Source organism: Ranitomeya variabilis, chromosome 2, assembly GCF_051348905.1.
Source record: "Ranitomeya variabilis isolate aRanVar5 chromosome 2, aRanVar5.hap1, whole genome shotgun sequence".
In the NCBI taxonomy this organism is placed as follows: Eukaryota; Metazoa; Chordata; class Amphibia; order Anura; family Dendrobatidae; genus Ranitomeya; species Ranitomeya variabilis.
In genome coordinates this window covers 133,509,996-133,582,084 of record NC_135233.1, presented here as the reverse complement: position 1 = coordinate 133,582,084, position 72,089 = coordinate 133,509,996, and positions in this window count along the sequence as shown.

Genomic DNA, 72,089 nt, shown 5'->3' with positions numbered 1-72,089 from the left:
CGGCTTGTGATAGGTTGCGTCGCCCATGTGACTGCGACGCAACCAATCACAAAGCCGGGACGTAATTTTAAAATCCTTAAGGGCCTGAAATTACGTCACGGCTTGCTGTGATTGGTTGCGTCGCAGTCACATGGGCGACGCAACCAATCACAAAGCCGGGACGCAATTTTAAAATCCTTAAGGACCTGAAATTACGTCACGGCTTGCTGTGATTGGTTGCGTCGCCCATGTGACTGCGACGCAACCAATCACAAGCCGGGACTTCACGTAAAGGAAAGAAAAGCGCGAATTTTACACAAAGAACGCTGCCGCTTCCCTCGGTAAGGTGCAGGCTGCGTCGGAGAGGTGAGTATAGCAATATTTTTTATTTTAATTCTCTCTTTTACACATTTTTACATTAATGTTGTTTCGATACCGATACCCGATACCACAAAAGTATCGGATCTCGGTATCGGAATTCCGATACCCGCAAGTATCGGCCGATACCCGATACTTGCGGTATCGGAATGCTCAACACTACTCATCACTGTGCAATATTCTTTTTAATGCCAATACCACATTAGCACATCTGATAAGAAGTAACGAGTCGGCAAGAGAGTGCACTATCATTGCGCATAGTAAGAAGATAACCTGGTGAGTAGTGTTGAGCGATACCTTCCGATATCGGAAAGTATCGGTATCGGAAAGTATCGGCCGATACCGTCAAAATATCGGATCTAATCCGATACCGATACCCGATCCCAATGCAAGTCAATGGGACGAAAATATCGGAATTAAAATAAACCCTTTATAAACTTGTAGGTTCATTCTACATGAAGGAAAACAACTAAGAATAATGTAGGATGTATTGGGGGACGTGGCGGAGACATTAAAGGCACAGAGGTTTAGCCCAATCTAATAGAATAGCAGGATTTTTTTTTTTTTTATGACGTTCGGCGTTAGAAAGATTTTGACTATGTTAATTTTTTTTTTATTTTGTCAGATATTGATGTTTCACTACTTCCACGCCCTTCACCTTCTTTTTTACTTCTCCCACACTTTCTTCTTCATTATCCTCATCATCAGCTTCTTTGACATCAACTTCTTCACCTTATTCATCTTCTTCTTCATCTTCTACCTATTATTTTTTTTGTTACATTGTTCATATTCTTTTTATTTTACTATTATCTTCATCATATTCTACTTCTTCATCATATTCTTATTTGTGTCAGGCATTCCCGTAGTTGTTATCTATAAAAGTTTGAAGATTACACCTTCCGTTCTGCCTGTCACAAAACAGTTACATTTGTCCGCGTTCAGTTTGGCCTGCAGCATCAGGCTTTATCCAGGGGCACCACGAGGAGGAACGGACTCACCCCCATACACTGCTTAGTCTTCTTCTGCTTATAATTTAGATAATATTTTTTGCTCTGATATTTAGTGTTATGCTTAATGTTCTTCTGCTCTTTGTTCTGCAGCCTCTTGTTCTTCTGCTTCTCGGTCTTCCAGGTCGTCGTCGTCTCCAGGGTCGTCGTCTCCGGGGTCGTCGTCATCGGGGTGGTCTTCAGGGTCGTCGTCTCCGGGGTCGTCGTCATCGGGGTGGTCTTCAGGGTCATCGTCTCCAGGGTCGTCGTCATCACGGTGGTTGTCGTCTCTGGTGTCGTCGTCATCATCTTAGGGGTGGTCTTCCGGGTCATCGTGTTTAGTCTCTTGAACTTGGAAATGTAGCAGAAGGTACAAGAAGGCTGAGAAAATGCCGAGAACCAGCTGATGGAACTGGAACTCGGATGGCTATCCGAAGGTCCAAGAGCCAATGGAACTACCGAGGACCAGCTGACGTTACTGGAACCCGGTTACTAAGCAGGAGGTACCCGTGCCTGAAAGCACTACCAAGGAACACCTGACGTTGGTGGAACTCGGATACCCAGAGGGAGGCACCTAAGCCAAAGGCTCTGCCCGGAACCAGCTGACGGTACTGGAACCAGGATGGGGAGCAGAAGGTACAAGAGCAAAAGACACTGCCGAGAACCAGCTGATGGTGCTGGAACCCGGATGGGTAGCCGAAGGTCCAAGAGCCAATGGAACTACCGAGGACCAGCTGACGTTACTGGAACCCGGTTACTAAGCAGGAGGTACCCGTGCCTGAAAGCACTACCAAGGACCACCTGACGTTGGTGGAACTCGGATACCCAGAGGGAGGCACCTAAGCCAAAGGCTCTGCCCGGAACCAGCTGACGGTACTGGAACCAGGATGGGGAGCAGAAGGTACAAGAGCAAGTGTCTGCGTGGCTTTTGCAGGACACGATGCCGGCTGCACAGCAGGGGAACAGCTGGCGGTGCTGAACCCCACTGACACATTGGCTGGTGTTTTTCTCTGTGCAGCTAGCAGTACCGGGCCCCAACTGGCGGTGTTAGAGCCCGGGGTCAGCAGGAGGAGGAGATGGAGCAGAGTGTAGGCCGAAGCCTGCACTGGCGGCAGCTTTGGGTCTGTTGTGCCTGCGTGGCAGTTGCAGGACACGTTGCCGGCTGCACAGCAGGGGAACAGCTGGCGGTGCTGAACCCCACTGACACATTGGCTGGTGTTTGGCTTTGTGCAGCTAGCAGTACCGGGACCCAACTGGCGGTGTTGGAGCCCGGGCTCTGCAGGGGGAGCAGAGTGTAGGCCGAAGCCTAATTGAACCAATTTCAAAGGTAACCTTTAACCCCCCCTCAGGGGTTACAAAGTAGAAGAGCCACAGCTTATGCAGCAGTAGTGCTGCACAAGTCAAAGGTTGCTCTTTTAATTTTGCTCCTTGCACACGCTGAATGAAACACGTATAACATTTAGGCCCTTTATACAGTCAAACTGTGTTGGAGGCGCGAGTTCCCTTTGTAATGAGACGCAGCACAGATGTCAAGAATCCCACCTTGGTGCTGGGTGCAGCCTCCTGAGCGTTGTTATTTGCTGTACAGGAGTCTGCGCTGTCGTGTCATCCCCTGGCCTAGCGCTGTTAGCGCTGCCCATCTTCTGACATCATTTAATGTCGGCCGGTGCGGTTCGCGATGACCATGAATCCCAGCCCCGCAGTGTCTTAACATTGTTAAAACACTGCGGGGCTGGGATTCATGGCCTGGCGCAGCACATATGTTCGCCTCTCACACTCGGGTCCTTACACCCGCTTCAGACTGTGCGGCGTCAGCTGATCCCTTATCGCATGCCACGGCCATGAAGCCGCACAGTCTGAAGAAGGCGGAAGGAGATGAGGGACAGGCGAACTGATGCACTGCTCATGCCCATCAATCACACCCTCGCAGTCCCAAGAAATAAGACACCGAGGGGCGTTGTGTGGGTCAGGGCGGCCGCAGAGGCGCAGGCAGCCAAACAATGATGCCAGAAGACGGGCAGCGCTACCAAGGGGGTTGCAGCGTGTCATTACAAAGGAAAGTCACACCACCGGGACGGTTAAATGGTCACACAGAGGACACATTTTAGACGTGTTTTCAGTTCCACATGTGCGAGGAGAATACGTTTATGAGCCACCTTGCACACATGCAGCATTACCGCTGTACAAGGTGGCCTTAAAAACGTACAAACGCCTGGGGGAGGGGGGACAGGTTCCCTTCAATTTCAGTTCTTGTGTCTGCGTGGCTTTTGCAGGACACGATGCCGGCTGCACAGCAGGGGAACAGCTGGCGGTGCTGAACCCCACTGACACATTGGCTGGTGTTTTTCTCTGTACAGCTAGCAGTACCGGGCCCCAACTGGCGGTGATAGAACCCGGGGTCAGCAGGAGGAGGAGATGGAGCAGAGTGTCGGTCGAAGCCTGCACTGGCGGCAGCTTTGGGTCTGTTGTGCCTGCGTGGCAGTTGCAGGACACGTTGCCGGCTGCACAGCAGGGGAACAGCTGGCGGTGCTGAACCCCACTGACACATTGGCTGGTGTTTGGCTCTGTGCAGCTAGCAGTACCGGGCCCCAACTGGCGGTGTTGGAGCCCGGGCTCTGCAGGGGGAGCAGAGTGTAGGCCGAAGCCTAATTGAACCAATTTCAAAGGTAACCTTTAACCCCCCCTCGGGGGTTACAAAGTAGAAGAGCCACAGCTTATGCAGCAGTAGTGCTGCACAAGTCAAAGGTTGCTCTTTTAATTTTGCTCCTTGCACACGCTGAAAGGAACACGTATAACATTTAGGCCCTTACACAGTTAAACTGATTTTGAGGCGTGAGTTCCCTTCGTAAAGAGACGCAGTACAGCTGGCAAAAATGCCACCTTGGTGCTTTGCGCGGCCTCCTGAGCATCGTTATTTGTTGCACAGGAGTCTGCGCTGTCGTGTTATCCCTTGGCCTTGCGCTGTTAGTGCTGCCCGTCCTCTGACATCATTTGATGTCGGCCGGTGCGGTTCGCGATGCCCATGAATACCAGCCCCGCAGTGTCTTGACATAGTTAAAACACTGCGGGGCTGGGATTCATGGCCTGGTGCAGTACATATGTTCGCCTCTCGCTTGGGTTCTTACACCTGCTTCAGACTATGTGGCGTCAGCTGATCCCTTATCGCATGCCACGGCCATGAAGCCGCACAGTCCGAAGAAGGCGGAAGGAGATGAGGGACAGGCGAAGAAATGCACCGTTCATGCCCGTCAATCACACCCTCGCAGTCAAAATAAATAAGACACCGAGGGGCGTTGTGTGGGGCAAGGCGGCCGCAGAGGCGCACCCAGCCAAACAATGATGCCAGAAGACGGGCAGCGTTACCAAGGAGCTTGTTGCGTGTCAATACAAAGGAAAATCACACCTGAGGGACGTTTTAATGGTCACAGAGGACACATTTTAGACGTGTTCAGTTCCACGAGTGCAAGGAGAATACGTTTCTGAGCCACCTTGCACACATGCAGCATTACTGCTGTACAAGGTGGCTGTAAATCATAGAAACACCTGGGGGAGGGGGAACAGGTTCCCTTCAATTTCAGTTCTTGTGTCCGCGTGGCGGTCGCAGGACACGTTGCCGGCTACACAGCAGGGGAACAGCTGGCGGTGCTGAACCCCACTGACACATTGGCTGGTGTTTTTCTCTGTGCAGCTAGCACATCTGGGCCAAAACTGGTGGTGTTAGAGCCCAGGGTCAGCAGGAGGAGCAGGGGGAGCGGAGTGTAGGCCGAAGCCTGCACCGGAGCAAGTTGAAAGGAAACCTTTAACCCCCCCAGGCGCTTGTAGCTGAAAGAGCCATTGTGTACAGCACTAATGCTGGAAAAGGTAAACTTAGCTCTTTTAATTATGGTCCTTGCACATGCTGAACCTAACACTTATGAAATGTGTCCCCTCACAGCGTTAAACCGTCCGGTAGGTGGAACTTTCCTTTGTCGTGTGACGCAGCACAGCCATCATTTTTACCCCCTTGGCGCCGTGCGCCGCCTCCTCAGCGTTGTTTGAATCTGTCCCGGAGCCTGCGCTGTTAGGTTAGCCCTTGGCCATGCACACATTTTGCGCTGCCCGTCTTCTGACATCATTTGGTGTCAGGCTGGCTGCACCTGTGCGGGTGCGCTGGCCGAGATCCCGCCTCGCAGTGTCGTCTAATGTAATCCCACCGCGGGCCTGGGATCCGTGGCCATGCGCAGTGCATATCCTCGCCTCTCACTCCCCTCCCTACGGCTTCTTAAGACTGTGCGGTGTCACGGCCGTGGCATGCTATTAGGGATCAGCTGACACCGCACAGTCTGAAGAAGCCGTAGGGAGGGGAGTGAGAGGCGAGGATATGCACTGCGCATGGCCACGGATCCCAGGCCCGCGGTGGGATTACATTAGACGACACTGCGAGGCGGGATCTCGGCCAGCGCACCCGCACAGGCGCAGCCAGCCTGACACCAAATGATGTCAGAAGACGGGCAGCGCAAAATGTGTGCATGGCCAAGGGCTAACCTAACAGCGCAGGCTCCGGGACAGATTCAAACAACGCTGAGGAGGCGGCGCACGGCGCCAAGGGGGTAAAACTGATGGCTGTGCTGCATCACACGACAAAGGAAAGTTCCACCTACCGGACGGTTTAACGCTGTGAGGGGACACATTTCATAAGTGTTAGGTTCAGCATGTGCAAGGAGCACCACAAAAAGAGGCACTTTTCCCCTTTGCATCATTACTGCTGCACAAGGTGGCTCCTTCAGTAACAAACGCCTGGGGGGGGGGGGACAGGTTCCCTTAAATTTAACTTGTTGTGCCTGCGTGGCGGTCGCAGTACACGTTGCCGTATACACAGCAGGGGAACAGCTGGCGGTGCTGAACCCCACTAACACATTGGCGAGGTGTTTGGCTCTGTGCGTACAGCACTTCTGGACGGCAACTAGCGGTGTTGGAGCCCAGGGACAGGAGGAGGAGGAGGTGGAGGAGGAGGTAGGAGGGATTGCCACACACACAGCAGGGGAACAGCTGACGTTACTGAACCCCAATAACAGAGGAGGGACTGTTGACTGTGCGTACAGCACTACTGGACGGCAACTAGCGGTGTTGGAGCCCAGGGACAGGAGGGGGAGGTGGTGGAGGAGGTAGGAGGGATTGCCACACACACAGCAGGGGAACAGCTGACGTTACTGAACCCCAATAACAGAGGAGGGACTGTTGACTGTGCGTACAGCACTACTGGACGGCAACTAGCGGTGTTGGAGCCCAGGGACAGGAGGAGGAGGAGGTGGAGGAGGAGGTAGGAGGGATTGCCACACACACAGCAGGGGAACAGCTGACGTTACTGAACCCCAATAACAGAGGAGGGACTGTTGACTGTGCGTACAGCACTACTGGACGGCAACTAGCGGTGTTGGAGCCCAGGGACAGGAGGGGGAGGTGGTGGAGGAGGTAGGAGGGATTGCCACACACACAGCAGGGGAACAGCTGACGTTACTGAACCCCAATAACAGAGGAGGGACTGTTGACTATGCGTACAGCACTACTGGACGGCAACTAGCGGTGTTGGAGCCCAGGGACAGGAGGAGGAAGAGGTGGAGGAGGAGGTAGGAGGGATTGCCACACACACAGCAGGGGAACAGCTGACGTTACTGAACCCCATTAACAGAGGAGGGACTGTTGGGACTGTGCGTACAGCACTACCAGGCAACAACTAGCGGTGTTGGAGCCCAGGGACAGGAGGGGGAGGAGGTGGAGGAGGAGGTAGGAGGGATTGCCACACACACAGCAGGGGAACAACTGACGTTACTGAACCCCAATAACAGAGGAGGGACTGTTGACTGTGCGTACAGCACTACTGGACGGCAACTAGCGGTGTTGGAACCCAGGGAAAGGAGGGGGAGGTGGTGGAGGAGGTAGGAGGGATTGCCACACACACAGCAGGGGAACAGCTGACGTTACTGAACCCCAATAACAGAGGAGGGACTGTTGGGACTGTGCGTACAGCACTACCAGGCAACAACTAGCGGTGTTGGAGCCCAGGGACAGGAGGGGGAGAAGGTGGAGAAGGAGGTAGGAGGGATTTCCACACACACAGCAGGGGAACAGCTGACGTTACTGAACCCCAATAACAGAGGAGGGACTGTTGGGACTGTGCGTACAGCACTACCAGGCAACAACTAGCGGTGTTGGAGCCCAGGGACAGGAGGGGGAGGAGGTGGAGGAGGAGGTAGGAGGGATTGCCACACACACAGCAGGGGAACAGCTGACGTTACTGAACCCCAATAACAGAGGAGGGACTGTTGGGACTGTGCGGACAGCACTACTGGACGGCAACTGGCGGTGTTGGAGCCCAGGGACAGGTGGGGGAGGTGGTGGAGGAGGTAGGAGGGATTGCCACACACACAGCAGGGGAACAGCTGACGTTACTGAACCCCAATAACAGAGGAGGGACTGTTGGGACTGTGCGGACAGCACTTCTGGACGGCAACTGGCGGTGTTGGAGCCCAGGGACAGGTGGAGGAGGAGGAGGTAGGAGGAGGTAGGAGGGATTGCCACACACACAGCAGGGGAACAGCTGACGTTACTGAACCCCAATAACAGAGGAGGGACTGTTGGGACTGTGCGTACAGCACTACCAGGCAACAACTAGCGGTGTTGGAGCCCAGGGACAGGAGGGGGAGGAGGTGGAGGAGGAGGTAGGAGGGATTGCCACACACACAGCAGGGGAACAGCTGACGTTACTGAACCCCAATAACAGAGGAGGGACTGTTGACTGTGCGTACAGCACTACTGGACGGCAACTGGCGGTGTTGGAGCCCAGGGACAGGTGGGGAAGGTGGTGGAGGAGGTAGGAGGGATTGCCACACACACAGCAGGGGAACAGCTGACGTTACTGAACCCCAATAACAGAGGAGGGACTGTTGGGACTGTGCGGACAGCACTTCTGGACGGCAACTGGCGGTGTTGGAGCCCAGGGACAGGTGGAGGAGGAGGAGGTAGGAGGAGGTAGGAGGGATTGCCACACACACAGCAGGGGAACAGCTGATGTTACTGAACCCCAATAACAGAGGAGGGACTGTTGGGACTGTGCGTACAGCACTACCAGGCAACAACTAGCGGTGTTGGAGCCCAGGGACAGGAGGGGGAGGATGTGGAGTAGGAGGTAGGAGGGATTGCCACACACACAGCAGGGGAACAGCTGACGTTACTGAACCCCAATAACAGAGGAGGGACTGTTGGGACTGTGCGGACAGCACTTCTGGACGGCAACTGGCGGTGTTGGAGCCCAGGGACAGGTTGAGGAGGAGGAGGTAGGAGGAGGTAGGAGGGATTGCCACACACACAGCAGGGGAACAGCTGACGTTACTGAACCCCAATAACAGAGGAGCGACTGTTGGGACTGTGCGGACAGCACTTCTGGACGGCAACTGGCGGTGTTGGAGCCCAGGGACAGGTGGTGGAGGAGGAGGAGGTAGGAGGAGGTAGGAGGGATTGCCACACACACAGCAGGGGAACAGCTGACGTTACTGAACCCCAATAACAGAGGAGGGACTGTTGGGACTGTGCGGACAGCACTTCTTGACGGCAACTAGCGGTGTTGGAGCCCAGGGACAGGTGGAAAAGCAGAGGAACACAATGTAGGCCGAAGCCTGAGAAAGTCGAAAGGGAACCTTTAACCCCCCCCCCAAGGCGTTTGTAGCTGAAAGAGCCAGCTTGTGCAGCACAAAAGATGCAAAAGGAAAAGGTGGCTCTTTTCATCATGCTCCTTCCAAACACAGAACTAAACACTTATAAAATGTGTCCCCTGAAACCGTGAAACCGTCCCGGAGGTGGGACTTTCCTTCGTAATATGACGCAGCACAGCCGTCATTCCTACCCCCCCGGCGCCGTGCCCCGGCTCCTCAGCGTTGTTTGATTCCGTCCCGGAGCCTGCGCTGTTATGTTATCCCGTGGCCAGGCACACTTAGCGCTGCCCATCTTCTGACATCATTTGGTGTCAGGCTGGCTTCGCCTGTGCGGCCGCGCTGGCCGAGAGCCCGCCTCGCAGTGTCTTTTGATTTAATCCCACTGGGGGCCTGGGATCCATGGCCATGCGCAGTGCATATCCTCGCCTCTCACTCCCCTCCCTACGGCTTCTTAAGACTGTGCGGTGTCACGGCCGTGGCATGCTATTAGGGACCAGCTGACACCGAACAGTCTGAAGAAGCCATAGGGAGATGAGTGAGAGGTGGAGGTTCAGATATGCACTGCGCATGTCCATGGATCCCAGGCCCCCAGTGGGATTAAATCAGAAGACACTGCGAGGCGGGCTGTCGGCCAGCGCGGCCGCACAGGCGCAGCCATCCTGACACCAAATGATGCCAGAAGACGGGCAGCGCTAAGTGTGCCTGGCCACGGGATAACATAACAGAGCAGGCTCCGGGACGGAATCAAACAACGCTGAGGAGCCGGGGCACGGCGCCAAGGGGGTAGGAATGACGGCTGTGCTGCGTCATATTACGAAGGAAAGTCCCACCTCCGGGACGGTTTTACGGTATCAGTGGACACATTTTATAAGTGTTAAGTTCTGCGTGTGCAAGGAGCTAAACAAAAATAGCTACCTTTTCCTTGTGCAGCATTACTGCTGCACAAGGTGGCTCTTTCAGTAACAAAGGCCTTGGGGGGGGGGGACAGATTCCCTTACATTTCAGTTGTTGTGTCAGCGTGGCGGTCGCAGGACACATTGCCGGCTACACAGCTGGGGATCAGCTGACGTTACTGAAACCCAATAACACTGGGTCGTATGTTTTGACTGTGCAGACGACACTTCTGAGCCTCAACTGGCGGTGTTGGAGCCCAGGAATTTAAGTTCAGGTGGTAGAAAGATGAACACAACAGGAGACCTGGATACTCTAGACAGTCACCTAATTATTTAATCAGGAAGAGGAGTGGCAAATTCCTGCGAGATCCAGGCCTTGTTCATTTTCAGGAAAGTAAGCCGGTCAACGTTATCGGAGGATAGTCGCATGCGACGGTCAGTTAGTACACCACCTGCAGCACTAAAGACACGTTCCGATAATACACTGGCCGCAGGGCAAGACAGCACCTCCAATGCATACTGGCTTAGCTCTGGTGGCCATGTATCCAGCTTTGAGACCCAAAACTTGAAAGGGGAAGAGCCGTCTGGGAGTACAGCAAGAGGGCAAGACATGTAGTCTGTCACCATCTGACGGAACCGTTGCCTCCTGCTGACTGGAGCCGTCTGTGATGGTGTAGACTTTTGTGGCGGGCACAGAAAACTGTGCCACAGTTGGGCCATACTGGTCTTGCCTTGGGCAGAGGCACTGCTTCTGCTCCCTCTTTGTGCAGAGCCTCCACCACTGCCTGGACGCACTGAGCTGCTTTGGAATGCACTAGCAGCACTTCTCTCAGTTGGAATGGAGAAGATGATGGAATTGACCAGTGTGTCTTGGTACTCCCGCATTTTTCGCTCCCGGTTCAACGGTGTGATGAGGCTTTCTACGTTGTCCCGGTAGCGAGGATCGAGGAGGGTGAACACCCAATAATCAGACATGTTGAGAATGTGGGCGATGCGGCGGTCGTTTCTCAGGCACTGCAGCATGTAATCCACCATGTGCTGCAGACTGCCAACTGCCCAAGAAACGCTGTCCCCTGCTGGAGGCGTGATCTCTGCCCGCTCGTCATAACCCCACCCTCGCTGTACACACTGAGTACTGGACAATTGTGTAACTCCCTCTTCTGGACGGATGTCTTCCTCCTCCATTGACTCCTCCTCATCCTCCTCACAAACTGTCCCCTGCCTACGCGTTTGGGAGGAACCACGTGGCGCTGACTGTCCAGAAGATGATGGAAATGGTGAATCCTCATCCTCCACCTCTTCCACAACATCATCCCTTAGCGCTTGCAGTGATTTTTCAAGCAGGCAGATAAGGGGGACAGTCATGCTGACTAGTGCATCATCTGCACTCGCCATCCGCGTGGAATAATCAAAGGGACGCAAAACCTGGCAGACGTCATTCATAGTGGCCCACTCTGTGGTTGTGAAGTCTGTACGGCGCTGACTGCGACTTCTTTGCGCCTGAAGCAGCTGGTACTCCATTACAGCTTGCTGCTGCTCACACAACCGCTCCAACATATGTAACGTGGAATTCCACCTGGTAGGTAGGTCACATATGATGCGATGTTCCGGCAGGCGGTGTCGGCGCTGCAGAGCCGCAATGCACGCTCTTGCCGTGCTGGAACGCCGCAAGTGAGCACACTCTAGGCGGACCTTGTGCAGCAGTGCATCAAGATCCAGATAGTCCCTCAAAAAGCTCTGCACGACCAAATTGAGCACATGTGCCAGACATGGGATGTGAGTGAGGTTGCCGAGGCCCAGAGCTGCCACCAGATTTTGGCCATTATCACACACTACCATGCCTGGCTGGAGATTCGCTGGCACAAACCACACATCGCTCTCCTGCTTGATGGCATTCCAGAGCTCCTGCGCTGTGTGGCTACGATTCCCCAAAAAAATTAATTTCAAGACGGCCTGTTGACGTTTGGCCACGGCTGTGCTCATGTCGGTCGTAACAGGTACACGTTCATCACGGGTCCATGTGGAGGTGGACTGTGACGGCTCCTGCAGCGATGATTCTGAGGAACTGGTGTAAGAGGAGGAGTCAATGCGTACAGAATGGATTCCTGCAATCCTTGGAGTGGGCAGGACACGTCCTGCGCCACTCGCACGGTCTGTACCCGGCTCAATGACATTAACCCAATGGGCAGTGAGGGAAAGGTATCGCCCCTGTCCATGTTGACTGGTCCACGCATCGGTGGTGAGGTGGACCTTGCTACTGACGGCGTTCAGTAGCGCGTGTTTTATGTGTCCCTCCACATGCTTGTGCAGGGAAGGGACGGCTTGCCTGCTGAAGTAAAAGCGGCTGGGCACATTGTACTGTGGGACTGCCAATGACATCAAGTCACGGAAGCTGTCAGTCTCCACCAGCCTGAATGACAGCATTTCCAGTGACAGAAGTTTGGCAATGCCTGCAGTCAGAGCCTGTGCTCGTGGGTGGTTTGACGAGAAAGGCCGCCTTTTCTCCCATGCCTGTACTACCGATGGCTGTAGACTGGGCTGGGAGTGTGTGGATGACTGGGAAAGTGGTGCTGCGGGTGGAATTACAGTGGGTCTCTGGACAACAGGGCCAGAGGTTCTTCCACGGCGATCCTGGGAGGAAGCCGAACCAGCTGCGTGTGAGCTGGAGGAAGAGGCAACACGAGCTGAAGAGGTGGTAGCTGTCGCTGTTGGTTGGCCTAGCTCTTCAGTGTGTTTTTCTAACTCCGCTGGGTGCCTGGTGCGCACATGTTTCCACATGTTGGAGGTATTGAGGTTGCTGACATTTTTCCCTCTTTTGACTTTTTGATGACACACCTTGCATCTGACATAGCAAATGTCATCTGCAACTGTGTCAAAAAAGGACCAGGCACTGCAAGTCTTGGGAGCGCCCTTTTTGGCTTTTGGAAGAGACATGCTCCTAACGGGTGCCAAAGCGGAGGCTGCAGGATCCGCAGTCTTCCCCCTCCCTCTCCCTCTTTGGGCCATACGGGGAATCTCTTCCTCAGAGCTGCTCCCACCACCTTCCTGTCCCTCACGCCAAGATGGGTCAAGGACCTCATCATCTACACTACCCTCTGCCCCCAACTGCTCCTCCTGGGTAGTCTCAGCAGCAGAGCACGCACCAGTAAGTGGCACCTGAATGTCATCATCAGCTGATGCGGCCTGCGATGTGGTGACCGGAGCCACTGGCCCACCCGCCTCTTCAGAGGAAGAGAGAAAAAGCTGTTGGGCATCACTGCACCCTGCCTCTTCTTCCATTTCTCCAATGCTGCTTGGCTGGCCCCCTGTTTCCAAGCCAAGAGATTCAGAGAACAGAAGTAGAGACGGCTCCTGCCCTGGGCTCTCTGTCTGCCTGGGCAATTTGGCAGGTGGTGAAGAATCAGATGGCTGCTCTCCAGTGCTCTGTGTCTGAGAGGATGTGGCACTAATTGAAGTTGATGCATTAGCTGCCATCCATCCGACAACGGTTTCAATTTGTTCTTCACGCAGCAGCGGTGTACGGCGCTCTGACACAAAGCTGCGCATGAATGACTGTTGCCTGGTGAAAGTGGGTGCTGATGAGTCACCGGTGCCCGCAGCAGGCACAGAATCCCCACGTCCCCTCCCTGCTCCGCGCCCACGCCCACGTGCCTTACTCACTGCCTTCTTCATCTTGGTTGACTGATAAAGATAAGCAGAAAAGTACTAACGGCTTTGTGTGCTTATTCCTGAACAACTCCTCCTAACAGGTATAAGAAACACTAATTTTCTAATGTGTGGACTAGACTTTAATATGAGCTAATGTGGCCTACACAAATGTAAAGTGGTGTAACTGGTGTGTTTGGTGAACTTTATTATTTATTTATTTTTTGGGGGCTGAACTGACAACGGATAGAGTTGCAGTCACACGGAGACCGTGCAGACAGCCGTAAACGGCGCTGCAAGGCCCAAAAACCCTCCTCTACGTTATCCTATGTAGTGTTTTTCCACAAGTTAGCTGGAGACGGGTGGAAAGACACTAATAGGAATTTTTTGAAAAAATGTGCAGCAGCCTGCACTACTTAAAACAAAATGAAAATTGATTTGGCGGTATGACGCAGTGAACAACCCTGAGCTGGAGACAACCAGGCTATGGCTGCTCACAGACTACAGGGCGAGCTGCAGTCACACGGAGACCGTGCAGACAGCCGTAAACGGCGCTGCAAGGCCCAAAAACCCTCCTCTACGTTATCCTATGTAGTGTTTTTCCACAAATTAGCTGGAGACGGGTGGAAAGACACTAATAGGAATTTTTTGAAAAAATGTGCAGCAGCCTGCACTACTTAAAACAAAATGAAAATTGATTTGGCGGTATGACGCAGTGAACAACCCTGAGCTGGAGACAACCAGGCTATGGCTGCTCACAGACTACAGGGCGAGCTGCAGTCACACGGAGACCGTGCAGACAGCCGTAAACGGCGCTGCAAGGCCCAAAAACCCTCCTCTACGTTATCCTATGTAGTGTTTTTCCACAAATTAGATGTAGACGGGTGGAAAGACACTAATAGGATTTTTTGGAATAAATTAGCAGCAGACTACACTACTTGGAAAAAAAAAAAAAAAAGGACAGTATGAGGCAATGAACCACCCTCCCTGAACTGAATACAACCAGCTATGGATGGCCTATGTGGCTGCACTCAGACTAGAGAGTGGGCTGCACTCACACACACACACACACAGACCTTGCAGATCGCTGTGAAAACAGCGCTACAAGGCAAAAGCAAGGTGAATAGTAGGTGAACACAGCGGTTGCTAAATTAGCCTTTGGAAAGCACAAAGAAGCAAATCGCTATCTCTAAACTGGCCCTCAGTCAGCAAACAGCGTCCTGTCACTAACTGAATTCACAGCAGAGTGATCGCAAAATGGCGCCAGCGACTTTTAAACTGCATCATGACATCATTTCAGCAGCCAATCACAGCCATGCCAGTAGTTTCATGCCCTCCATGCTGAACAGGATGTGCCCACACTTGGAATCATTCTCATTGGCTGAATTTCTGCATTTTGAATCTGGGAACTTCCGATTCCGGTATCCGATACGCGGCAAGTATCGGAATCCCGGTATCAGAATTCCGATACCGCAAGTATCGGCCGATACCCGATACTTGCGGTATCGGAATGCTCAACACTACTGGTGAGTAGAAATAGCAGAATCCCTGAAAGTGATGCACTGTCCAAGAGCCTCTGCATTTAATATGATGTTACTGAAAGGTAAAATCATTAGAGGAGTTACCATTTGGTACTGGTATAGTACAAAAAATAAAATCTCGCATGATCTCACTGAGGGTCCTCAGAGGTTTGTAGAAACCCACTCTGCATTCTGATATACCTCAAACTGGAAGTTTATCTAGCAAAAGTCTGGCCTTTTTGAGAGGCATTAAATTTACTTATGGTTAGTTATGGGCAATAAGGATACTTTTGACAATAAATAACAATAAGCCATAAACCTTTTCAAATGTGCCATAAAGTGTTTTAAATAATAAATAGGTTTCAATTTAGATACATTAAATATTAATGAGTCAAGGCACATGTAACTCTATCTATGACAGAATAAGAAGTGAGAATCTGGTCTCTTTGTTGAGCTACTGGAATACTGCACCTCCAGAACCGTGCTGTCGGTGGTAACCATGGTATGTGGTCCTGCTCTACATACAGTCTTAGCATAAGAGCCACTGAAAAACCATTTGAGTAATATCAGGTAGGCATTTACAGGGTATTTGTATAGATATCTGTAAAAAAGAAAAAAAAAAATCAACACACAAAGCAATAATTGTACGTGCAGGGTTTGCCTTCATATTTTTTTTTAAAAAAAGAAAAATATATATATTCTTTAAAGTGGTTCACCACTACATTTTTTTAATGAAGACCTATTAGTAGGATCAATATATGATTAGAAGGGGTGCAATACCACACACCTTTGCCAATCAGCTATTACTGACGCTGACTGATAAGCTCTTGGATGCTACCAAAACATAGCACCACCTACTTTTCATTTGAATAGGAAGGGTATCTGCAGAACCCGGCCTGACCACTATAGAAATGATGGAGCTGCTGCTCTGGCACCATCCAAGAACTTCTGGCTGTGGCCAGTGCCAGTATATCGCACCCCCATGGATTAGATATTGATAGCCTATCCTAAGAATAGGCCACCTATAAACTAGTAGTGGCCAACCCCTTTAAGCACAGTTTTGCACCAGTGTTATACTGGCACATAGGAAATGATGACACTGTTAACTGCTTGGCCCAGGTCAGAATCTGTAATAAAATGATCATAAAAAAACATCAATTATATTTGGAGTGCTGGACATGACTGATATGATTTTGCTAATTCATTACTTCGTTTTCTTTATTTTGCATACTCTATGGTAGGACTCATCATGAGAGTAATTGTTTAAGTCTGTTTTGCTTGTGTTACATTGCCTTTATGTGCATCATGTATATTGTGTTGATGTATGATGAATTTAGCACATTTTTAGACATAACACTGATCATCTAACTTTGAGCTTAAACCTTATTTGCATACTTAATCATGAACCAGATTAGATCTGCTTCTTAAAGTCTATAGAGCATGTAAAACATACAAAAGTTGCATCTTTTTTGCGAAAGTGTTTTTGGACAAAAAACTGGTTAGAAAAATCAGATAAATAGCCCCATATTCTTTTTCAGATAACGCAATGTTAATATTTATTCAATTAGCTAAGTTAGCGTTTCTAATAACATTGCTTTTAACTAAAAGCAGTAGATTTACTTTTGGATGTGCATAATAATAAAGCAATATCTAACAATGTAACTGTATATTTATGTAACCAAGGTAATTTAATTAACTGGAAATGGCATTTGATATTGAGCATGAAACATACCCTCGACTCATGCATCAATAAATAATGATTCAGCCAAATGAGTTGTATGTTCATTTTCCAAAAGTTCCGCATCAACTATGATAATGATTATAGCTAATAGATTCGATTTGTTTTCCAGAAAGATGGCTCTGCATATATTTGCATCAAGTGTGATTACAGTTATTGTACTTTATTTGCTGCAAAATAAATTGAATCTATTCATGTGTAAAAAAAATCTTCTCGATTCAAAAGAAATTGTCAAACTTCAATACCTTTTCCATTTTTCACAGTTATTTCAAATACCGTCTAGCTGAAAATGAAGTACTTCTTTTCAAAAACTATATTTTACAACAGCAGATGTGCCCTATTCAACTTCAGCAAATTGTTTAATTTGCAATAGTTTTTGCCCTTAAGGAATTATTGATTAAACTGTAATTTTTTAACAATTATATTTATTGTTATTATGCAAATAACATACAACTCTGGCAAAAATTAAGAGACCACCACATCAAAACCCTGTCATGGGCAGCCCAATCTCCAGACGTGAGTCCCATTGAAAACCTCTGGAGTTTAATTGTGGCACCCCAGGAGTCTGGTTGCCACAGTTGCATTGCCTCCTTCATGGGGGGTGATGTCATGCCTGGAAGCAAGGAGGGGTCCCCTTGCCAGGTAATACCAGTATACAATACTTTTCCTTAATCCAGACCAGAAGGGGGAGCTCTTACACCTGGTTTCATGGGAGCTTTCCAATAAGTTGTGGCCTGGAGGCAGAGTTAGTCTGAGAGAGAGAGGAGAGAAGTCGAGGACAACCTGGGGAGTAGATCTATAACCAAGCTCACCCCAGAGCTGAGCGCTGACAAAGAGGACGCCAGAGTCCTTGGCTGTGTGGGAGCTGTACGCCCCGACAGCCGAATCTGGAGGGCAGGGGACTGCAAGCTCCCTGGCCAAACTGTACACCCGGAGGCACAGCAGCAGATCAAGAGCCTGGGGCTGCCAGTGAACAGGCAGAGCTCGTGATAGGCTCAAGCTGTCTGCCATACAGGTTAGAAGCAACACGCAGGAGAGAAACTTGAGCAGAGCTTAGATCAGCAAGGACCTAAGAGAACAGTGCAGTAGGAAAGCCTCCAACCTCACCTGGCAAGGTGGATCCTGAGTTGCTTCCAGGCTGCCTGGACCCCAATCATCACTGGTTACCCGTGCCCCGGACTTCATCTTCAACTACCAAGTAAAGGTAAAGAAAAGTACAATCCTTGGGATCTCCAGTCATTTCCCGCACCCTCCGTCCTGCACCCCAACATCCACGATCCTTTACAAAACTATGCCAGTAGCCCAGGGGCCCCACTCCACCTGTGGGGAGCAGAACCATCCCAGCTGCGTCACCGTCGGCCCCAGCGGTCTCCTTAAGCAGCGTCGGTCACTCATTGCCGAACACCACAGGTGGCATCACATTAAATCCCCTACAAACTGTCCCTCATCATTTTTATTGCATGTCCAGGGCCATGGACCGGATCAACGCTGCCCTGACAACTCTCTGAAGAACTGCCCAACCCAGTTCCAAGTACCCCACAGCCCTAGCCGGCATCGTATAATCAAGAGGATGATGGATTGTCGCAAGCCATCAAACAAAGAAGAACTGCTTAAATTTTTGTGCCAGGAGCAGTGAGAAAGACTGGTGGAAAGCATGTCAAGACGCATGAATGCTGTGATTAAAAATCATGGTTATTCCACAAAATATTGATTTCTGAACTTTTCCTGAGTAGTGTTGAGCGATACTTTCCGATATCGGAAAGTATCGGTATCGGAAAGTATCGGCCGATACCGTCAAAATATCGGATCCAATCCGATACCGATACCCGATCCCAATGCAAGTCAATGGGACGAAAATATCGGAATTAAAATAAACCCTTTATAAACTTGTAGGTTCATTCTACATGAAGGAAAACAACTAAGAATAATGTAGGATGTATTGGGGGACGTGGCGGAGACATTAAAGGCACAGAGGTTTAGCCCAATGTAATAGAATAGCAGGATTTTGGGTTTTTTTTATGACGTTCGGCGGTAGAAAGATTTTGACTATGTTATTTTTTTTTTTTATTTTGTCAGATATTGATGTTTCACTACTTCCACGCCCTTCACCTTCTTTTTTACTTCTCCCACACTTTCTTCTTCATTATCCTCATCATCAGCTTCTTTGACATCAACTTCTTCACCTTATTCATCTTCTTCTTCATCTTCTACCTATTATTTTTTTGGTTACATTGTTCATATTCTTTTTATTTTACTATTATCTTCATCATATTCTACTTCTTCATCATATTCTTATTTGTGACAGGCATTCCCGTAGTTGTTATCTATAAAAGTTTGAAGATTACACCTTCCGTTCTGCCTGTCACAAAACAGTTACATTTGTCCGCGTTCAGTTTGGCCTGCAGCATCAGGCTTTATCCAGGGGCACCACGAGGAGGAACGGACTCACCCCCATACACTGCTTAGTCTTCTTCTGCTTATAATTTAGATAATATTTTTTGCTCTGATATTTAGTGTTATGCTTAATGTTCTTCTGCTCTTTGTTCTGCAGCCTCTTGTTCTTCTGCTTCTCGGTCTTCCAGGTCGTCGTCGTCTCCAGGGTCGTCGTCTCCGGGGTCGTCTGTTATGACCCCAATGGCGAGGGTCTCAGAGGAACGTGGAAGTCTGCAGAATACAAAAATCCAGCTCATAGGGCAGTGGTAACTGGGTTGACCATATATCTACTCCTAACGCCAACACTAGAAGTAGCCGGGGATAATTCCTACGTTGATTCTAGATGACACGCGCCAGCCGGAGAATCTAGCTACCCCTAGTAGAGGAAAACAAAGACCTTTCTTGCCTCCAGAGAAGGGGACCCCAAAGCTGGATAGAAGCCCCCCACAAATAATGACGGTGAGGTAAGAGGAAATGACAAACACAGAAATGAACCAGGTTTAGCACAGAGAGGCCCGCTTACTGATAGCAGAATAAAGAAAGGTAACTTATATGGTCAACAAAAACCCTATCAAAATCCACACTGGAAATTCAAGAACCCCCGAACCGTCTAACGTTCCGGGGGGAGAACACCAGCCCCCTAGAGCTTCCAGCAAAGGTCAGGATATAGATTTGGAACAAGCTGGACAAAAATACAAAACCAAAACAAATAGCAAAAAGCAAAAGGCAGACTTAGCTGATATAACTGGAACCAGGATCAGTAGACAAGAGCACAGCAGACTAGCTCTGATAACTACGTTGCCAGGCATTGAACTGAAGGTCCAGGGAGCTTATATAGCAACACCCCTAACTAACGACCCAGGTGCGGATAAAAGGAATAACAGAAAAACCAGAGTCAAAAAACTAGTAACCACTAGAGGGAGCAAAAAGCAAATTCACAACAGTACCCCCCCCTTAGTGAGGGGTCACCGAACCCTCACCACGACCACCAGGGAGATCAGGATGAGCGGCATGAAAGGCACGAACTAAATCGGCCGCATGAACATCAGAGGCGACCACCCAGGAATTATCCTCCTGACCATAGCCCTTCCACTTGACCAGGTACTGAAGCCTCCGCCTGGAGAGGCGAGAATCCAAGATCTTCTCCACCACGTACTCCAACTCGCCCTCAACCAACACCGGAGCAGGAGGCTCAGCAGAAGGAACTACAGGCACAATGTACCGCCGCAACAAGGACCTATGAAATACATTGTGAATAGCAAACGACACAGGAAGATCCAGACGAAAAGATACAGGATTAAGGATTTCCAATATCTTGTAAGGCCCAATAAAACGAGGTTTAAATTTGGGAGAGGAGACCTTCATAGGAACAAAGCGGGAAGAAAGCCATACCAAATCCCCAACGCGTAGTCGGGGACCCACACCGCGGCGGCGGTTGGCAAAGCGCTGAGCCTTCTCCTGTGACAACTTCAAGTTGTCCACCACATGATTCCAGATCTGCTGCAACCTATCCACCACAGAATCCACCCCAGGACAGTCAGAAGGCTCCACATGACCCGAAGAAAAGCGAGGATGGAAACCAGAGTTGCAGAAAAAAGGCGAAACCAAGGTGGCGGAACTAGCCTGATTATTAAGGGCAAACTCAGCCAACGGCAAGAATGTCACCCAATCGTCCTGATCAGCAGAGACAAAACACCTCAAATAAGCCTCCAAAGTCTGATTGGTTCGCTCCGTCTGTCCATTAGTCTGAGGATGGAAAGCAGACGAAAACGACAAATCAATGCCCATCCTACTACAAAAGGATCGCCAGAACCTGGAAACGAACTGGGATCCTCTGTCTGACACAATATTCTCAGGGATGCCGTGCAAACGAACCACGTTCTGGAAAAACACAGGAACCAGATCGGAAGAGGAAGGCAGCTTAGGCAAAGGAACCAAATGGACCATCTTGGAGAAGCGATCACATATCACCCAGATAACGGACATGCCCTGAGATAGCGGAAGATCAGAAATGAAATCCATGGAGATATGTGTCCAAGGTCTCTTCGGGACAGGCAAGGGCAAGAGCAAACCGCTGGCACGAGAACAGCAAGGCTTAGCTCGAGCACAAGTCCCACAGGACTGCACAAATGACCGCACATCCCTTGACAAGGAAGGCCACCAAAAGGACCTGGCCACCAGATCTCTGGTGCCAAAAATTCCCGGGTGACCTGCCAACACCGAGGAATGAACCTCGGAAATGACTCTGCTGGTCCACTTATCCGGGACAAACAGTCTGTCAGGTGGACAAGACTCAGGCCTATCAGCCTGAAATCTCTGCAACACACGTCGCAGATCCGGAGAAATAGCTGACAAGATAACTCCATCTTTAAGAATACCAACAGGATCAGCGACTCCAGGAGCATCAGGCACAAAGCTCCTAGAAAGAGCATCGGCCTTCACATTCTTTGAACCTGGTAAATACGAGACAACAAAATCAAAGCGGGAGAAAAACAATGACCAGCGGGCCTGTCTCGGATTAAGGCGTTTAGCAGACTCGAGATACATCAGATTTTTGTGATCAGTCAAGACCACCACACGATGCTTAGCACCCTCGAGCCAATGACGCCACTCCTCAAATGCCCATTTCATGGCCAACAACTCCCGATTGCCCACATCATAATTTCGCTCGGCAGGCGAAAACTTCCTAGAGAAAAAGGCACAAGGTTTCATAACAGAGCCACTAGGGCCTCTCTGCGACAAAACGGCCCCTGCCCCAATCTCCGAAGCATCCACCTCAACCTGAAAGGGAAGTGAGACGTCAGGCTGGCACAAAACAGGCACCGAAGTAAACCGGCGTTTCAACTCCTGGAAAGCCTCCACGGCAGCAGGAGCCCAGTTAGCTACATCGGAGCCCTTCTTGGTCATATCCGTCAAAGGTTTCACAATGCTAGAAAAATTAGCGATAAAACGACGGTAGAAGTTAGCGAAGCCCAAGAACTTCTGAAGACTCTTAACTGACGAGGGCTGAGTCCAATCAAGAATAGCTCGGACCTTGACTGGGTCCATCTCCACAGCAGAAGGGGAAAAAATGAACCCCAAAAAGGGAACCTTCTGTACACCAAAGAGACACTTAGAGCCCTTGACAAACAAAGAATTTTCACGCAAAATTTTAAAGACCAACCTGACCTGCTCCACATGCGAATCCCAATTATCAGAAAAAACCAAAATATCATCCAGATAAACAATCAAAAATTTATCCAGATACTTCCGGAAAATGTCATGCATAAAGGACTGAAAAACTGAAGGCGCATTGGAGAGCCCAAAAGGCATCACCAAGTACTCAAAATGACCTTCGGGCGTATTGAATGCGGTTTTCCATTCATCACCTTGCTTAATGCGCACAAGGTTGTACGCACCACGAAGGTCTATCTTGGTGAACCTCTTGGCACCCTTAATCCGGGCAAACAAGTCAGACAACAGCGGTAAAGGATACTGAAATTTGACAGTGATCTTATTTAAAAGCCGATAATCAATACAAGGTCTCAAAGATCCGTCCTTTTTTGCCACAAAAAAGAATCCCGCACCAAGAGGGGAAGAAGACGGACGAATATGTCCTTTCTCCAGAGACTCCTTGATATATGAACGCATAGCGGTATGTTCAGGTACCGACAGATTAAACAGTCTTCCCTTAGGAAATTTACTGCCTGGGATCAAATCTATAGCACAGTCACAGTCCCTATGAGGAGGCAGTGCACTGGACTCAGACTCACTGAAGACATCCTGATAATCAGACAAATACTCCGGAACTTCCGAAGGCGTAGAAGAAGCAATAGACACAGGCAGGGAATCCCCATGAATACCACGACAGCCCCAACTTGAGACTGACATAGCCTTCCAGTCCAGGACTGGATTATGGGTCTGTAACCATGGCAGCCCTAAAACAACCAAATCATGCATTTTATGTAAAACCAGGAAACGTATCACCTCGCGGTGTTCAGGAGTCATGCACATGGTAACCTGTGTCCAATACTGCGGTTTATTTGCTGCCAATGGTGTAGCATCAATACCCCTAAGAGGAATAGGATTTTCTAATGGTTCAAGAGTAAAACCACAGCGCTTAGCAAATGAGAGATCCATGAGACTCAGGGCAGCACCTGAATCTACAAACGCCATGACAGGATAAGATGACAGTGAGCAAATCAAAGTTACAGACAGAATAAATTTAGGTTGCAAATTACCAACGGTGACAGGACTAACAACCTTAGCTATACGTTTAGAGCATGCTGAGATAACATGTGTAGAATCACCACAGTAGTAGCACAAGCCATTCCGGCGTCTATGAATTTTCCGCTCATTTCTAGTCAGGATTCTATCACATTGCATTAAATCAGGTGTCTGTTCAGACAACACCATGAGGGAATTTGCGGTTTTGCGCTCCCGCAACCGCCGGTCAATTTGAATAGCCAGTGCCATAGTATCATTCAGACCTGTGGGAATGGGAAAACCCACCATAACATTCTTAATGGCTTCAGAAAGGCCATTTCTAAAATTAGCGGCCAGTGCACACTCGTTCCAATGTGTCAGCACGGACCATTTCCGAAATTTTTGGCAATACACTTCAGCCTCGTCCTGCCCCTGAGACATAGCCAGCAAGGCCTTTTCTGCCTGAATCTCAAGATTGGGTTCCTCATAAAGTAAACCGAGCGCCAGAAAAAACGCATCAAGATCAGCCAATGCCGGATCTCCTGGCGCCAGCGAAAAAGCCCAATCCTGAGGGTCGCCCCGTAAGAACGAAATAACAATTTTTACTTGCTGAGCAGAATCTCCAGATGAACAGGGTCTCAGGGACAAAAACAATTTACAATTATTCACGAAATTCCTAAACTTAAACCTGTCTCCGGAAAACAGTTCAGGAATCGGTATTTTAGGTTCTGACCTAGGATTTCTGATAACATAGTCTTGTATGCCCTGCACACGAGTAGCCAGCTGGTCCACACTTGTAATCAAGGTCTGGACATTCATGTCTGCAGCAAGCATAGCCACTCTGAGGTAAAGGGGAAGAAGAAAAAAAAAAAAAAAACAAAAAAAAAACTCAGAATCTTCTTTCTTATAATCCCTCTTCTGCAATGCATTAAACATTTAATACAGGCCTGGCAAACTGTTATGACCCCAATGGCGAGGGTCTCAGAGGAACGTGGAAGTCTGCAGAATACAAAAATCCAGCTCATAGGGCAGTGGTAACTGGGTTGACCATATATCTACTCCTAACGCCAACACTAGAAGTAGCCGGGGATAATTCCTACGTTGATTCTAGATGACACGCGCCAGCCGGAGAATCTAGCTACCCCTAGTAGAGGAAAACAAAGACCTTTCTTGCCTCCAGAGAAGGGGACCCCAAAGCTGGATAGAAGCCCCCCACAAATAATGACGGTGAGGTAAGAGGAAATGACAAACACAGAAATGAACCAGGTTTAGCACAGAGAGGCCCGCTTACTGATAGCAGAATAAAGAAAGGTAACTTATATGGTCAACAAAAACCCTATCAAAATCCACACTGGAAATTCAAGAACCCCCGAACCGTCTAACGTTCCGGGGGGAGAACACCAGCCCCCTAGAGCTTCCAGCAAAGGTCAGGATATAGATTTGGAACAAGCTGGACAAAAATACAAAACCAAAACAAATAGCAAAAAGCAAAAGGCAGACTTAGCTGATATAACTGGAACCAGGATCAGTAGACAAGAGCACAGCAGACTAGCTCTGATAACTACGTTGCCAGGCATTGAACTGAAGGTCCAGGGAGCTTATATAGCAACACCCCTAACTAACGACCCAGGTGCGGATAAAAGGAATAACAGAAAAACCAGAGTCAAAAAACTAGTAACCACTAGAGGGAGCAAAAAGCAAATTCACAACAGTCGTCGTCATCGGGGTGGTCTTCAGGGTCGTCGTCTCCGGGGTCGTCGTCATCGGGGTGGTCTTCGGGGTCATCGTCTCCAGGGTCGTCGTCATCATGGTGGTTGTCGTCTCTGGTGTCGTCGTCATCTTAGGGGTGGTCTTCCGGGTCATCGTGTTTAGTCTCTTGAACTTGGAAATGTAGCAGAAGGTACAAGAAGGCTGAGAAAATGCCGAGAACCAGCTGATGGAACTGGAACTCGGATGGCTACCCGAAGGTCCAAGAGCCAATGGAACTACCGAGGACCAGCTGACGTTACTGGAACCCGGTTACTAAGCAGGAGGTACCCGTGCCTGAAAGCACTACCAAGGACCACCTGACGTTGGTGGAACTCGGATACCCAGAGGGAGGCACCTAAGCCAAAGGCTCTGCCCGGAACCAGCTGACGGTACTGGAACCAGGATGGGGAGCAGAAGGTACAAGAGCAAAAGACACTGCCGAGAACCAGCTGACGGTGCTGGAACCTGGATGGGTAGCCGAAGGTCCAAGAGCCAATGGAACTACCGAGGACCAGCTGACGTTACTGGAACCCGGTTACTAAGCAGGAGGTACCCGTGCCTGAAAGCACTACCAAGGACCACCTGACGTTGGTGGAACTCGGATACCCAGAGGGAGGCACCTAAGCCAAAGGCTCTGCCCGGAACCAGCTGACGGTACTGGAACCAGGATGGGGAGCAGAAGGTACAAGAGCAAGCGTCTGCGTGGCTTTTGCAGGACACGATGCCGGCTGCACAGCAGGGGAACAGCTGGCGGTGCTGAACCCCACTGACACATTGGCTGGTGTTTTTCTCTGTGCAGCTAGCAGTACCGGGCCCCAACTGGCGGTGTTGGAGCCCGGGGTCAGCAGGAGGAGGAGATGGAGCAGAGTGTAGGCCGAAGCCTGCACTGGCGGCAGCTTTTGGGTCTGTTGTGCCTGCGTGGCAGTTGCAGGACACGTTGCCGGCTGCACAGCAGGGGAACAGCTGGCGGTGCTGAACCCCACTGACACATTGGCTGGTGTTTTTCTCTGTGCAGCTAGCAGTACCGGGCCCCAACTGGCGGTGTTGGAGCCCAGGGCTCTGCAGGGGGAGCAGAGTGTAGGCCGAAGCCTAATTGAACCAATTTCAAAGGTAACCTTTAACCCCCCCTCAGGGGTTACAAAGTAGAAGAGCCACAGCTTATGCAGCAGTAGTGCTGCACAAGTCAAAGGTTGCTCTTTTAATTTCGCTCCTTGCACACGCTGAATGAAACACGTATAACATTTAGCCCTTTAAACAGTCAAACTGTGTTGGAGGCGCGAGTTCCCTTTGTAATGAGACGCAGCACAGATGTCAAGAATCCCACCTTGGTGCTGGGTGCAGCCTCCTGAGCGTTGTTATTTGCTGTACAGGAGTCTGCGCTGTCGTGTGATCCCCTGGCCTAGCGCTGTTAGCGCTGCCCATGTTCTGGCATCATTTAATGTCGGCCGGTGCGGTTCGCGATGACCATGAATCCCAGCCCCGCAGTGTCTTAACATTGTTAAAACACTGCGGGGCTGGGATTCAGGGCCTGGCGCAGCACATATGTTCGCCTCTCACACTCGGGTCCTTACACCCGCTTCAGACTGTGCGGCGTCATCTGATCCCTTATCGCATGCCACGGCCATGAAGCCGCACAGTCCGCAGAAGGCGGAAGGAGATGAGGGACAGGCGAACTGATGCACTGATCATGCCCGTCAATCACACCCTCGCAGTCCCAATAAATAAGACAACGAGGGGCGTTGTGTGGGTCAGGGCGGCCGCAGAGGCGCAGGCAGCCAAACAATGATGCCAGAAGACGGGCAGCGCTACCAAGGGGGTTGCAGCGTGTCATTATAAAGGAAAGTCACACCACCGGGACGGTTAAATGGTCACACAGAGGACACATTTTAGACGTGTTTTCAGTTCCACATGTGCGAGGAGAATACGTTTATGAGCCACCTTGCACACATGCAGCATTACCGCTGTACAAGGTGGCCTTTAAAACGTACAAACGCCTGGGGGAGGGGGGACAGGTTCCCTTCAATTTCAGTTCTTGTGTCTGCGTGGCGGTCGCAGGACACGTTGCCGGCTGCACAGCAGGGGAACAGCTGGCGGTGCTGAACCCCACTGACACATTGGCGAGTTGTTTTTCTCTGTGCAGCTAGCACATCTGGGCCCCAACTGGCGGTGTTAAAGGCCAGGGTCAGCAGGAGGAGCAGGGGGAGCGGAGTGTAGGCCGAAGCCTGCACTGGAGCAAGTTGAAAGGAAACCTTTAACCCCCCCCCCCAGGCGTTTGTAGCTGGAAGAGCCATCGTGTACACCACTAATGCTGGAAAAGGTAAACTTAGCTCTTTTAATTATGGTCCTTGCAGATGCTGAACCTAACACTTATGAAATGTGTCCCCTCACAGCGTTCAACCGTCCGGTAGGTGGAACTTTCCTTTGTCATGTGACGCAGCACAGCCGTCATTTTTACCCCCTTGGCGCCGTGCGCCGCCTCCTCAGCGTTGTTTGAATCTGTCCCGGAGCCTGCGCTGTTAGGTTACCCCTTGGCCATGCACACATTTCGCGCTGCCCGTCTTCTGACATCATTTGCTGTCAGGCTGGCTGCGCCTGTGTGGGTGCGCTGTCCGAGATTCAGCCTCGCGGTGTCGTGTAATGTAATCCCACCGCGGGCCTGGGATCCGTGGCCATGCGCAGTGCATATCCTCACCTCTCACTCCCCTCCCTACGGCTTCTTCAGACTGTGCGGTGTCACGGCCGTGGCATGCTATTTGGGATCAGCTGACACCGAACAGTCTTTAGAAGCCGTAGGGAGGGGAGTGAGAGGCGAGGATATGCACTGCGCATGGCCACGGATCCCAGGCCCGCGGTGGGATTACATTACACGACACTGCGAGGCTGAATCTCGGACAGCGCACACACACAGGCGCAGCCAGCCTGACAGCAAATGATGTCAGAAGACAGGCAGCGCGAAATGTGTGCATGGCCAAGGGGTAACCTAACAGCGCAGGCTCCGGGACAGATTCAAACAACGCTGAGGAGGCGGCGCACGGCGCCAAGGGGGTAAAAATGACGGCTGTGCTGCGTCACATGACAAAGGAAAGTTCCACCTACCGGACGGTTGAACGCTGTGAGGGGACACATTTCATAAGTGTTAGGTTCAGCATCTGCAAGGAGCACCACGAAAAGAGGCACTTTTTCCCTTTGCATCATTACTGCTGCACAAGGTGGCTCCTTCAGTAACAAACGCCTGGGGGGGGGGGACAGGTTCCCTTAAATTTAACTTGTTGTGCCTGCGTGGCGGTCGCAGTACACGTTGCCGTATACACAGCAGGGGAACAGCTGGCGGTGCTGAACCCCACTAACACATTTGCGAGGTGTTTGGCTCTGTGCGTACAGCACTTCTGGACGGCAACTGGCGGTGTTGGAGCCCAGGGACAGGTGGAGGAGGAGGAGGTTGGAGGAGGTAGGAGGGATTGCCACACACACAGCAGGGGAACAGCTGACGTTACTGAACCCCAATAACAGAGGAGGGACTGTTGACTGTGCGTACAGCACTTCTGGACGGCAACTGGCGGTGTTGGAGCCCAGGGACAGGTGGAGGAGGAGGAGGTTGGAGGAGGTAGGAGGGATTGCCACACACACAGCAGGGGAACAGCTGACGTTACTGAACCCCAATAACAGAGGAGGGACTGTTGACTGTGCGTACAGCACTTCTGGATAGGGTTTAGCGAAACGGGTCGATAATTTTCAAAAGTCGCCGACTTTTGGCTAAGTCGGCGTCTCATGAAACCCGATCCGACCCCTGTGCTTGTCGGCCATGCGGTACGCGACTTTCGCGCCAAAGTCGCGTTTCAATGACGCGAAAAGCGCCATTTCTCAGCCAATGAAGGTGAACGCAGAGTGTGGGCAGCGTGATGACATAGATCCTGGTCCCCACCATCTTAGAGAAGGGCATTGCAGTGATTGGCTTGCTGTCTGCGGCGTCACAGGGGCTATAAAGGGGCGTTCCCGCCGACCGCCATCTTACTGCTGCTGATCTGAGCTTAGGGAGAGGTTGCTGCCGCTTCGTCAGAAGCAGGGAGAGCGTTAGGCAGGGTCCACTAACCACCAAACCGCTTGTGCTGCAGCGATTTCCACTGTCCAACACCACCTTCGGTGTGCAGGGACTGTGGAAGGTATTTTTTTTTTTTTTTTCCCCTCAGCGCTGTAGCTCATTGGGCTGCCCTAGAAGGCTCCGTGATAGCTGTATTGCTGTGTGTACGCCACTGTGGAAACCAACTGCTTTTTTCAAAGCACATATCCTCTTGTTCCTTCCTTTCTGCACAGCTATCTTTTTTGTTTGTCCACACTTTTTATTTAATTTGTGCATCAGTCCACTCCTATTGCTGCCTGCCATACCTGGCTTAGATTACTGCAGGGAGATAGTAATTGTAGGACAGTCCCTGTTTTTTTTTTGTTTTTTTTGTGGGAGATTAAGATTGGCATTTCTGCTACAGTGCCATCCCTGTGTGTGCCATCTCTCACTGAGTGGGCCATAGAAAGCCTATTTATTTTTTCCGTGATTTGTGTTCTAAATTCTACCTCAACACAAAAACACTACATCAATCAGTGGGAGAAAAATATTGGCCTCAGTCAGGGCTTGTGTGCCACTGCTGTGTGTGCTATCTCTCATTCAGTGGGCTATAGAAAGCCTATTTTTTTTTTTTTTTTTTTTTTTTTAATATTATTTGGTTTCTAAAGTCTCCCTGAAAAAAAAAATACCTAAAAAAACAGTGGGAGAGTAATATTGCCCTTTCAGCTTGTGTGCCAGTCTTGACTCCTGGGTGTGCCACCTCTCTCATTCAGTGGGCCATAGAAAGGCTATTTTTTTTTTTGGTTTTTTTAATATTATTTGGTTTCTAAAGTCTCCCTGAAAAAAAAAAAAACATAAAAAAACAGTGGGAGAGTAATATTGCCCTTTCAGCTTGTGTGCCAGTCTTGACTCCTGGGTGTGCCACCTCTCTCCCTCTCATTCAGTGGGCCATAGAAAGCCTATTTTTTTTTTTTTTTTAATATTATTGGGTTTCTAAAGTCTCCCTTAAAAAACAAAAAATACATAAAAAAACAGTGGGAGAGTAATATTGCCCTTTCAGCTTGTGTGCCAGTCTTGACTCCTGGGTGTGCCACCTCTCTCTCATTCAGTGGGCCATAGAAAGCATTTTTTTTTTTTTTCCTTGATTTGTGTTCTAAAATCTACCTCAACACAAAAACACTACATCAATCAGTGGGAGAAAAATATTGGCCTCAGTCAGGGCTTGTGTGCCACTGCTGTGTGTGCTATCTCTCATTCAGTGGGCTATAGAAAGCCTATTTATTTATTTATTTTTTTTCTTATTATTTGGTTTCTAAAGTCTCCCTGAAAAAAAAAAAATAAATAAAAAAACAGTGGGAGAGTAATATTGCCCTTTCAGCTTGTGTGCCAGTCTTGACTCCTGGGTGTGCCACCTCTCTCCCTCTCATTCAGTGGGCCATAGAAAGCCTATTTTTTTTTTTTTTTTAAATATTATTGGGTTTCTAAAGTCTCCCTTAAAAAACAAAAAATACATAAAAAAACAGTGGGAGAGTAATATTGCCCTTTCAGCTTGTGTGCCAGTCTTGACTCCTGGGTGTGCCACCTCTCTCCCTCTCATTCAGTGGGCCATAGAAAGCCTATTTATTTTTTTTTAAAAATATTATTGGGTTTCTAAAGTCTCCCTTAAAAAACAAAAAATACATAAAAAAACAGTGGGAGAGTAATATTGCCCTTTCAGCTTGTGTGCCAGTCTTGACTCCTGGGTGTGCCACCTCTCTCTCTCATTCAGTGGGCCATAGAAAGGCTATTTTTTTTTTTTTGGTTTTTTTAATATTATTTGGTTTCTAAAGTCTTCCTGAAATAAAAAAAAAACTTAAAAAAACAGTGGGAGAGTAATATTGCCCTTTCAGCTTGTGCGCCAGTCTTGACTCCTGGGTGTGCCACCTCTCTCTCTCTAATTGTGGGCCATAGAAAGCCTTTTTTTTTTTTTTTTTTTTAATATTATTTGGTTTCTAAAGTCTCCCTGAGAAAAAAAAAAAATAAATTAGGTGGGAGATTAATATTGACATTAGTGCTTGAGTGACAGTCCTGCGTGTGTCATCTCTGTGATTTTGTGCCACAGAAAACAGAGTGTGTAACATTGTGCCTGATTTTCCTTGTGGTCTCACCAACCTGTTAAGGGATATTGAAATCATACTGAAGTTATAGCTCACCATGTAAGTTGTTTGACAGCAACAAATAAAGTTACTTTGGTTAAGATTTTAAAACAATGAGGAAGTCTGGTGCAAGAGGTCGTCGTGGGCGTTCATTGTCAGCTGGTAATGATGGTAGTGGTAGTGGAGCATCAGGTGGTCGTGGGGATAAAAATATTCCACCTAAGTCTGGAGCTGTGGAGCCAGTTTCGTCGTCAGGCTACACAAGGCCTCGAACGCTCTCTTTTCTGGGAGTAGGAAAACCGCTTTTAAAGGCGGAGCAGCAACAGCAAGTTTTGGCTTACATTGCAGACTCAGCCTCTAGCTCTTTTGCCTCCTCTTCCGAAACTGGTAAATGTAAAAGCAGCGCGTCGCTTGTGGATGTTCACGGTCAGGGACAAGTCGCTTCCTTGTCCTCCTCAGCAAAAACTACAACAAGAGAGAAGGATGCAGCAGGCGACACAACGGGTCACTCCATGGAGCTCTTTACACATACCGTCCCTGGCTTAGAAAGTGAAACATTTAACAGGCCATGCCCATTACAAGTATATTCTGACATGGAGTGCACTGATGCACAGCCACAGCCAGAGTACTATGCTGCTCCTTTGACTCAGACCACCACATTGCCCTCTCAGGGTACAGATCCACAATCAGACCCTGATGAGACTATGTTGCCCCGCCACGAACGCTATACCACCGACCGACACAGTGACACAGACGAAGTTGCACACGAGCTCGAAGAGGAGGTAATAGATGACCCAGTTATTGACCCCGATTGGCAGCCATTGGGGGAACAGGGTGCAGGCGGCAGTAGTTCAGAAGCGGAGGTGGAGGAGGGGCCGCAGCAGGCATCAACATCGCAACAGGTTCCATCTGCCGGGCCCGTATCTGGCCCAAAACGCGTGTCAAAGCCAAAACCTGTTGGAGGACAGCGTGGCCATCCGGTTAAAGCTCAGTCTGCAATCCCTGAAAAGGGATCCGAGTCTAGGAAGAGTGCAGTCTGGCATTTTTTTAAACAACATCCAACTGATCAGCGCAAAGTCATCTGTCAAAAATGTTCAACTAGCTTAAGCAGAGGTCAGAATCTGAAAAGTCTAAATACTAGTTGCATGCATAGACACTTAACCACCATGCATTTTCAAGCCTGGACTAACTACCAAACGTCCCTTAAGGTTGTAGCACCCTCGGCCAATGAAGCTAGTCAGCAACGCAACATCCCTTCCGTCACTGTAAGGCCACCATTTTCCGCACCACCGGCAGTATCTGTGCAGGTTTCTTTGCCAGCCAAAAGCAGTCAGGGTCAGGGAACCACCAGTTTTGTAGGAGGAAATATTGCATCTAGGGCACCGGCGGAAACAATACCGTCTCCAACCGTCTCTCAGTCTGCCATGTACACCGGCACACCCGAAAGTTCCACGATCTCCAGCTCTCCAGTCCAGCTCACCCTACATGAGACTCTGGTTAGAAAAAGGAAGTACTTATCCTCGCATCCGCGTACACAGGGTTTTAACGCCCACATAGCTAGACTAATCTCGTTAGAGATGATGCCCTACCGGTTAGTTGAAAGCGAAGCTTTCAAAGCCCTGATGGAGTACGCTGAACCACGATACGAGCTACCCAGTCGACACTTTTTTTCCAGAAAAGCCATCCCAGCCCTGCACCAGCATGTTAAACAGCGCATCGTCCATGCACTCAGGCAATCTGTGAGTACAAAGGTGCACCTGACTACAGATGCATGGACCAGTAGGCATGGCCAGGGACGTTATGTGTCCATCACGGCACACTGGGTGAATGTGGTGGATGCAGGGTCCACAGGCGACATCAATTTAGGGACAGTTGTGCCTAGCCCACGGTCTAGGAAACAGTTGGCTGTAGGCGTTCGCACCCCCTCCTCCTCCTCCTCCTCGTCCTCCTGCAGAAGCTACAGCTCTTCCACAGAACGCAGTCTGCCAACCACTCCATCGGCAGATGACACTGTTGCACACCAGTTGTCCCATTATGGGCCAGCTACTGCCAAGCGTCAGCAGGCTGTATTGGCTATGAAGTGTTTGGGCGACAACAGACACACCGCGGAAGTTTTATCCGAGTTCTTGCAACAAGAAACGCAGTCGTGGCTGGGCACAGTAGATCTTGAGGCAGGCAAGGTAGTGAGTGATAACGGAAGGAATTTCATGGCTGCCATCTCCCTTTCCCAACTGAAACACATTCCTTGCCTGGCTCACACCTTAAACCTGGTGGTGCAGTGCTTATTGAAAACTTATCCTGGGTTCTCCGACCTGCTCCTCAAAGTGCGTGCACTTTGCTCACATATCCGACGTTCGCCTGTACACGCCAGCCGTATGCAGACCTATCAGCGGTCTTTGAACCTTCCCCAGCATCGCCTAATCATAGACGTTGCAACAAGGTGGAACTCAACACTGCACATGCTTCAGAGACTGTGCGAACAGAGGCGTGCTGTTATTTATTTGTGGGAGGATACACGGGCAGGCAGTAGGATGGCAGACATGGAGTTGTCAGGTGTGCAGTGGTCTAAGATACAAGACATGTGTCAAGTCCTTCAGTGTTTTGAGGAATGCACACGGCTGGTTAGTGCAGACAACGCCGTAATAAGCATGAGCATCCCCCTAATGCGTCTGCTGATGCAAAGTTTGACGCACATAAAGGAGCAGGCGTCTGCACCAGAGGAAGAGGAAAGCCTTGATGACAGTCAGCCATTGTCTGGTCAGGGCAGTGTACAGGACGAGGTAGCGGGCGAAGAGGAGGTGGAGGACGAGGAGGATGATGGGGATGAGTATATTTTTAATGCCGAACCTTTCCCGGGGGCACAGGAAATTGGTTGCGTGTCACGGCCGGGTTCTGGTTTTTTGAGGGACACAAGTGACGTAGATTTGCCTGCAACTGCCCCTCAACCAATCACAACCGGAGATTTGACATCTGGAACTTTGGCCCACATGGCGGATTATGCCTTACGTATCCTAAAAAGGGACACACGCATTACGAAAATGATGAACGATGACGATTACTGGTTGGCCTGCCTCCTTGATCCACGCTATAAAGGCAAATTGCAAAATATTATGCCACATGAGAACTTGGAACTAATATTAGCAACCAAACAATCAACTCTTGTTGACCGTTTGCTTCAGGCATTCCCAGCACACAGCGCACGTGATCGTTCTCACACGAGCTCCAGGGGGCAGCAGACTAGGAGTGTTAGGGGTGCACACATCAGAAGTGGCGTTGGACAGAGGGGTTTTCTGACCAGGTTGTGGAGTGATTTTGCTATGACCGCAGACAGGACAGGTACTGCTGCATCAATTGAAAGTGACAGGAGACAACATTTGTCCAGTATGGTTACTAACTATTTTTCATCCCTTATCGATGTTCTCCCTCAACCGTCATTCCCATTTGATTACTGGGCCTCCAAATTAGACACCTGGCCAGAATTGGCAGAATATGCATTGCAGGAGGTTGCTTGCCCGGCAGCAAGTGTCCTATCAGAAAGAGTATTCAGTGCTGCAGGTTCAATATTAACCGAAAAAAGGACTCGTCTGGCTACCCAAAATGTTGACGATCTAACATTCATTAAAATGAACCACAACTGGATTTCGAAATCTTTTGCCCCACCTTGCCCGGCCGACACCTAGCTTTCCTATGAAAAGCTCTTGCCTGTGAATTACTTTTCTAATGTCTAATTTGCTGCAGCTGATTGTACAGCATACGACATGTTTACACCTCCCTAAATGGCCAAACTCCCCACACGGGGCCATGGTATCGCGACTTGGCGCAAGCACCCGTGAGACTGCTGTTTGTCTGAAGAGGTGGGTGTGCTCGCTTTTGGTTGACGGCATTGCTACTGGGTCCCTCATAGTACAATGTAGTGTCTCTGGCGGTGGTGGTGCGCACCCAACGTCAGACACACCGTTGTAACATGAGGGGCCCTGGGGCGGTCCCGCCGGCCTCAAGAGAGTTCCCCCCTACCCCAGCTCAAAATGTGCTCTACCACGTGCAAAATTATGTCGCACAGCTCCACCAATCTTTAGTCTATTCGCTGACATCATTCAATGTCTGGCACTGACAATACAAATTTGTAGACATCTATGATGCAACTTAAAGTAGTCTGTGTCTGTGTCCTATATTGGCACCATTAAATAGTTACTGCCAAATTACTATGTCAGAAACTCAGTAGATGAGCCCACCCCTGTACCTAAGTATGCCACCTTTTTTTTTGTTTTGGTTGTTTTGCGAGACATTAACATCTATTTATATTTTGGGAGTACTGGGACAGACACTCCTTGCACTACTCCTCCACTCACCACCAAGCTGCCTGTGTATCCATGTAACCGCTGTAAAGCTGCCATGAGCCTATTGTTTGTTATTTTAGGCCTTTGATAGCCTGTCTACGGTCCCTACTTTAAATACTCCTCCACTCACCACCAAGCTGCCTGTGTATCCATGTAACCGCTGTAAAACTGCCATGAGCCTATTGTTTGTTATTTTAGGCCTTTGATAGCCTGTCTGCGGTCCCTACTTTAAATACTCCTCCACTCATCACCAGCTGCCTGCCCGTGTATCCATGTAACCGCTGTAAAACTGCCATGAGCCTATTGTTTGTTATTTTAGGCCTTTGATAGCCTGTCTGCGGTCCCTACTTTAAATACTCCTCCACTCACCACCAAGCTGCCTGCCCGTGTATCCATGTAACCGCTGTAAAACTGCCATGAGCCTATTGTTTGTTATTTTAGGCCTTTGATAGCCTGTCTGCGGTCCCTACTTTAAATACTCCTCCACTCATCACCAGCTGCCTGCCCGTGTATCCATGTAACCGCTGTAAAACTGCCATGAGCCTATTGTTTGTTATTTTAGGCCTTTGATAGCCTGTCTGCGGTCCCTACTTTAAATACTCCTCCACTCATCACCAGCTGCCTGCCCGTGTATCCATGTAACCGCTGTAAAACTGCCATGAGCCTATTGTTTGTTATTTTAGGCCTTCGAAGCCTGTCTGCTGTCCCTCCTTACACTAGGCCTCCACTGACCAGACCACTGCTGCCCGTGTACCCCTGGAACCAATTATAAAGTGCCTACAGCCAGCCCATTTTTTTATGTTAGGCCTTTGAAGCCTGTCTGCGGTCCCTCCTTCCACTAGTCCTCCACTGACCAGACCACTGCTGCCCGTGTACCCCTGGAACCAATTATAAAGTGCCTACAGCCAGCCCATTTTTTTATGTTAGGCCTTTGAAGCCTGTCTGCGGTCCCTCCTTCCACTAGTCCTCCACTGACCAGACCACTGCTGCCCGTGTACCCCTGGAACCAATTATAAAGTGCCTACAGCCAGCCCATTTTTTTATGTTAGGCCTTTGAAGCCTGTCTGCGGTCCCTCCTTCCACTAGTCCTCCACTGACCAGACCACTGCTGCCCGTGTACCCCTGGAACCAATTATAAAGTGCCTACAGCCAGCCCATTTTTTTATGTTAGGCCTTTGAAGCCTGTCTGCGGTCCCTCCTTCCACTAGTCCTCCACTGACCAGACCACTGCTGCCCGTGTACCACTGGAACCAATTATAAAGTGCCTACAGCCAGCCCATTTTTTTATGTTAGGCCTTTGAAGCCTGTCTGCGGTCCCTCCTTCCACTAGTCCTCCACTGACCAGACCACTGCTGCCCGTGTACCCCTGGAACCAATTATAAAGTGCCTACAGCCAGCCCATTTTTTTATGTTAGGCCTTTGAAGCCTGTCTGCGGTCCCTCCTTCCACTAGTCCTCCACTGACCAGACCACTGCTGCCCGTGTACCCCTGGAACCAATTATAAAGTGCCTACAGCCAGCCCATTTTTTTATGTTAGGCCTTTGAAGCCTGTCTGCGGTCCCTCCTTCCACTAGTCCTCCACTGACCAGACCACTGCTGCCCGTGTACCCCTGGAACCAATTATAAAGTGCCTACAGCCAGCCCATTTTTTGATGTTAGGCCTTTGAAGCCTGTCTGCGGTCCCTCCTTCCACTAGTCCTCCACTGGCCAGACCACTGCTGCCCGTGTACCCCTGGAACCAATTATAAAGTGCCTACAGCCAGCCCATTTTCTTATGTTAGGCCTTTGAAGCCTGTCTGCGGTCCCTACTTTAAATACTCCTCCACTGACCACCAAGCTGCCTGCCCGTGTATCCATGTAACCGCTGTAAAACTGCCATGAGCCTATTGTTTGTTATGTTTGGCCTTTGATAGCCTGTCTGCGGTCCCTACTTTAAATACTCCTCCACTCACCACCAAGCTGCCTGCCCGTCTATCCATGTAACCGCTGTAAAACTGCCATGAGCCTATTGTTTGTTATGTTAGGCCTTTGATAGCCTGTCTGCGGTCCTTACTTTAAATACTCCTCCACTCACCACCTAGCTGCCTGTGTATCCATGTAACCGCTGTAAAACTGCAATGAGCCTATTGTTTGTTATTTTAGGCCTTTGATAGCCTGTCTGCGGCCCCTACTTGCAATACTCCTCCACTGACCACAATGCTGCCTGGAGTGCCTGCCTGTGTATCCATGTAACCGATGTAAAACTGCCATGACTGCCTACTGTTTGTTATTTTAGGCCTTTGATAGCCTGTCTGCGGCCCCTACTTGCAATACTCCTCCACTGACCACAATGCTGCCTGGAGTGCCTGCCTGTGTATCCATGTAACCGATGTAAAACTGCCATGACTGCCTACTGTTTGTTATTTTAGGCCTTTGATAGCCTGTCTGCGGCCCCTACTTGCAATACTCCTCCACTGACCACAATGCTGCCTGGAGTGCCTGCCTGTGTATCCATGTAACCGATGTAAAACTGCCATGACTGCCTACTGTTTGTTATTTTAGGCCTTTGATAGCCTGTCTGCGGCCCCTACTTGCAATACTCCTCCACTGATCACAATGCTGCCTGGAGTGCCTGCCTGTGTATCCATGTAACCGATGTAAAACTGCCATGACTGCCTACTGTTTGTTATTTTAGGCCTTTGATAGCCTGTCTGCGGCCCCTACTTGCAATACTCCTCCACTGACCACACCAATGCTGCCCGTGTACCCCTGGAACCTATTTAAAAGTTCATAGAGCCTAGTTATATATTTTATTTACTATTAATAAGGCCATGATGGACTACGCTGTACCCTACTAAGTCTGTCTGCGGTCCCTAATTCAAATTGTCCTCCACTGTCTAAATCGGAGCTTCCACCTTCTGGCTTTCGGCCTATAGTATCAGAAATTAAACTGCATTTGGCCTTCAACTTTGGTTAGGGCCTACTAATGGCTTCTGCCCCTCCCTGGTGTTGCCCTCAACTAAATAAAGCTGAGCTTCAACCTTCTGCTCCAAATTACCATTTTAAAAAATGCAATAGGCTTTTCCGGCCTACTAAAGGTGTCTGTCTGTGTGCCCCTGCCTGGTGTTGTCCTCAACTAAATAAAGCTGAGCTTCAACCTTCCGGCTCTCATTAAGTGGTTTTTAAAAAAAAAAATGGTGGTTAGGGCCTACTAACGGCTTCTGCCCCTCCCTGGTGTTGCCCTCAACTAAATAAAGCTGAGCTTCAACCTTCTGCTCCAAATTACCATTTTAAAAAATGCAATAGGCTTTTCCGGCCTACTAAAGGTCTGTCTGTGTGCCCCTGCCTGGTGTTGTCCTCAACTAAATAAAGCTGAGCTTCAACCTTCTGCTCCAAATTACCATTTTAAAAAATGCAATAGGCTTTTCCGGCCTACTAAAGGTGTCTGTCTGTGTGCCCCTGCCTGGTGTTGTCCTCAACTAAATAAAGCTGAGCTTCAACCTTCTGCTCCAAATTACCATTTTAAAAAATGCAATAGGCTTTTCCGGCCTACTAAAGGTGTCTGCCCCTCCCTGGTGTTGTCCTCAACTGAACAAAGCTGAGCTTCCACATTCTGGCTTTCGCCCTATACTATCAGATATTAAACTGCATTTGGCCTACTAGTGTGGTTAGGCCCTTGAAACAGTGTCTGCTGCTCTTGGGTTTGCTACTCCACTGAACAAAGCAATGCCGCCTGTTTAGTCCTGTTACCAATTTTGAACTGCATTTAGCCTACTTTATTCTTTGGCCCTATATCTGTTTCCTCCTCATCCTGCCCATTGCCCAGCCACTGCTAAATGAGTCTGCTGGTACATTGACCTAGACCACTACATTCCCCTTGTACTCTACACAGCCAGAATCTGACCCTGCTGAAAGTAAGGTTCCCCTTCCCGCATGTTATACCACCTTACACAAGGACAAAGAGGAAGGTGCAGATGAAAGTGCAGGTTCCTTCATCAGGTGGGGGGGCATACTCGTTGGCGACGTCACTGGCACAGGGCCCCTCAGAGTACGCAAAAGTGTCGCTGCTGGTGGGAGGCGCCCCCGCCATGCAAACACACCGCCGTACTTTGAGGGGCCCTGTGCCAGTGCCAATGCTAACGAGTGGGCCCCCCCCTGCTTGCTCAGGATCACAGCACTTGCAACGTTTCAATACTTACCTTTCCCTGCAACACCGCCGTGACGTAGTCCGCATTTCCTGGGCCCACGAAAAACTTGAGCCAGCCCTACTCCCCCCACAACTTTCCCCCAATTCCCTATGCCCAACTATTATTATACAGTTAATTAAGATTGGCAAGCTTCAGAAACAAGAATGGATGTTTTTGGCATTAAAATGGGCACTGTAGGTGTTTTCCTGGCCTCCACTCACTGCCGACTATGCTTCCCCATTGACTTGCATTGGGTTTCGTGTTTCGGTCGATCCCCGACTTTTAGCGATAATCGGCCGACTGCACTCGACTCGACTCTGGACAAAATCGGGTTTCCCCAAACCCTACTCGATCTTAAAAAATGAAAGTCGCTCAACCCTACTTCTGGACGGCAACTGGCGGTGTTGGAGCCCAGGGACAGGTGGAGGAGGAGGAGGAGGTTGGAGGAGGTAGGAGGGATTGCCACACACACAGCAGGGGAACAGCTGACATTACTGAACCCCAATAACAGAGGAGTGACTGTTGACTGTGCGTACAGCACTTCTGGACGGCAACTGGCGGTGTTGGAGCCCAGGGACAGGTGGAGGAGGAGGAGGTTGGAGGAGGTTGGAGGAGGTAGGAGGGATTGCCACACACACAGCAGGGGAACAGCTGACGTTACTGAACCCCAATAACAGAGGAGGGACTGTTGACTGTGCGTACAGCACTTCTGGACGGCAACTGGCGGTGTTGGAGCCCAGGGACAGGTGGAGGAGGAGGAGGTTGGAGGAGGTAGGAGGAGGTAGGAGGGATTGCCACACACACAGCAGGGGAACAGCTGACGTTACTGAACCCCAATAACAGAGGAGGGACTGTTGACTGTGCGTACAGCACTTCTGGACGGCAACTGGCGGTGTTGGAGCCCAGGGACAGGTGGAGGAGGAGGAGGTTGGAGGAGGTTGGAGGAGGTAGGAGGGATTGCCACACACACAGCAGGGGAACAGCTGACGTTACTGAACCCCAATAACAGAGGAGGGACTGTTGACTGTGCGTACAGCACTTCTGGACGGCAACTGGCGGTGTTGGAGCCCAGGGACAGGTGGAGGAGGAGGAGGTTGGAGGAGGTTGGAGGAGGTAGGAGGGATTGCCACACACACAGCAGGGGAACAGCTGACGTTACTGAACCCCAATAACAGAGGAGGGACTGTTGACTGTGCGTACAGCACTTCTGGATGGCAACTGGCGGTGTTGGAGCCCAGGGACAGGTGGAGGAGGAGGAGGTTGGAGGAGGTAGGAGGAGGTAGGAGGGATTGCCACACACACAGCAGGGGAACAGCTGACGTTACTGAACCCCAATAACAGAGGAGGGACTGTTGACTGTGCGTACAGCACTTCTGGACGGCAACTGGCGGTGTTGGAGCCCAGGGACAGGTGGAGGAGGAGGAGGTTGGAGGAGGTAGGAGGGATTGCCACACACACAGCAGGGGAACAGCTGACGTTACTGAACCCCAATAACAGAGGAGAGACTGTTGACTGTGCGTACAGCACTTCTGGATGGCAACTGGCGGTGTTGGAGCCCAGGGACAGGTGGAGGAGGAGGAGGAGGTTGGAGGAGGTAGGAGGGATTGCCACACACACAGCAGGGGAACAGCTGACGTTACTGAACCCCAATAACAGAGGAGCGACTGTTGACTGTGCGTACAGCACTTCTGGACGGCAACTGGCGGTGTTGGAGCCCAGGGACAGGTGGAGGAGGAGGAGGTTGGAGGAGGTAGGAGGAGGTAGGAGGGATTGCCACACACACAGCAGGGGAACAGCTGACGTTACTGAACCCCAATAACAGAGGAGGGACTGTTGACTGTGCGTACAGCACTTCTGGACGGCAACTGGCGGTGTTGGAGCCCAGGGACAGGTGGAGGAGGAGGAGGTTGGAGGAGGTAGGAGGGATTGCCACACACACAGCAGGGGAACAGCTGACGTTACTGAACCCCAATAACAGAGGAGGGACTGTTGACTGTGCGTACAGCACTTCTGGACGGCAACTGGCGGTGTTGGAGCCCAGGGACAGGTGGAGGAGGAGGAGGTTGGAGGAGGTAGGAGGGATTGCCACACACACAGCAGGGGAACAGCTGACGTTACTGAACCCCAATAACAGAGGAGCGACTGTTGACTGTGCGTACAGCACTTCTGGACGGCAACTGGCGGTGTTGGAGCCCAGGGACAGGTGGAGGAGGAGGAGGTTGGAGGAGGTAGGAGGGATTGCCACACACACAGCAGGGGAACAGCTGACGTTACTGAACCCCAATAACAGAGGAGCGACTGTTGACTGTGCGTACAGCACTTCTGGACGGCAACTGGCGGTGTTGGAGCCCAGGGACAGATGGAAAAGCAGAGGAACACAATGTAGGCCGAAGCCTGTGAAAGTCGAAAGGGAACCTTTAACCCCCCCCCAAGGCGTTTGTAGCTGAAAGAGCCAGCTTGTGCAGCACAAAAGATGCAAAAGGAAAAGGTGGCTCTTTTCATCATGCTCCTTGCCAACACAGAACTAAACACTTATAAAATGTGTCCCCTGCAACCGTAAAACCGTCCTGGAGGTGGGACTTTCCTTCGTAATGTGACGCAGCACAGCCGTCATTCCTACCCCCCCGGCGACGCGCACTGGCTCCTCAGCGTTGTTTGATTCCGTCCCGGAGCCTGCGCTGTTATGTTATCCCGTGGCCAGGCACACTTAGCGCTGCCCGTCTTCTGGCATCATTTGGTGTCAGGATGGCTGCGCCTGTGCGGCCGCGCTGGCCGAGAGCCCGCCTCGCAGTGTCTTCTGATTTAATAACACTGGGGGCCTGGGATCCATCGACATGCGCAGTGCATATCCTCGCCTCTCACTCCCCTCCCTACGGCTTCTTAAGACTGTGCGGTGTCACGGCCGTGGCATGCTATTAGGGACCAGCTGACACCGAACAGTCTGAAGAAGCCATAGGGAGATGAGTGAGAGGTGGAGGTTCAGATATGCACTGCGCATGTCCATGGATCCCAGGCCCCCAGTGGGATTAAATCAGAAGACACTGCGAGGCGGGCTCTCTGCCAGCGCGGCCGCACAGGCGCAGCCATCCTGACACCAAATGATGCCAGAAGACGGGCAGCGCTAAGTATGCCTGGCCACGGGATAACATAACAGCGCAGGCTCCGGGACGGAATCAAACAACGCTGAGGAGCGGGTGCGCGGCGCCGGGGGGGTAGGAATGACGGCTGTGCTGCGTCACATTACGAAGGAAAGTCCCACCTCCGGGACGGTGTTACGGTATCAGTGGACACATTTTATAAGTGTTAAGTTCTGCGTGTGCAAGGTGCTAAACAAAAATAGCTACCTTTTCCTTGTGCAGCATTACTGCTGCACAAGGTGGCTCTTTCAGTAACAAACGCCTTGGGGGAGGGACAGATTCCCTTACATTTCAGTTGTTGTGTCAGCGTGGCGGTCGCATGACACATTGCCGGCTACACAGCTGGGGATCAGCTGACGTTACTGAAACCCAATAACACTGGGTCGTATGTTTTGACTGTGCAGACGACACTTCTGAGCCTCAACTGGCGGTGTTGGAGCCCAGGAATTTAAGTTCAGGTGGTAGAAAGATGAACACAACAGGAGACCTGGATAACGTATACAGTGACCTAATTATTTAATCAGGAGGAGGAGTGGCAAATTCCTGCGAGATCCAGGCCTTGTTCATTTTCAGGAAAGTAAGCCGGTCAACGTTATCGGAGGATAGTCGCATGCGACGGTCAGTTAGTACACCACCTGCAGCACTAAAGACACGTTCCGATAATACACTGGCCGCAGGGCAAGACAGCACCTCCAATGCATACTGGCTTAGCTCTGGCCATGTATCCAGCTTTGAGACCCAAAACTTGAAAGGGGAAGAGCCGTCTGGGAGTACAGCAAGAGGGCAAGACATGTAGTCTGTCACCATCTGACGGAACCGTTGCCTCCTGCTGACTGGAGCCGTCTGTGATGGTGTAGACTTTTGTGGGGGGCACAGAAAACTGTGCCACAGTTGGGCCATACTGGTCTTGCCTTGGGCAGAGGCACTGCTTCTGCTCCCTCTTTGTGCAGAGCCTCCACCACTGCCTGGACGCACTGAGCTGCTTTGGAATGCACTAGCAGAACTTCTCTCAGTTGGAATGGAGAAGATGATGGAATTGACCAGTGTGTCTTGGTACTCCCGCATTTTTCGCTCCCGGTTCAACGGTGTGATGAGGCTTTCTACGTTGTCCCGGTAGCGAGGATCGAGGAGGGTGAACACCCAATAATCAGACATGTTGAGAATGTGGGCGATGCGGCGGTCGTTTCTCAGGCACTGCAGCATGTAATCCACCATGTGCTGCAGACTGCCAACTGCCCAAGAAACGCTGTCCCCTGCTGGAGGCGTGATCTCTGCCTGCTCGTCATCACCCCACCCTCGCTGTACACACTGAGTACTGGACAATTCGGTAACTCCCTCCTCTGGACGGACGTCTTCCTCCTCCATTGACTCCTCCTCATCCTCCTCACAAACTGTCCCCTGCCTACGCGTTTGTGAGGAACCACGTGGCGCTGACTGTCCAGAAGATGATGGAAATGGTGAATCCTCATCCTCCACCTCTTCCACAACATCATCCCTTAGCGCTTGCAGTGATTTTTCAAGCAGGCAGATAAGGGGGACAGTCATGCTGACTAGTGCATCATCTGCACTCGCCATCCGCGTGGAATAATCAAAGGGACGCAAAACCTGGCAGACGTCATTCATAGTGGCCCACTCTGTGGTTGTGAAGTCTGTACGGCGCTGACTGCGACTTTTTTGCGCCTGAAGCAGCTGGTACTCCATTACAGCTTGCTGCTGCTCACACAACCGCTCCAACATATGTAACGTGGAATTCCACCTGGTAGGTAGGTCACATATGATGCGATGTTCCGGCAGGCGGTGTCGGCGCTGCAGAGCCGCAATGCGCGCTTTTGCCGTGCTGGAACGCCGCAAGTGAGCACACTCTAGGCGGACCTTGTGCAGCAGTGCATCAAGATCCGGATAGTCCCTCAAAAAGCTCTGCACGACCAAATTGAGCACATGTGCCAGACATGGGATGTGAGTGAGGTTGCCGAGGCCCAGAGCTGCCACCAGATTTCGGCCATTATCACACACTACCGTGCCTGGCTGGAGATTCGCTGGCACAAACCACACATCGCTCTCCTGCTTGATGGCATTCCAGAGCTCCTGCGCTGTGTGGCTACGATTCCCCAAAAAAATTAATTTCAACACGGCCTGTTGACGTTTGGCCACGGCTGTGCTCATGTCGGTCGTAACAGGTACACGTTCATCACGGGTCCATGTGGAGGTGGACTGTGACGGCTCCTGCAGCGATGATTCTGAGGAACTGGTGTAAGAGGAGGAGTCAATGCGTACAGAATGGATTCCTGCAATCCTTGGAGTGGGCAGGACACGTCCTGCGCCACTCGCACGGTCTGTACCCGGCTCAACGACATTAACCCAATGGGCAGTGAGGGAAAGGTATCGCCCCTGTCCATGTTGACTGGTCCACGCATCGGTGGTGAGGTGGACCTTGCTACTGATGGCGTTCAGTAGCGCGTGTTTTATGTGTCCCTCCACATGCTTGTGCAGGGCAGGGACGGCTTGCCTGCTGAAGTAAAAGCGGCTGGGCACATTGTACTGTGGGACTGCCAATGACATCAAGTCACGGAAGCTGTCAGTCTCCACCAGCCTGAATGACAGCATTTCCAGTGACAGAAGTTTGGCAATGCCTGCAGTCAGAGCCTGTGCTCGTGGGTGGTTTGACGAGAAAGGCCGCCTTTTCTCCCATGCCTGTACTACCGATGGCTGTAGACTGGGCTGGGAGTGTGTGGATGACTGGGAAAGTGGTGCTGCGGGTGGAATTACAGCGGGTCTCTGGACAACAGGGCCAGAGGTTCTTCCACGGCGATCCTGGGAGGAAGCCGAACCAGCTGCGTGTGAGCTAGAGGAAGAGGCAACACGAGCTGAAGAGGTGGTAGCTGCCGCTGTTGGTTGGCCTACCTCTTCAGTGTGTTTTTCTAACTCCGCCGGGTGCCTGTTGCGCACATGTTTCCACATGTTGGAGGTATTGAGGTTGCTGACATTTTTCCCTCTTTTGACTTTTTGATGACACACCTTGCATCTGACATAGCAAATGTCATCTGCAACTGTGTCAAAAAAGGACCAGGCACTGCAAGTCTTGGGAGCGCCCTTTTTGGCTTTTGGAAGAGACATGCTCCTAACGGGTGCCAAAGCGGAGGCTGCAGGATCCGCAGTCTTCCCCCTCCCTCTCCCTCTTTGGGCCGTACGGGGAATCTCTTCCTCAGAGCTGCTCCCACCACCTTCCTGTCCCTCACGCCAAGATGGGTCGAGGACCTCATCATCTACACTACCCTCTGCCCCCAACTGCTCCTCCTGGGTAGTCTCAGCAGCAGAGCACGCACCAGTAAGTGGCACCTGAGTGTCATCATCAGCTGATGCGGCCTGCGATGTGGTGACCGGAGCCACTGGCCCACCCGCCTCTTCAGAGGAAGACAGAAAAAGCTGTTGGGCATCACTGCACCCTGCCTCTTCTTCCATTTCTCCAATGCTGCTTGGCTGGCCCCCTGTTTCCAAGCCAAGAGATTCAGAGAACAGAAGTAGAGACGGCTCCTGTCCTGGGCTCTCTGTCTGCCTGGGCAATTTGGCAGGTGGTGAAGAGACAGATGGCTGCTCTCCAGTGCTCTGTGTCTGAGAGGATGTGGCACTAATGGAAGTTGATGCATTAGCTGCCATCCATCCGACAACAGCTTCAATTTGTTCTTGACGCAGCAGCGGTGTACGGCGCTCTGACACAAAGCTGCGCATGAACGACTGTTGCCTGGTGAAAGTGGGTGCTGATGAGTCACCGGTGCCCGCAGCAGGCACAGAATCCCCACGTCCCCTCCCTGCTCCGTGCCCACGCCCACGCCCACGTGCCTTACTCACTGCCTTCTTCATCTTGGTTGACTGATAAAGATAAGCAGAAAAGTACTAACGGATTTGTGTGCTTATTCCTGAGCAACTCCTCCTAACAGGTATAAGAAACACTAATTTTCTAAAGTGTGGACTAGACTTTAATATGAGCTAATGTGGCCTACACAAATGTAAAGTGGTGTAACTGGTGTGTTTGGTGAACTTTATTATTTATTTATTTTTTGGGGGCTGAACTGACAACAGATAGAGCTGCAGTCACACGGAGACCGTGCAGACAGACGTAAACGGCGCTGCAAGGCCCAAAAACCCTCCTCTACGTTATCCTATGTAGTGTTTTTCCACAAGTTAGCTGGAGACGGGTGGAAAGACACTAATAGGATTTTTTTAAATAAATTAGCAGCAACCTACACTACTTGAAAAAAAAAGAAAATTGATTTGGCGGTATGACGCAGTGAACAACCCTGAGCTGGAGACAACCAGGCTATGGCTGCTCACAGACTACAGGGCGAGCTGCAATCACACGGAGACCGTGCAGACAGCCGTAAACGGCGCTGCAAGGCCCAAAAACCCTCCTCTACTTTATCCTATGTAGTGTTTTTCCACAAATTAGCTGGAGACGGGTGGAAAGACACTAATAGGATTTTTTTAAATAAATTAGCAGCAGACTACACTACTTGAAAAAAAATTAAAATTGATTTGGCGGTATGACGCAGTGAACAACCCTGAGCTGGAGACAACCAGGCTATGGCTGCTCACAGACTACAGGGCGAGCTGCAATCACACGGAGACCGTGCAGACAGCCGTAAACGGCGCTGCAAGGCCCAAAAACCCTCCTCTACTTTATCCTATGTAGTGTTTTTCCACAAATTAGCTGGAGACGGGTGGAAAGACACTAATAGGATTTTTTTAAATAAATTAGCAGCAGACTACACTACTTGAAAAAAAATTAAAATTGATTTGGCGGTATGACGCAGTGAACAACCCTGAGCTGGAGACAACCAGGCTATGGCTGCTCACAGACTACAGGGCGAGCTGCAGTCACACGGAGACCGTGCAGACAGCCGTAAACGGCGCTGCAAGGCCCAAAAACCCTCCTCTACTTTATCCTATGTAGTGTTTTTCCACAAATTAGCTGGAGACGGGTGGAAAGACACTAATAGGATTTTTTTGAATAAATTAGCAGCAGACTACACTACTTGAAAAAAAAAAAAAAAAAAAAGAACAGTATGAGGCAATGAACCACCCTCCCTGAACTGAATACAACCAGCTATGGATGGCCTATGTGGCTGCACTCAGACTAGAGAGTGGGCTGCACTCACACACACACACACACAGACCTTGCAGATCGCTGTGAAAACAGCGCTACAAGGCAAAAGCAAGGTGAATAGTAGGTGAACACAGCGGTTGCTAAATTAGCCTTTGGAAAGCACAAAGAAGCAAATCGCTATCTCTAAACTGTCCCTCAGTCAGCAAACAGCGTCCTGTCACTAACTGAATTCACAGCAGAGTGATCGCAAAATGGCGCCAGCGACTTTTAAACTGCATCATGACATCATTTCAGCAGCCAATCACAGCCTTGCCAGTAGTTTCATGCCCTCCATGCTAAACAGGATGTGCCCACACTTGGAATCATTCTCATTGGCTGAATTTCTGCATTTTGAATCTTGGAACTTCCGATTCCGGTATCCGATACGCGGCAAGTATCGGAATCCCGGTATCGGAATTCCGATACCGCAAGTATCAGCCGATACCCGATACTTGCGGTATCGGAATGCTCAACACTATTCCTGAGTTAAAATATTAGTTTTGTTGTTTCTAAATGATTATAAATTTGTTTTCTTTGCATTATTTGAGGTCTGAAACCACTGTTTTTTTGTAATTTTGACCTTTGCAAGAAAAAAATACAAAATGTATTGCTTCAAAATTCAGAAACATGTTGTCAGTAGTTTATAAAAGAAAAATTTACATTTTATCAAAAATATACCTATAAGGAGAAAAATCAGACAAACCAAACATTTTGCAGTGGTCTCTTAATTTTTGCCAGAGCTGTATAGCAGTGCTTCAGAAATGATAAATATGTAGTTAAAATTATGATTTCGTATAATTGCCACAGGCTGTCTTTCACAGGTGAATCGCCATACCAAACACGGGGTCTTCAGCAGACCAGCAGCTGTCATAGCAACTCACTGGCACTTTGTGATCATGTCACGGTTGCGCCGATGGATGTGTGCAATAATGCACCCCCTTGCCGGTGAGTGTTGAATGTCGCTGTCAGAAATTCCACCTGCGGCTGTTAAAGACGCATGATAGTTAATAAATCAGCCATCATCTGTTGGGAAAGATGTGGGCTCAGTGTGCGAGTCTAAATCAAAGCCAGGGACACAGTATATCATGTAAATGTATGTCATATGTCGTGATGAAGTGATTAAATAAAATATTTATTAAGGGAATCTGTCACCTACTTTTTCGTATATAAGCTTCACTGCTTTCAGGGGCTTAATTACAGCATTCTGTAATGCTGTAGATAAGCCCCCGATATAACCCGAAAGATAAAAAAAACAAGTTATATTACACTCACATGGAGGGGTGATCCGGTCCGATGGACGTCACGGTCCAGGTCCGGAAAATTCTATCTTCATGCGATGACGTCCTCTTCTTTGCTTCTGTCGCGGCTCTTGCGCAGGCGTACTTTATCTGCCCTGTTGAGGGCAAAGCAAAGTACTGCAGTGAGCAGGCACCGGGAAAGGGCCGAGAAGCCCAATGCCTGCGCACTGCAGTACTTTACGCTGCCCTCAACAGGGCAGATAAAGTACGCCTGCGCAGGAACCACAACAGAAGCAAGGAAGAGGAAGTCATCGCATGAAGATGGGAGGAGCCGGACCCAGACCGCGATGTCCATCAGATCGGACCACACCAGTCCACCCCCCCAGGTGAGTACAATACAACTTGTTTTTCTTATATTTCAGGTTACATCGGGTGGCTTATCTACAGCATTACAGAATGCTGTAGGTAAGCCCCCGATGGAGGTGGCCACAGCTTATATACAAAAAAGTAGGTGACAGATTCCCTTTAATTAAAAAACCTTGATGAAATACAGTATAATAACTTGTAAAATATTATTAAATTGGCTGAAGACCCCAGCGTGCCCGGGCATAGTAATTGCAGTGTGCATATCCGCTGGGCAGTGTGAGACGCCTTGTGTTATGGACTGGTGATTTAGGAGCAACATGCGACTAGCTCTGAGCAGGTGGTAACTATACAGACCGCAGTTCCTGATCTTAACACAACACTAGCAGTAGCCGTGGGATGTTCCTGTCACTCCCTGGACACCTCGTCACAGCCGGAGAACTAGCTACCCCTAAAGGTAGAAACAGGAAAGCTATCTTCCCTCAGAGAAAATCACCAAAGGACAGACAGCCCCCCACAAATAATGACTGTGAGAGGAGAAGGAAATGACATACATAGAATGAAACAAGATTCAGCAAAGGAGGCCACTTCTAGCTAGATAGATAGTACAGGATAGAACACTGTGTGGTCAGTAATAAAAACCAGAAAAAGTCCACCGCAGAGAAATGCAAAAATCTCCACACCTGACTAAAGGTGTGGAGGGCAAAATCTGCTGCCCAGAGCTTCCAGCTTAGCTGAATAGATCCATACTGATAAGCTGGACAAATGAGCAAAACATAGAATGTGCTGAACAATAAGTCCACAACAAGAGGACTGCAAAAGGACAAGCAAGGACTTATCTTTGCTGAACAGGTCAGAGTGTCAGGGAAATCCAAAAGAGCCGAGACTCCAGGCAGGAACAATTGACAACTGGCATTGATTGAGGGATAAGGCCAGACTAAAATAGCCGAGCCAGAAAGACGATCAGTGGAAGCAGCTGCTGATGCTAAATCCAAGAAGCAGCCATACCACTCAAAACCACCGGAGGGAGCCCAAGAGCAGAACTCACAAAAGTGCTACTTACAACCACCGGAGGGAGCCCAAGAGCGGAATTCACAACAGCCTTGTGTATTGTGAGACTCCCTATGTATTGTGAGCACCCCTACCCTTGCAGTGTGAAAACTCCTGTGTATTGTGAGCGCACCCCTCCCCTTGCAGTGTGAGACCCCCTGTGTATTGTGAGCACCCCTCCCCTTGCAGTGTTAGACCCCCTGAGTATTGAGACCACGCCTTACCTTGCAGTGTGAGCCTCCCTTGTGCAGTGTGAGCCCCCCTCCCCTTGTCGTGTGAGCCCAGCTTGCATGCTTGCCATGACAGGGCTGAGACAGGCTGAGGACAGCAGAGTCATGTGGGGACATGGGGAGTGCACTCGGTGAGGGGGGAGGTGACTGCCCTCCTCCTGCATCACTTCACACTGCCCTGGCGCCAACACCACAGTCAGCAATGCTGCCGCTCTTGCACATCCTGTCTGTGGCCTCCCAGGCCCACACCCTCCTCCTGCGTCACTTCACACAGCCTGGGCGCCCAGCACAGCGCTGACACCATGGCCAGCAATGCCACTGCTCCTGCACATCCTGTCCGCTGTCTCCCGAAGCCCACCATCATCATGTATGCAGAGGCAGTGAGCGAACAGGAAGTGAGCACCACCAGTGGTGACTCCCCCTGCTGCTTGCACTGGACAGAACAGACAGCACTATGTGTGAGAACTATGGTGCATGGTGCACAGTCACCTCCTCAGCACATGCCAACACGCTGCCTGTAACACACAGTGGGGTCGGGGATGTCAGTGTGCAACATATATGTGTGGAGGGAATGTCGCTATGTGGAGTGGGCATGGCTATGTGGAGTGGGTGTGGCTTTATACATATACACTGGTTAGAAAAAAATTGTTGGGGATATGACTCAAAAATTAGAGCTCAATGATTCTAAAATCTTTCATTGACCTTAATTCTCAATAAATACATGCAGAAATGGGCAAATTTGGAGATGATCCCCAAACAGAATGTCTGTAGCACTGGCGTCCCTGCATGCTCTTCTCATCCCCCTGCAGGGATGGTGACTTACACCGCATCTCCACTTCCGCACTTCCTTCTCCTCCTCCTCCAGCTGTGGCCTGGGGTCTGCTCTTGGCTCGCAGATCCCCTGGCACTGTGCATAGGGTGCATGCATGCTCCCTCCCTCTTAAAAGGACAGCGCTCGTCCTAAAGTGTCTCCACTGTTAGGAGGTGCCTAAGCAACGTGTTAAGTCAGTAGTCTGAACACTTGCTAGTAATCAGGTCCCTGGTACCTGCCAGTCAATATTCCTACCTGTACCTGTCTGCCTTTGCTTGCTGTGTGTTCCTGTATTCCAGCCATGCCCACTTGACCTGCCTATATGTATACCAGCCTGCAACTGCCAGTGCCTAGCTGTATACCAGCTGTACCAGCCTGCACCTGCCAGTGCCTATCTGTATGCCAGCAGTATGTGCCAGCATCTTTGGTTCATGTGTTTGTTCCGTGCCTGCTTGTACTGGCTGGACTCTCCTTCTGGGCCACTCCAGGTACCAGTCCCTTTGGGGTCAGATGCCATGTGTCCGAGGTCTCTCCCAGTGTAGCACTTGGTATCCACAGGGAGACAAGTCTAACCCCACCAATAGTAACCAATGTTGATACACAATACACAGAGTGTCAACGCATAGCATCTGTGCCCAATCAGGGGATTAGATAAACAAAATCCCTTGCAGCAAATATATAAATCCTACAAAAGATACTGCAGAAAACCAGGATACATAAATATATAAATTTATTGATTAAAAAAAAAAACGTAGATAAACAAGAATCAAGGTGCTTTAAAAAGGTGAATACTACAAAGGAGCCGCAGATCAGAGGTTAAACCAATGCTGGGTATAATGCCATTGTCCACATTGACATAGATTGGTGTACTTAGTCAGTCCAACAAATAGGGACAATCTACTAAGCTGGTGCACAAAACATCCAGCGCTACCACCTATTGCAGACAACAAAAACATATAAAGTTATAGTGAAGCATAGTTACCTCGGACCTGCGGCGCCACCACCCCTACGCGCGTTTCGGCGTGCGTGCCTTCTTCCCACCAATAGTGAAGAGTCAGATGCTTACCTAGTTACACCCCTCCAGGCTCTTCTAAGACCATGGCACAGTGGTTCAACCACTCCCGTTACAAAGTCTTAGTTGAAGGATGTGGCAGATGTTGAGAATCTGGTGACAAAACTGCAGAAGTCTGATATAGTGCATTTACACAGGCTGAGAGATGCTGCACAACCTGGACAAACTTTCATTGACTAATAGCAAGTTGATTACCAGTCCAGGCAGATTGCCCGTATCACATAGCAAGACTGCAAGGGTTGCTGCACCTTTGGAATTCATGGTCTTGGGATTCTGTTAGGCTCAATAAGAGAGGTGGATTCACTAAGCTTCAGGTACAAATGGGCACACAGATCCCTGACATTGGCGCAGCAAGCAATAAGGTACGTAAGAAGTATGGACTTGGCACACCCAGGAATCTCAAGAACAGCAGGATGGATGATTGGAATCCAGCAGCGATAGAAGTTAAAACACAATATGCACAGAATGTGGAGCACACCAAACATAGAGGTCTAGAGTCTCAGTCTCAAGACATAGATGTGTGTCTTAATGGGCTTTATATATGAATATGGAGATAATAACATTGATCTACACTGGGCAAATTGCAAAACCCAAGGAGGAGCACAACAGAGGACAGTTAACCCAGAGGTTAGGAAGCGGAACACGGGATAGATGTGTAACAAATTTGTTTAACAGAACCACATTTATTCGGGGATAATTTATGCTGGATTAAAAAAACATTGGATGGTACAATAAATTAATTGAGTACACTTTACCTACTTGTAAAGTGTGAGTGTTATGGTAAACAGGAGTATAGATTTTATGCTTGCTATAGCCACTATTGATTTTGGTGTGCAGAACTGAAGAGTTATGTATATTGGCGTTTTGATTTTTCCTCCCTTTTTCTCTTGTGGTTCTGAACCTGCTCTTAAAATTAGTTTCACAATGGGATGAATGCGCAGGATTAGTAATCAGAGATTTTCATTCTATTAATAATTAAAAAGAGGACAGATTCAGAGTATTTTTAAGTATCTCTTTGAACTGTTGGTGAATTGTAAATAGCACTTCTCAATTTGCTAAATTCTGCTCAGAGACAGGGCTATTCCTTACATGCAATATGATGGATTTTACAGTTCTGTATTTATCGTGTGATTCCTCACAGTTCACTATATACAGCGTGATGACCCCACAGCTCCTACTGTATATACAGTATGATGCCTGCATAGCTCATTATATCCAGTATTGTGTTCCCACTGGCCGCTATATACAGCATGAGGTCACCCATGAAACCCTATATACAGTATAATGGCACCACAACTCCCCACATACAATATGATGAGTTTCATAGTTCTATACATATGGTGTGATTACCCACAGCTCCCTATATAGCGTATGATGGACCCACAGCCCCATATATGCAGTGCACAGATCGCTATATACAATACAGCACCCCACAGCTCCCTTTGTACATTATGATGTTCCACTGCATCCTATATTCAGTATGATGGCCCCATAGATCCTGAAATACAGAATGAGGCTACAAATAGTGTTGAGCGATACCTTCCGATATCGGAAAGTATCGGTATCGGAAAGTATCGGCCGATACCGTCAAAGTATCGGATCTAATCCGATACCAATACCCGATCCCAATGCAAGTCAATGGGACGAAAATATCGGAATTAAAATAAACCCTTTCTTAACTTGTAGGTTCATTCTACATGAAGGAAAACAACGAAGAATAATGTAGGATGTATTGGGGGACTTGGCGGAGACATTAAAGGCACAGAGGTTTAGCCCAATCTAATAGAATAGCAGGATTTTGTTTTGTTTTTTATGACGTTCGGCGTTAGAAAGATTTTGACTATGTTAATTTTTTTTTTATTTTGTCAGATATTGATGTTTCACTACTTCCATGCCCTTCACCTTCTTTTTTACTTCTCCCACACTTTTTTCTTCATTATCCTCATCATCAGCTTCTTTGACATCAACTTCTTCACCTTATTCATCTTCTTCTTCATCTTCTACCTATTTTTTTTTTTGTTACATACATTGTTCATATTCTTTTTATTTTACTATTATCTTCTTCATATTCAACTTCTTCATCATATTCTTATTTGTGACAGGCATTCCCGTAGTTGTTATCTATAAAAGTTTGAAGATTACACCTTCCGTTCTGCCTGTCACAAAACAGTTACATTTGTCCGCGTTCAGTTTGGCCTGCATCATCAGGCTTTATCCAGGGGCACCACGAGGAGGAACGGACTCACCCCCATACACTGCTTAGTCTTCTTCTGCTTATAATTTAGATAATATCTTTTGCTCTGATATTTAGTCTTATGCTTAATGTTCTTCTGCTCTTTGTTCTGCAGCCTCTTGTTCTTCTGCTTCTCGGTCTTCCAGGTCGTCGTCGTCTCCAGGGTCGTTGTCTCCGGGGTCGTCGTCATCGGGGTGGTCTTCAGGGTCATCGTCTCCAGGGTCGTCGTCATCTCAGTGGTTGTCGTCTCTGGTGTCGTCGTCATCATAGGGGTGGTGTTCCGGGTCGTCGTCTTTAGGGTCTTGAACTTGGAAATGTAGCAGAAGGTACAAGTAGGCTGAGAAAATGCCGAGAAACAGCTGATGGAACTGGAACTCGGATGGCTACCCGAAGGTCCAAGAGCCAATGGAACTACCGAGGACCAGCTGACGTTACTGGAACCCGGTTACTAAGCAGGAGGTACCCGTGCTGAAAGCACTACCAAGGACCACCTGACGTTGGTGGAACTCAGATACCCAGAGGGAGGCACCTAAGCCAAAGGCTCTGCCCGGAACCAGCTGACGGTGCTGGAACCAGGATGGGGACCTATTCAAGCTTGTCTTCCTAGAGCCCCAACTAGCGGTGTTGGAGCAAAGGGTCAGCAGGGGGAGCAGAGTGTAGGCCGAAGCCTGCACTGGCGGCAGTTTTGGGTCTGTTGTGTCTGCGTGGCTGTTGCAGGACACGTTGCCGGCTACACAGCAGGGGAACAGCTGGCGATGCTGAACCCCACTGACACATTGGCGAGGTGTTTTTCTCTGTGCAGCCAGCACTTCGGGGCACCAACTGTCGGTGTTAGAACCCAGGATCTGCAGGGGGAGCAGAGTGTAGGCCGAAGCCTAATTGAACCAATTTTAAAGGTAACCTTTAACCCCCCCTCAGGGGTTACAAACTAGAAGAGCCACGCCTTATGCAGCAGTAGTGCTGCACAAGTCAAAGGTTGCTCTTTTAATTCTTCTCCTTGCACACGCTGAATGAAACACGTATAACATTTAGCCCTTTATACAGTCAAACTGTGTTGGAGGAGAGAGTTCCCTTCGTAATGAGACGCAGCACAGATGTCAAAAATCCCACCTTGGTGCTGGGTGCAGCCTCCTGAGAGTTGTTATTTGCTGTACAGGAGTCTGCGCTGTCATGTTATCCCTTGGCCTTGCGCTGTTAGCGCTGCCCATCTTCTGACATCATTTAATGTCGGCCGTTGCGGTTTGCGATGACCATGAATCCCAGCCCCGCAGTGTCTTGACATAGTTAAAACACTGCGGGGCTGGGATTCATGGCCTGGCGCAGTACATATGTTGGCCTCTCACACTCGGGTCCTTATACCCGCTTCAGACTGTGCGGCGTCAGCTGATCCCTTATCGCATGCTGCGGCCATGAAGCCGCACAGTCTGAGGAAGGCGGAAGGAGATGAACATATGCACTGCTCATGCCCATCAATCACACCCTCGCAGTCCAAATAAATAAGACACCGAGGGGCGTTGTGTCGGGCAGGGCGGCCGCAGAGGCGCAGGCAGCTAAACAATGATGCCAGAAGACGGGCAGCGCTACCAAGGGGGTTGCAGCGTGTCATTACAAAGGAAAGTCACACCTACGGGACGGTTAAATGGTCACAGAGGACACATTTTAGACGTGTTCAGTTCCACATGTGCGAGGAGAATAAGTTTCTGAGCCACCTTGCACACATGCAGCATTACTGCTGTACAAGGTGGCTGTAAAACATACAAACACCTGGGGGAGGGGGGACAGGTTCCCTTCAATTTCAGTTCTTGTGTCTGCGTGGCTGTTGCAGGACACGTTGCCGGCTACACAGCAGGGGAACAGCTGGCGGTGCTGAACCCCACTGACACATTGGCTGGTGTTTTTCTCTGTGCAGCTAGCAGTACCGGGCCCCAACTGGCGGTGTTAGAGCCCAGGGTCAGCAGGAGGAGGAGAGGGAGCAGAGTGTAGGCCGAAGCCTGCATTGGCGGCAGCTTTGTGTCTGCGTGGCTGTTGCAGGACACGTTGCCGGCTACACAGCAGGGGAACAGCTGGCGGTGCTGAACCCCACTGACACATTGGCTGGTGTTTTTCTCTGTGCAGCTAGCAGTACCGGGCCCCAACTGGCGGTGTTAGAACCCAGGCTCTGCAGGGGGAGCAGAGTGTAGGCCGAAGCCTAATTGAACCAATTTTAAAGGTAACCTTTAACCCCCCCTCAGGTGTTACAAAGTAGAAGAGCCACAGCTTATGCAGCAGTAGTGCTGCACAAGTCAAAGGTTGCTCTTTTAATTTTTCTCCTTGCACACGCTGAATGAAACACGTATAACATAATATTTCATCCATTATAAGTTCATGTTAAAAACATACAACTCTGCCCTTCACCTCTCCAAACAAACCTATTTCAACACCCTCATCACCTCGCTGTCCAATAACCCTAAACGTCTCTTTGACACTTTCCGGTCCCTACTCAACCCAAGAGAGCAGGCCCCAACCACAGATCTCCGCGCTGACGATCTGGCCAATTACTTCAAAGAAAAAATTGACCACATTCGACAGGAAATCATTTCCCAATCTCTTCATACCAAGCACTGTCCTCCCTCCCCCACTGCATCTAGTTCACTCTCTGACTTCGAACCAGTTACAGAAGAAGAAGTAAGCAGGCTCCTTGCATCTTCTCGCCCGACCACTTGCACCAGCGACCCCATTCCGTCGCATCTCCTCCAGTCCCTTTCCCCGGCTGTCACCTCTCACCTAACAAAAATATTCAACCTTTCCCTCACTTCCGGTATTTTTCCCTCCTCATTTAAGCATGCCATCATACATCCACTACTTAAAAAGCCCTCCCTCGATCAAAATTGTGCCGCTAATTATAGACCTGTCTCTAATCTTCCCTTCATCTCTAAACTCCTGGAACGCCTGGTCCACTCCCGTCTTACCCGCTATCTCTCAGATAATTCTCTTCTCGACCCTCTTCAATCTGGTTTCCGCTCTTTACACTCTACTGAAACTGCCCTCACTAAAGTCTCTAATGACATACTAACAGCTAAATCTAATGGTCACTATTCCATGCTAATTCTCTTGGATCTCTCCGCAGCATTCGACACTGTGGATCATCAGCTCCTCCTCACTATGCTCCGCTCCATCGGCCTCAAGGACACCGTTCTCTCTTGGTTCTCCTCCTATCTCTCTGGCCGATCCTTCACTGTTTGTTTTGCTGGTTCCTCCTCCTCTCACCTTCCCCTTACTGTTGGGGTTCCTCAAGGATCAGTCCTAGGCCCCCTCCTCTTCTCTTTGTATACTGCCCCTATTGGACAAACAATCAGTAGATTTGGTTTCCAGTACCATCTCTATGCTGACGACACCCAATTATATACCTCTTCTCCTGTTATCACGCCGACCTTTTTAGAAAACACCAGTGATTGTCTTACCGCTGTCTCTAACATCATGTCCTCCCTCTATCTGAAACTGAACCTGTCAAAAACTGAACTCCTCGTGTTCTCTCCCTCTACAAACCTACCTTTGCCCGACATTGCCATCTCTGTGTGCGGTTCCACCATTACTCCAAAGCAACATGCCCGCTGCCTTGGAGTCATCCTTGATTCCGAGCTTTCATTCACCCCCCACATCCGATCACTGGCTCGCTCTTCTTATCTGCATCTCAAAAACATTTCCAGAATTCGCCCTTTTCTTACTTTCGACTCTGCAAAAACTCTTACTGTCTCACTTATTCATTCTCGTCTGGACTATTGTAACTCTCTACTAATTGGCCTACCTTTTACCAGACTCTCCCCGCTCCAATCTGTCCTGAATGCTGCTGCCAGGATCATATTCCTCGCCAACCGTTACACCGATGCCTCTACCTTGTGCCAGTCATTACACTGGCTACCCATCCAATCCAGAATCCAGTACAAAACTACTACCCTCATCCACAAAGCACTCCATGGCTCAGCACCACCCTACATCTCCTCTCTGGTCTCAGTCTACCAACCTACCCGTGCCCTCCGCTCTGCTAATGACCTCAGGTTAGCATCCTCAATAATCAGAACCTCCCACTCCCGTCTCCAAGACTTTACACGTGCGGCGCCGATTCTTTGGAATGCACTACCTAGGTTAATACAATTAATCCCCAATCCCCACAGTTTTAAGCGTGCCCTAAAAACTCATTTGTTCAGATTGGCCTACCGCCTCAACGCATTAACCTAATTATCCCTGTGTGGCCTATTAATAAAAAAACAACAACATAATCACGTTCCTCCATCATGTTCTCATACACTTTATGCAGTTAATAGCCTCTGTGTCTGTACTGCTACACACTTAGGCTGTTAACTGGTTCATGCAGCTTTACATGAACACCCGAGCCTTACACTATGGCTGGTCCAAATAACTAAAGCAATTGTTACCATCCACCTCTCGTGTCTCCCCTTTTCCTCATAGATTGTAAGCTTGCGAGCAGGGCCCTCATTCCTACTGGTATCTGTTTTGAACTGTGATTTCTGTTATGCTGTAATGTCTATTGTCTGTATAAGTCCCCTCTATAAGTTGTAAAGCGCTGCGGAATATGTTGGCGCTATATAAATAAAATTATTATTATTATTATTATTATTATTATAACATTTAGCCCTTTATACAGTCAAACTGTGTTGGAGGCGAGAGTTCCCTTCGTAATGAGACGCAGCACAGATGTCAAGAATCCCACCTTGGTGCTGGGCGCAGCCTCCTGAGCGTTGTTATTTGCTGTACAGGAGTCTGCGCTGTCGTTTTATCCCTTGGCCTTGCGCTGTTAGCGCTGCCCATCTTCTGGCATCATTTAATGTCGGCCGTTGCGGTTTGCGATGACCATGAATCCCATCCCCGCAGTGTTTTGACATAGTTAAAACACTGCAGGGCTGGGATTCATGGCCTGGCGCAGTACATATGTTGGCCTCTCACACTCGGGTCCTTACACCCGCTTCAGACTGTGCGGCGTCAGCTGATCCCTTATCGCATGCCACGGCCATGAAGCCGCACAGTCTGAATAAGGCGGAAGGAGATGAGGGACAGGCGAACATATGCATTGCTCATGCCCATCAATCACACCCTCGCAGTCCAAATAAATAAGACACCGAGGGGCGTTGTGTCGGGCAGGGCGACCGCAGAGGCGCAGGCAGCCAAACAATGATGCCAGAAGACGGGCAGTGCTACCAAGGGGGTTGCAGCGTGTCATTACAAAGGAAAGTCACACCTCCGGGACGGTTAAATGGTCACAGAGGACACATTTTAGACGTGTTCAGTTCCACATGTGCGAGGAGAATAAGTTTCTGAGCCACCTTGCACACATGCAGCATTACTGCTGTACAAGGTGGCTGTAAAACATACAAACACTTGGGGGAGGGGGGACAGGTTCCCTTCAATTTCAGTTCTTGTGTCTGCGTGGCTGTTGCAGGACACGTTGCCGGCTACACAGCAGGGGAACAGCTGGCGGTGCTGAACCCCACTTACACATTGGCTGGTGTTTTTCTCTGTGCAGCTAGCAGTACCGGGCCCCAACTGGTGGTGTTAGAGCCCAGGGTCAGCAGGAGGAGGAAAGGGAGCAGGGTGTAGGCCGAAGCCTGCACTGGCGGCAGCTTTGTGTCTGCGTGGCTGTTGCAGGACACGTTGCAGGCTACACAGCAGGGGAACAGCTGGCGGTGCTGAACCCCACTGACACATTGGCTGGTGTTTTTCTCTGTGCAGCTAGCAGTACCAGGCCCCAACTGACGGTGTTAGAGCCCAGGCTCTGCAGGGGAAGCAGAGTGTAGGCCGAAGCCTAATTGAACCAATTTTAAAGGTAACCTTTAACCCCCCCTCAGGTGTTACAAAGTAGAAGAGCCACAGCTTTCGCAGCAGTAGTACTGCACAAGTCAAAGGTTGCTCTTTTAATTTTTCTCCTTGCACACGCTGAATGAAACACGTATAACATTTAGCCCTTTATACAGTCAAACTGTGTTGGAGGCGAGAGTTCCCTTCGTAATGAGACGCAGCACAGATGTCAAGAATCCCACCTTGGTGCTGGGCGCAGCCTCCTGAGCGTTGTTATTTGCTGTACAGGAGTCTGCGCTGTCGTGTTATCCCTTGGCCTTGCGCTGTTAGCGCTGCCCATCTTCTGACATCATTTAATGTCGGCCGTTGCGGTTTGCGATGACCATGAATCCCAGCCCCGCAGTGTCTTGACATAGTTAAAACACTGCGGGGCTGGGATTCATGGCCTGGCGCAGTACATATGTTGGCCTCTCACACTCGGGTCCTTACACCCGCTTCAGACTGTGCGGCGTCAGCTGATCCCTTATCGCATGCCGCGGCCATGAAGCCGCACAGTCTGACGAAGGCGGAAGGAGATGAGGGACAGGCGAACATATGCATTGCTTATGCCCATCAATCACACCCTCGCAGTCCAAATAAATAAGACACCGAGGGGCGTTGTGTCGGGCAGGGCGACCGCAGAGGCGCAGGCAGCCAAACAATGATGCCAGAAGACGGGCAGTGCTACCAAGGGGGTTGCAGCGTGTCATTACAAAGGAAAGTCACACCTCCGGGACGGTTAAATGGTCACAGAGGACACATTTTAGACGTGTTCAGTTCCACATGTGCGAGGAGAATAAGTTTCTGAGCCACCTTGCACACATGCAGCATTACTGCTGTACAAGGTGGCTGAAAAATATACAAACACCTGGGGGAGGGGGGACAGGTTCCCTTCAATTTCAGTTCTTGTGTCTGCGTGGCTGTTGCAGGACACGTTGCCGGCTACACAGCAGGGGAACAGCTGGCGGTGCTGAACCCCACTGACACATTGGCTGGTGTTTTTCTCTGTGCAGCTAGCAGTACCGGGCCCCAACTGGCAGTGTTAGAGCCCAGGGTCAGCAGGAGGAGGAGAGGGAGCAGAGTGTAGGCCGAAGCCTGCACTGGCGGCAGCTTTGTGTCTGCGTGGCTGTTGCAGGACACGTTGCCGGCTACACAGCAGGGGAACAGCTGGCGGTGCTGATCCCCACTGACACATTGGCTGGTGTTTTTCTCTGTGCAGCTAGCAGTACCGGGCCCCAACTGGTGGTGTTAGAGCCCAGGGTCAGCAGGAGGAGGAGAGGGAGCAGAGTGTAGGCCGAAGCCTGCACTGGCGGCAGCTTTGTGTCTGCGTGGCTGTTGCAGGACACGTTGCCGGCTACACAGCAGGGGAACAGCTGGCGGTGCTGAACCCCACTGACACATTGGCTGGTGTTTTTCTCTGTGCAGCTAGCAGTACCGGGCCCCAACTGGCGGTGTTAGAGCCCAGGCTCTGCAGGGGGAGCAGAGTGTAGGCCGAAGCCTAATTGAACCAATTTTAAAGGTAACCTTTAACCCCCCCTCAGGTGTTACAAAGTAGAAGAGCCACAGCTTATGCAGCAGTAGTGCTGCACAAGTCAAAGGTTGCTCTTTTAATTTTTCTCCTTGCACACGCTGAATGAAACACGTATAACATTTAGTCCTTTATACAGTCAAACTGTGTTGGAGGCGAGAGTTCCCTTCATAATGAGACGCAGCACAGATGTCAAGAATCCCACCTTGGTGCTGGGCGCAGCCTCCTGAGCGTTGTTATTTGCTGTACAGGAGTCTGCGCTGTCGTTTTATCCCTTGGCCTTGCGCTGTTAGCGCTGCCCATCTTCTGGCATCATTTAATGTCGGCCGTTGCGGTTTGCGATGACCATGAATCCCAGCCCCGCAGTGTCTTGACATAGTTAAAACACTGCGGGGGCTGGGATTCATGGCCTGGCGCAGTAAATATGTTGGCCTCTCACACTCGGGTCCTTACACCCGCTTCAGACTGTGCGGCGTCAGCTGATCCCTTATCGCATGCCGCGGCCATGATGCCGCACAGTCTGACGAAGGCGGAAGGAGATGAGGGACAGGCGAACATATGCACTGCTCATGCCCATCAATCACACCCTCGCAGTCCAAATAAATAAGACACCGAGGGGCGTTGTGTCGGGCAGGGCGACCGCAGAGGCGCAGGCAGCCAAACAATGATGCCAGAAGACGGGCAGTGCTACCAAGGGGGTTGCAGCGTGTCATTACAAAGGAAAGTCACACCTCCGGGACGGTTAAATGGTCACAGAGGACACATTTTAGACGTGTTCAGTTCCACATGTGCGAGGAGAATAAGTTTCTGAGCCACCTTGCACACATGCAGCATTACTGCTGTACAAGGTGGCTGTAAAGCATACAAACACCTGGGGGAGGGGGGACAGGTTCCCTTCAATTTCAGTTCTTGTGTCTGCGTGGCTGTTGCAGGACACATTGCCGGCTACACAGCAGGGGAACAGCTGGCGGTGCTGAACCCCACTGACACATTGGCTGGTGTTTTTTTCTGTGCAGCTAGCAGTACCGGGCCCCAACTGGCGGTGTTAGAGCCCAGGGTCAGCAGGAGGAGGAGAGGGAGCAGAGTGTAGGCCGAAGCCTGCACTGGCGGCAGCTTTGTGTCTGCGTGGCTGTTGCAGGACACGTTGCCGGCTACACAGCAGGGGAACAGCTGGCGGTGCTGAACCCCACTGACACATTGGCTGGTGTTTTTCTCTGTGCAGCTAGCAGTACCGGGCCCCAACTGGCGGTGTTAGAGCCCAGGGTCAGCAGGAGGAGGAGAGGGAGCAGAGTGTAGGCCGAAGCCTGCACTGGCGGCAGCTTTGTGTCTGCGTGGCTGTTGCAGGACACGTTGCCGGCTACACAGCAGGGGAACAGCTGGCGGTGCTGAACCCCACTGACACATTGGCTGGTGTTTTTCTCTGTGCAGCTAGCAGTACCGGGCCCCAACTGGCGGTGTTAGAGCCCAGGGTCAGCAGGGGGAGCAGAGTGTAGGCCGAAGCCTAATTGAACCAATTTTAAAGGTAACCTTTAACCCCCCCTCAGGTGTTACAAAGTAGAAGAGCCACAGCTTATGCAGCAGTAGTGCTGCACAAGTCAAAGGTTGCTCTTTTAATTTTTCTCCTTGCACACGTTGAATGAAACACGTATAACATTTAGCCCTTTATACAGTCAAACTGTGTTGGAGGCGAGAGTTCCCTTCGTAATGAGACGCAGCACAGATGTCAAGAATCCCACCTTGGTGCTGGGCGCAGACTCCTGAGCGTTGTTATTTGCTGTACAGGAGTCTGCGCTGTCGTTTTATCCCTTGGCCTTGCGCTGTTAGCGCTGCCCATCTTCTGGCATCATTTAATGTCGGCCGTTGCGGTTTGCGATGACCATGAATCCCAGCCCCGCAGTGTCTTGACATAGTTAAAACACTGCGGGGCTGGGATTCATGGCCTGGCGCAGTACATATGTTGGCCTCTCACACTCGGGTCCTTACACCCGCTTCAGACTGTGCGGCGTCAGCTGATCCCTTATCGCATGCCGAGGCCATGAAGCCGCACAGTCTGACGAAGGCGGAAGGAGATGAGGGACAGGCGAACATATGCACTGCTCATGCCCATCAATCACACCCTCGCAGTCCAAATAAATAAGACACAGAGGGGCATTGTGTCGGGCAGGGCGGCCGCAGAGGCGCAGGCAGCCAAACAATGATGCCAGAAGACGGGCAGTGCTACCAAGGGGGTTGCAGCGTGTCATTACAAAGGAAAGTCACACCTCCGGGACGGTTAAATGGTCACAGAGGACACATTTTAGACGTGTTCAGTTCCACATGTGCGAGGAGAATAAGTTTCTGAGCCACCTTGCACACATGCAGCATTACTGCTGTACAAGGTGGCTGTAAAACATACAAACACCTGGGGGAGGGGGGACAGGTTCCCTTCAATTTCAGTTCTTGTGTCTGCGTGGCTGTTGCAGGACACGTTGCCGGCTACACAGCAGGGGAACAGCTGGCGGTGCTGAACCCCACTGACACATTGGCTGGTGTTTTTCTCTGTGCAGCTAGCAGTACCGGGCCCCAACTGGCGGTGTTAGAGCCCAGGGTCAGCAGGAGGAGGAGAGGGAGCAGAGTGTAGGCCGAAGCCTGCACTGGCGGCAGCTTTGTGTCTGCGTGGCTGTTGCAGGACACGTTGCCGGCTACACAGCAGGGGAACAGCTGGCGGTGCTGAACCCCACTGACACATTGGCTGGTGTTTTTCTCTGTGCAGCTAGCAGTACCGGGCCCCAACTTGCGGTGTTAGAGCCCAGGGTCAGCAGGAGGAGGAGAGGGAGCAGAGTGTAGGCCGAAGCCTGCACTGGCGGCAGCTTTGTGTCTGCGTGGCTGTTGCAGGACACGTTGCCGGCTACACAGCAGGGGAACAGCTGGCGGTGCTGAACCCCACTGACACATTGGCTGGTGTTTTTCTCTGTGCAGCTAGCAGTACTGGGCCCCAACTGGCGGTGTTAGAGCCCAGGGTCAGCAGGAGGAGGAGAGGGAGCAGAGTGTAGGCCGAAGCCTGCACTGGCGGCAGCTTTGTGTCTGCGTGGCTGTTGCAGGACACGTTGCCGGCTACACAGCAGGGGAACAGCTGGCGGTGCTGAACCCCACTGACACATTGGCTGGTGTTTTTCTCTGTGCAGCTAGCAGTACCGGGCCCCAACTGGCGGTGTTAGAGCCCAGGGTCAGCAGGGGGAGCAGAGTGTAGGCCGAAGCCTAATTGAACCAATTTTAAAGGTAACCTTTAACCCCCCCTCAGGTGTTACAAAGTAGAAGAGCCACGCCTTATGCAGCAGTAGTGCTGCACAAGTCAAAGGTTGCTCTTTTAATTTTGTTCCTTGCACAAGCTGAATGAAACACGTACAACATTTTGGCTCTTATAGAGTCAATCTGTCTTTGAGGCGGGAGTTCCCTTCGTAATGAGACGCAGCACAGCTGGCAAAAATACCACCTTGGTGCTTGGCGCGGCCTCCTGAGCATCGCATTTTGATGTACAGGAGTCTGCGTTGTTGCGTTATCCCTTGTCCATGCGCTGCCCATCTTCTGACATCATTTCATGTCGGCTGGTGCGGTTCGCGATGCCCATGAATCCCAGCCCTGCAGTGTCTTTACAGTGTTTCACACTGCGGGGCTGGGATTGATGGCCTGGCGCAGTACATAGGTTCGCCTCTCGCTCGTGTCCTTACACCTGCTACAGACTGTGCGGCGTCAGCTGATCCCTTATCTCATGCCGCGGCCATGAAGCAGCACAGTCTGAAGAAGGCGGAAGGAGCTGAGTGACAGCCTGGCGAAGATATGCACTGCTCATGCCCGTCAATCACACCCTAGCAGTCAAAATAAATAAGACACCTTGGGGCGTTGTGTCGGGCAGGGCGGCCGCAGAGGTGCAGCCAGCCAAACAATGATGTCAGAAGAAGGGCTGTGCTACCAAGGGGGTCGTTGCGTGTCATTACAAAGGAAAGTCACACCTCAGGGATGTTTTAATGGTGTCAGGGGACACATTGTAGACGTGTTCTGTTCCACGGGTGCAAGGAGAATAAGTTTATGAGCCACCTTGCACACATGCAGCATTACTGCTGTACAAGGTGGCTGTAAAACATACAAACACCTGGGGGTGGGGCGACAGGATCCCTTCAATTTCAGTTCTTGTGTCTGCGTGGCTTTTACAGGACACGTTGCCGGCTACGCAGCAGGGGAACAGCTGGCGGTGCTGAACCCCACTGACACATTGGCTGGTGTATTTCTCTGTGCAGCTAGCAGTACTGGGCACCAACTGGCGTTGTTAGAGCCCAGGGTCAGCAGGAGGAGCAGGGGGAGCAGAGTGTATGCCGAAGCCTGCACTGGCGGCAGCTTTGGGTCTGTTGTGTCTGCGTGGCTGTTGCAGGACACGTTGCCGGCTACAAAGCAGGGGAACAGCTGGCGGTGCTGAACCCCACTGACACATTGGCGAGGTGTTTTTCTCTGTGCAGCCAGTACTTCCGGACAGCAACTAGTGGTGTTGGAGCCCGGGCTCTGCAGGTGGAGCAGAGTGTAGGCCGCAGCCTGCACTGGAGCAAGTTGAAAGGGAACCTTTAACCCCCCCCAGGCGTTTGTAGCTGAAAGAGCCATCTTGTACAGCACTAATGCTGGAAAAGGTAAACTTAGCTCTTTTAATTATGGTCCTTGCATATGCTGAACCTAACACTTTTGAAATGTGTCCCCTCACACGGTTAAACCCCCTTGGCGCCGTGCGCCTCCTCCTCAGCGTTGTTTGAATCTGTCCCGGAGTCTGCGCTGTTATGTTATCCCTTGGCCAGGCACACTTAGCGCTGCCCGTCTTCTGACATCATTTGGTGTCAGGATGGCTGCACCTGTGCGGCCGCGCTGGACGAGATCCCGCCTCGTAGTGTCTTCTGATTTAATCCCACTGCGGACCTGTGATCCATGGACATTAGCAGTGCATATCTGAACCTCCGCCTCTCACTCATCTCCCTACGCCTTCTTCAGACTGTGCGCTGTCAGCTGATCCCTAATAGCATGCCACGGCCGTGACACCGCACAGTCTGAAGAAGCCGTAGGGAGGGGAGTGAGAGGCGAGGATATGCACTGCTCATGCCCATGGATCACAGGTCCGCAGAGTGATTACATTAGATGACACAGCGAGGCGGGATCTCCTCCAGCACGGCCGCACAGGCGCAGCCATCCTGACACCAAATGATGTCAGAAGACGGGCAGCGCTAAGTGTGCCTGGCCAAGGGATAACATAACAGTGCAGACTCTGGGACAGATTCAAACAACGCTGAGGAGGAGGCGCACGGCGCCAAGGGGGTAAGAATGACGGCTGTGCTGCGTCACATGACAAAGGAAAGTTCCACCGACCGGACGGTTTAACCGTGTGAGGGGACACATTTCAAAAGTGTTAGGTTCAGCATGTGCAAGGACCATAATTAAAAGAGCTAAGTTTACCTTTTCCAGCATTAGTGCTGTACAAGATGGCTCTTTCAGCTACAAATGCTTGGGGGGGGGGGTTAAAGGTTCCCTTTCAACTTGCTCCAGTGCAGGCTGCGGCCTACACTCTGCTCCACCTGCAGAGCCCGGGCTCCAACACCGCTAGTTGCTGTCCGGAAGTGCTGGCTGCACAGAGAAAAACACCTCGCCAATGTGTCAGTGGGGTTCAGCACCACCAGCTGTTCCCCTGCTGTGTAGCCGGCAACGTGTCGTGCAACAGCCATGCAGACACAACAGACCCAAAGCTGCCGCCAGTGCAGGCTTCGGCCTACACTCTGCTCCCCCTGCTCCTCCTGCTGACCCTGGGCTCTAACAACGCCAGTTGGTGCCTGGTACTGCTAGCTGCACAGAGAAATACACCAGCCAATGTGTCAGTGGGGTTCAGCACCGCCAGCTGTTCCCCTGCTGTGTAGCCGGCATCGTGTCCTGCAAAAGCCATGCAGACACAAGAACTGAAATTGAAGGGATCCTGTCGCCCCACCCCCAGGTGTTTGTATGTTTTACATCCACCTTGTACAGCAGTAATGCTGCATGTGTGCAAGGTGGCTCATAAATTTATTCTCCTTGCACCCGTGGAACAGAACACGTCTACAATGTGTCCCCTGAGACCATTAAAACGTCCCTGAGGTGTGACTTTCCTTTGTAATAACACGCAACGACCCCCTTGGTAGCACAGCCCTTCTTCTGACATAATTGTTTGGCTGGCTGCGCCTCTGCGGCCGCCCTGCCCGACACAACGCCCCTCGGTGTCTTATTTATTTTGACTGCGAGGGTGTGATTGACGGGCATGAGCAGTGCATATCTTCGCCAGGCTGTCATTCATCTCCTTCTGCCTTCTTCAGACTGTGCGGCTTCATGGCCGCGGCATGCGATAAGGGATCAGCTGACGCCGCATAGTCTGTAGCAGGTGTAAGGACACGAGCGAGAGGCGAACCTATGTACTGCACCAGGCCGTCAATCCCAGCCCCGCAGTGTGAAACACTGTAAAGACACTGCGGGGCTGGGATTCATGGGCATCGCGAACCGCACCAGCCGACATGAAATGATGTCAGAAGATGGGCAGCGCATGGCCAAGGGATAACGCAACAACGCAGACTCCTGTACATCAAAATGCGATGCTCAGGAGGCCGCGCCAAGCACCAAGGTGGTATTTTTGCCAGCTGTGCTGCGTCTCATTACGAAGGGAACTCCCGCCTCAAAGACAGATTGACTCTATAAGGGCGAAAATGGTGTACGTGTTTCATTCAGCTTGTGCAAGGAACAAAATTAAAAGAGCAACCTTTGACTTGTGCAGCACAACTGCTGCATAAGCTGTGGCTCTTCTACTTTGTAACACCTGAGGGGGGGTTAAAGGTTACCTTTGAAATTGGTTCAATTAGGCTTCGGCCTACACTCTGCTCCCCCTGCAGAGCCTGGGCTCTAACACCGCCAGTTGGGGCCCGGTACTGCTAGCTGCACAGAGAAAAACACCAGCCAATGTGTCAGTGGGGTTCAGCACCGCCAGCTGTTCCCCTGCTGTGTAGCCGGCAACGTGTCCTGCAACAGCCACGCAGACACAAAGCTGCCGCCAGTACAGGCTTTGGCCTACACTCTGCTCCCTCTCCTCATGCTGACCCTGGGCTCTAACACCGCCAGTTGGGGCCCGGTACTGCTAGCTGCACAGAGAAAAACACCAGCCAATGTGTCAGTGGGGTTCAGCACCGCCAGCTGTTCCCCTGCTGTGTAGCAGGCAACGTGTCCTGCAAATGCCACGCAGACACAAGAACTGAAATTGAAGGGAACCTGTCCCCCCTCCCCCAGGCGTTTGTATGTTTTACAGCTACCTTGTACAGCAGTAATGCTGCATGTGTGCAAGGTGGCTCATAAACGTATTCTCCTCGCACATGTGGAACTGAAAACACGTCTAAAATGTGTCCTCTGTGTGACCATTTAACCATCCCGGAGGTGTGACTTTCCTTTGTAATGACACGCTGCAACCCCCTTGGTAGCGCTGCCCGTCTTCTGGCATCATTGTTTGGCTGCCTGCGGCTCTGCGGCCGCCCTGACCCACACAACGCCCCTCGGTGTCTTATTTATTGGGACTGCGAGGGTGTGATTGATGGGCATGAGCAGTGCATCAGTTCGCCTGTCCCTCATCTCCTTCCGCCTTCTTCAGACTGTGCGGCTTCATGGCCGTGGCATGCGATAAGGGATCAGCTGACGCCGCACAGTCTGAAGCGGGTGTAAGGACCCGAGTGTGAGAGGCGAACATATGTGCTGTGCCAGGCCATGAATCCCAGCCCCGCAGTGTTTTAACAATGTTAAGACACTGCGGGGCTGGGATTCATGGTCATCGCGAACCGCACCGGCCGACATTAAATGATGTCAGAAGATGGGCAGCGCTAACAGCGCTAGGCCAAGGGATAACACGACAGCGCAGACTCCTGTACAGCAAATAACAACGCTCAGGAGGCTGCACCGAGCACCAAGGTGGGATTCTTGACATCTGTGCTGCGTCTCATTACGAAGGGAACTCGCGCCTCCAACACAGTTTGACTGTATAAAGGGCTAAATGTTATACGTGTTTCATTCAGCGTGTGCAAGGAGAAAAATAAAAAAAGAGCAACCTTTGACATGTGCAGCACTACTGCTGCATAAGCTGTGGCTCTTCTACTTTGTAACACCTGAGGGGGGGTTAAAGGTTACCTTTGAAATTGGTTCAATTAGGCTTCGGCCTACACTCTGCTCCCCCTGCAGAGCCTGGGCTCTAACACCGCCAGTTGGGGCCCGGTACTGCTAGCTGCACAGAGAAAAACACCAGCCAATGTGTCAGTGGGGTTCAGCACCGCCAGCTGTTCCCCTGCTGTGTAGCCGGCAACGTGTCCTGCAAATGCCACGCAGACACAAGAACTGAAATTGAAGGGAAATTGTCCCCCCTCCCCCAGGCGTTTGTATGTTTTACAGCCACCTTGTACAGCAGTAATGCTGCATGTGTGCAAGGTGGCTCATAAACGTATTCTCCTCGCACATGTGGAACTGAAAACACGTCTAAAATGTGTCCTCTGTGTGACCATTTAACCGTCCCGGAGGTGTGACTTTCCTTTGTAATGACACGCTGCAAACCCCTTGGTAGCGCTGCCCGTCTTCTGGCATCATTGTTTGGCTGCCTGCGCCTCTGCGGCCGCCCTGACCCACACAACGCCCCTCGGTGTCTTATTTATTGGGACTGCGAGGGTGTGATTGATGGGCATGAGCAGTGCATCAGTTCGCCTGTCCCTCATCTCCTTCCGCCTTCTTCAGACTGTGCGGCTTCATGGCCGTGGCATGCGATAAGGGATCAGCTGACGCCGCACAGTCTGAAGCGGGTGTAAGGACCCGAGTGTGAGAGGCGAACATATGTGCTGCGCCAGGCCATGAATCCCAGCCCCGCAGTGTTTTAACAATGTTAAGACACTGCGGGGCTGGGATTCATGGTCATCGCGAACCGCACCGGCCGACATTAAATGATGTCAGAAGATGGGCAGCGCTAACAGCGCTAGGCCAAGGGATAACACGACAGCGCAGACTCCTGTACAGCAAATAACAACGCTCAGGAGGCTGCACCGAGCACCAAGGTGGGATTCTTGACATCTGTGCTGCGTCTCATTACGAAGGGAACTCGCGCCTCCAACACAGTTTGACTGTATAAAGGGCTAAATGTTATACGTGTTTCATTCAGCGTGTGCAAGGAGAAAAATAAAAAAAGAGCAACCTTTGACTTGTGCAGCACTACTGCTGCATAAGCTGTGGCTCTTCTACTTTGTAACACCTGAGGGGGGGTTAAAGGTTACCTTTGAAATTGGTTCAATTAGACTTCGGCCTACACTCCGCTCCCTCTCCTCCTCCTGCTGACCCTGGGCTCTAACACCGCCAGTTGGGGCCCAGATGTGCTGGCTGCACAGAGCCAAACACCTCGCCAATGTGTCAGTGGGGTTCAGCACCGCCAGCTGTTCCCCTGCTGTGCAGCCGGCAACGTGTCCTGCAACTGCCACGCAGACACAACAGACCCAAAGCTGCCGCCAGTGCAGGCTTCGGCCTACACT